The following is a 72,089-nucleotide window of genomic DNA, read 5'->3' as shown; positions in this document are numbered from 1 at the left end:
GAGCCGCAGGCCCAGCGCACCCTCTGCAGGGACGCCTGCAGGAGGTCTATCGCAGCCTACTGCCACCCTACCAGCAACCAGCAGAGCATCCCCCGCAGCATGCAGCCCCAAGCACGTGCTTTGCGTGCTGGTGCCTGGAGCCGGCCCTGTCTGCGGAGTACCCTCAGTTCCCGCTGACCATTTGTGGGCCTGCGCCTTTGAAGAGTGGCAGCCCTATAGAATGACCCCTACAAGTAAGTAACAAGGTTAAGCGGACAAATCTTCAAAACTGCACATTAATTGTCCATGTAATGTCCACGACCTCCAACTCAAAGATTATCTTTGACTGTGAAGCCCCCAAAGGTTCAGTGGATGGATTTTTATGTTCTCTAAACCTGAACTGAGGGCTTGCAAAAAATGACTGAATTCACTACCCAGGAAAGAAAAGTCCTTTATTTATTCAGACAACCTTTATAGCAGTGGCAGCAGCCATGTAAGCATTCCCATACTGCCATACATCTCACTGTGCCTCAACCCTGAGCCTATGGTGTCAAAGGGTCATTCAGTCTCTAAGCCCATCCAGTCCTTGGCTTCTCTGCTGACACTACCAACCCAATAAAGGGGACTTTCAGGAGACTGGGGTTCTATTCCTAGCTCTGCCACTGGCTTGCTGAGTAACCTTGGGCAAGTCACTTACCCCCGGTGTGGGCCTCTGTTTCCCCATCTGTAAAACAGAGATAATGATATTGGCCTTGTATGTAAAACACCTGGATATCTATTGATGAAAAGCACTAGGAATTACTATTATAATTCAAGCAGTGATTTATAATGAGGTCACCTGTGCACTAGGAACTGGAGTGACACACCAACTCATTGCATGTAGGACTACTGAGCAGTTATCAATAGATAACAAGTGGCTCTCAAGCTGGGATGAGTTTTAAGTGGTGACTTACAATAAAGGTCCAAGGTACCATATCCTATTATTCAACTCCTGAGCCACAAAGTCTCCTAAGTTTTCTTTCTAATTAATTCCATGCTTTGGTGAAACCCAGATTGTCCCTACACATGCTACACTTCTAGCAGCCATAGACATTAGGCCTTTAATACAAACGGTTCTTTCATGGTGCAAACATTATAGAATCAGCTTCATATTAAGACACTCAAAAAGCTATAAGCTTAAAAGCTGAAAAAGCAGTGAGAGCTGACTGGGCTCTGATATGATGGCTTCTAAAAATGTAAAGCACACATCTAGGCCTAGAGACTTCGCATGATTGGTTATATTGGAGAGCTCAGTCCTCTGAAGGGAACTCAAACTCATACTGCCCATCACTACGCAAAGTTCTCATCCTGTCCTCCAAAGTGCTTGCAACCCTTCCCAGCTTGGTATCATCTGCAAATTGTGTAAGTCATTTTCTCCATTCCATTATCCAAGTCATTAATGAAACTATGGGCTTGTACCAGACCCATGACTGATCCCTGTGGAAAGCCACTAGATTTGCCCTCCCAGTTTGACAGCAAAACATTGATAAGTCCTATTTGGGAATGGTCTTTCAACCATTTGTGCACCCACCTTATAATAGTTTCATCTAGACCCCATTATACTAGTTTGCTTATGAGAATTCATGTGGGCCTGTATCGAAAGCCTTACTAAAGTTGTAAAATTGTAAAACAACTTAAATAGACTCCAAGTGGAAACAACTCTTTTCTGATTAAAAAAAATCCAAATTGTATAAGACCCTCATGTCCTCTGATCATTCTGATGTTTTTATCTCCTGATTATTAGAATACCGTGAATAAGCCTTTTTGACTGAGTGCAGTGCAAAGAGTTTTCTTGGTTTTACAAGAAGAGCCAGGCTTGTGGCCAATTTAGAAGGGGGTTAGTTTGGTTGGTTTTTAAATGATATTTTTATTTAAAAATACAAGCAGGAAACAACATACAGCACTACTGCACAATGTGAACTAGTCACAGGCTCTCACAATCATATGTACTAGGATGTTCTGTAGTCTAAACATGGAGACATCTGAATTAGAGGACAAAAGGAAAGTGCAAATTCTGCTGCTGGGTGAAGCTAAGCAGCTGCACTGGGAAAGAGCAGCAAGAGAGACATGATTTCTCTTTATCTGGCATGTGCCAGAGCTCTGGCATGTGCCCATTAGCACTAACAGAGAGGCATGGTATACAAGATCTGTCTCACCACCTTTATGTCACATAGTGTCCACAATCACATGACAACTGATGTGGTTTGCTGTTTGGCAATCCCCAGTTGTTCCATAATCAGACACTTCTCCCGCCACCGGGCAGTAAATGGTGTTTAACTTTTCTAATGGCCAGCACACATGGCAGATGTTAACATGTGCTGCTTGCTGACACTGCCATGTTTTTATCATCAGTACTCATTGCTGTAAAGAAAAAAAAAGCATTGCAGTTGTTAATTAACACGAAAAATAAACACAGATTTCATCATCTTTCAAACAAGAGGATGAGATTAATCCTCAAACTGCAAATGATCCCAAAATGGGAATCTGTCCATAGAAGACTTACAGAAAACACTGTAGCAGCAACACATGTTTTCAGGCCAAGATCAAAGCAACACTATTCTCTAGTGTTGGAATCTAGTAAAGAAGAGAATTAGATCTATCACCACCAAGGGCAATTCTTCCCTGTGGAGCTCTCAAAGACCAAGGGGAACACAGCATCAGCTCAGCTCAGATCGTATTTCTACAAGATGCACAGTGTGAAATAGCAAAATTGAGCCAAATCCTGGCCAGAGTTCACCAGGCTGCATAGAGACAAAATCCACAGGGGCCAGCAGGCGTGGAGTAATTTCTCACAGTCTTCCAAGGAGCAGCAGATCTGCTCTGCTCCCACTACTGCCAGCTGAGGGCTGCAGTCTTCTCACAGTTGCTGTGACCCTCTCCACAAAGGAGGGTTGGCCATTGCTGTGCTCTCCTAGTCCCACCTCTGCTGTAGGGGTATTTGGCCTAATCATGGATCCACTGGCTCTGCACTGTTCCACTACTGTCCCAGTCCTCTCCCCTAAAACCCCTTGTATGATGGAGCCAAGTGGCGTTACCCGATGGCATCCATAAAGGCTAAGATCCCATGTGCACATTTCAATTATTTCCCCTCCCCATTATCTGCCCTGGTGCCGCTGCATTCACAGTCTTACATGTATTGGGGGTGGGGTATAAATGAGAGATATAGGGAGGAAAGTTTTGCCCAATAGAGAGGAAGGATTATTGTGAGTTATGACTTCAGGCTCTTGCTCCAGTTGTTACCATAGGAATTAAAATTGCAATTGAATTCATTATCACCCAGCCAGCATTTATCCCTGGGTTGGTATGACCCTCTAGAATGCTGCCTAAAGCCAACAAGAAGCACATTAACTGAGAACAAAAGGTATTGTTAAAAAACAAACAACAAATACCCAGGAGTTACCTATAAGGCCATAGGATACAGAGCAGCTAAATCCAGGAACACTCTAGGGATCATGATCTCTGAGATCCCTCCCCCCTACCCCTCAGACTCCAGTACACTTTTGTCTTATCAGTTTATCCAAATAAATCAGTGTGTGTCACAAACATGCACCAGTCAGAACTTTCTTTCCAAAGGATGCTTTATTGCTTTTGTTATTTTAACAGTACATCCCTAATTGTTTTAGCTGTATGACTGGGACTTGTGATTAGATTTTAAAGACTCGGAGGACAAGCTGGGTTCTTGCACATCAATTTTTCCAGCTGTGTTAACACACTGATGTGAAACAGATGGGCGGCTGATACAAAGCTCAAAGCACTGGAGCACTTGGGTAATCAATTAACACCTTCCAAAGTTATGAATGCCTTAATAACCTGAACCCTCACTGCTCATGAAGAACAGCAGGAGTTCATTAATGCTGTGATACTTTTACACCGAGCATTAGAAGGGAAAAATCTATTTCACAGGGCACAGACTAGTTCCATCCACACTCTCTGATTCCTTGCAACATTTTCTGTTGTAAGTACCGGTAATCAGGCAATTGTGCTGACCTTTGATTTGTCAGATACTCCATCCTTAATGATAGTTCCTTGCCATTTAATTTGCAGTTGAGGAGCTTTATATCTGGACAGTTATAAGCACTATAGAAAAATCTTATTTTTGTCTGTCTATATGCTACTTATATCAAGAGAAAAAACATGTAGAATACAAAACACAAAGGGTATGTTTACACAGCAAAATCTGTACCCAGGCTAGCTTAGTCCAGCTAGGACAGAGAACAATAGCAGTGAAGACAGCACAACACACACTTCAGCACAGGTAGTACAAAACTGGCATGGACACTGGGTATGTACTCAGATAATTAGCCCACTCTAAAACTCGCGTGAGACTGTCTTCACTGTGCCATTGTTACCTGCAATAGCTGGATTCAAGCAAGCTTGGGTAGGCTCCAGAGCTTTGGCTGTGTAAACATACCCTTTCTCTTTTCCAAATGCTTTTTCACGTGCTAGAAGGAGCCTGTAGTTAGATAAAACTAAGATTTTTCTGTAGTGTCTATAACTGTGTCAAAGCACTGAACAGACCATTTAGATTTGCAACGCATTGTCCATATAGTGGTCTCTGCTCTTTGCCTCTCCCAGATTTTTAGGAGCATTTCTAGGACTTGGAAGGGATGTTAATGTTTCCTTGTCTTTTGCTATGGTAACATGTTTTTGGCAAACTGGTAGAGTGAACTGATGATGGGCAGATTTTGGCTTACTTTTATTTCCTCCATTAGCTCTCTCCCAAACTGAGTGTCCTTGATCAAGAATCCATAAGTTTGTGCCACAATTAAAAATATTCAGGAGTATTTGTTACACTTGTTTGAACCAAGTCAATTGAATTCAAGTCTTTGAGGAGTCAGGCATGTGGACAAGGGGGATCCAGTGAATATAGTGTACTTAGATTTTCAGAAAGTCTTTGACAAGCTCCCTCACCAAAGGCTCTTAAGCAAAGTAACCAGTCATGGGATAAGAGGGAAAGTCCTCTCAACGGGACTGGTAACTGGTTAAAAGAAAGGAAACAAGGGGTAGGAATAAATGGTCAGTTTTCAGAATGGAGAGAGGTAAATAGTGGTGTCGCTCAGCAGTCTGTGCTGGGACCAGTCCTATTCAACATATTCATAAATGATCTGGAAAAAGGGGTAAACAGTGAAGTGGCAAAATTTGCAGATGATACAAAACTACTCAAGATAGTTAAGTCCCAAGCAGAATGTGAAGAGCTATGAAAAGATCTCTCAAAACTGGGTGACCGGGCAACAAAATGGCAGATGAAATTAGATGTTGATAAATGCAAAGTAATGCACATTGGAAAACATAATCCCAACTATACATATAAAATGATGTGGTCTAAATTAGCTGTTACCACTCAAGAAAGATCTTGGAACCATTGTGGATAGTTCTGTAAAAACATCCACTCAATGTGCAGCGGGAGTTAAAAAAGCAAACAGAATGTTGGGAATCATTAAGAAACTGATAAATAATAAGACAGAAAATACCCTATTGCCTCTATATAAATCCATGGTACGCCCACATCTTGAATACTGCATGCAGATGTGACCACCCCGTCTCAAAAAAGATATATTGGAATTGGAAAAGGTTCAGAAAAGGGCAACAGAAATAATTAGGGGTATGGAACGGCTTCCGTATGAGGTCAGATTAATAAGACTGGGACTTTTCAGCTTGGAAAAGAGATGACTTGTCAAGCTCAGCGCACAGAGGGCTTGATCCAAAGTGAACTGCTGGCAAGAGGAGTCTTTTCATTGATTTCAGTGGGATTTGGATCAGGCCCTAATGTGAACAAAACAAGGATAACAACACATGCCCTTTAAATTCCACCAGATGACTAGAATGATTTACTTGATACAGACCTCAATCAGATTTGATCTGGGGGTGGAGGGGATGAGATGTGACGGGTTGAGTCACAGAAACCCCTTTGGGACTGCCACCTGATGTGTTGAGGCTACCTCTGAGCCTGTTTTCCCTGGCAGCTTGGGACTTCAGTACCCTGCCTGGTTGTGCCAGACACACTAGCCTGCTACAAACACAGACCCAACTCTGAACCACATCCCCCAAAAGCTGCAGGCTTAACTGAAAATGGCTTAGAAAGTGCTCCTGTCTCTACCACCCAGATATCCAGCTCCCAATGGGGTACAAACCCCAAATAAATCCATTTTACTCTGTATAAAGCTTATACAGGGTAAACTCTAATTGTTCGCCCTCTATAACACTGATAGAGAGATATGCACAGCTGTTTGCTCCCCCAGGTATTAATTACATACTCTGGGTCAATTAATAAGCAAAAAGTGATTTTATTACATATAGAAAAGATTTCAGTGGTTCCAAGTAATAACAGACAGAACAAAGTTAATTAACAGGCAAAATAAAACAAAACAAGCAAGTCTAAGCCTAATACAGTAGGAGACTAAATGCAGGTAAATCTCACCCTCAGAGATGTTCCAATAGCTTCTTTGACAGACTAGACTCCTTCCTAGTCTGGGAACAGCAATCATTCACACCCCCGTAGTTACTGTCCTTTGGTGTGCAGTTTCTTTCAGGCATCTCTCTGGGGTGAGCCAACTGATGACAAAATGGAGGGTCTTTCAGGGCCTTATATAGTCTTTCTCTTGTGGGTGGAAACCCTCTGTTCTCCTGTGTAAAATCCCCTCAACCAGATGGAGTTTGCAGTCACCTGAGCAAGTCACATGTCTATGAATGATTCAGCTTTTTGCAGACCGATGCCATTGTTTACATGTTAGTTTTAATGTCCCGAGGAAAGCTCAGATGTGGATTTGCATCTCCCAAAGTCCATTGTCAGTTAAGTACTCCCAATTACTTGAATAACTCCTTCACACTATGTTGATCAAATCTGTCTTATGTGCTTCTTACATCAAACACTTTAAATACAAGCACAGAACCAACATTCATAACTTCAGATATAAAAATGATACATGCATACAAATAGGATGAATATATTCAGTAGATCATAACCTTTGCAAAGATATGTCATGTAACATATCTAGCATAAAACATATTCCAGTTATGTCATATTTATACTCATAAGCATATTTCTATAAAGCATTATGGGGTGCAACGTCACAAGAGAAATATGGCCTCTCAACTCATAATTAGGGCCCTATCAAATTTATGGTAAAAAATGATTAGGGGTAGGGAGCATCTGCCATATGAGGAGAGATTAATAAGACTCGGACTTTTCAGCTTGGAAAGGAGATGAATAAGGGGGATATGATTGAGGTCTATCAAATCATGACTGGTGTGGAGAAAGTAGATAAAGACATTTTATTTACTCCTTCTCATAACACACAAACTAGCTATCACCAAATGAAATTAATAGGGAGCAGGTTTAAAACAAACAAAAGGAAGCATTTCTTCACACGACACACAGTCAACCTGTGGAACTCTTTGCCAGAGGATGTTGTGAAGGCCAAGACTATAACAAGGTTCAAAAAAGAACTAGATAAGTTAATGGAGACTAGGTCCAACAATAGCTGTTAGCCAGGATGGGCAGGGATGGTGTCCCTAGCCTCTGTTTGCCAGAAGCTGGGAATGAGTGACAGGGAATGGATCACTTGATGATTATCTGTTCATTCCCTTTGTGGCACCTGGTATTGGCCACTGTCAGAAGGCAGGATACTGGGCTAGATGAACCTTTGGTCTGACCCCATATGGCCGTTCTTATGTTCTTAATAACTTCTAGTGTTGGTGGAATACTGTTATGCAGGATATGAGACTAGATTCTGGTAATTGTTCTTTCTGGCCTTAACATTTATGAATATCATAGAGTTTGAAAGCTGTCGTAGTTCAGATAAGCACTTGTCCAGGGAGCTAAATTATTAGAATGACTTGAATCAGCAAAATTGAGTTAGAAATCTCAATAGAAAAGGTTTTTGGCACTTTGTGCTCCCAGTCGGGCAGTAGGTAATACATAGATGTTATCCTCACTGTAGTATAGGGTTTTTTCACTTCCACCAGACCAGGAACAGCAGAAGAGCCCCTAAATAATTGGAAGAAAGAAAGTTAAGAGGTAAATTAGTTGTACTCTTAAGGCTCTGGAAGAGTTTGGTTCATTCAGCTCATCTGAGTGAATGGTTGGTTGGCTCTTATTCTATCCAGTCTGTTTTGTCCATCCTTAATAATTTAATGGACCAATTACTTAGAGACAACTTTGTTCTTCCCCATGTGACACGTGAGCTCATCTTAAGGGTACTGAGCCTTATGAATTCCAAGATGAGGGATGGGAGCTGAGTAAACTGAGCTCACATCTCTCCCTTCGTGTCCCTTCACTCATATGATCTACTTGGACCTACCATCTTCATATCTTCCACTCAGGGCATCGCAGCAGTGAGCCATCACTCCCAGCTGGTGATGAGATTTTCTCTCTGCACTCATCTTACCTCCATCTCCAGCTAACTCTTTAGCACAAAGTTACTTCTGAGCCTGAGGCCAGGAATTCCATGCCCCCAGCTGCTGATGCATTCTGAGCTGCATGATCTTTGCTGTTTCCTTGCTTGCAGAAGGCAGGACCTGACAGCTGAGATTATTTTCAGAGGCTGCCGTTTGAGTTTGGGAATGAGTACAGTGTCAGTGGATTAAATGAGAAAGTATTTTTAGCTTCTTTTAATGTAATTTATCATCTGGAAAAAAGACTGCCATAGGACCAGCCAGCCACGGCCAGCCTTCTCTGGCTGGTGCTGCTGCCGTGGGATGCTGGGCTGGGGCTGCTTGGGCAGGCCTGGTACGGGGGTCGGCTGGTGCTGCTCGGGCTCCATTGGCAGCAAGGGGAAGGGGGACTGGAGTTCCAGGCCAGCCCGGGGCTTTTCCAGTTGCAGGAGGGGCAGAGCCAGGCGCCCAGGACTCCTGCTGCAGGGGACAAGGCCTCTGGGCTAGCCTCTGCAAAGGTGGGGGGGGCCTACCTACTGCCCATGCAGGCAGCTTTCTGTAACTTAGGAACTCTACCTCCTAAACTGTAGGATACCCTGCCCCTCAACTGTAGATGTAAACCTCATCTTCTCAAGTGATATTGGATATTGCCCTGCTGCTTGCACAAGGAAAAGAATCCTCCTTTAATCTCTTCTTCACTTTTGCACACACATAGAGCAGGATTCGTTATTTGAGACCTATGTGTAAATGGATCACTTGCTACCATGTCTGTAAAGTTCAGGTACTTACCCATAGCATTGGGCTTTAGACTCAACGTTATGAGATCAATTCCTTTAGAGTACGTTCACACTGCAATAAAAACCCTACAACACAGGGCCCAGGTCAATTGCCTTGGACTGTCAGGGGTTGCACTGCAAGGTTCCAAATTGCTGTGGAGATGTTTGGGCTCCGACTCTGAGACCCATGCTCTCACTGGGTTTCAGAGGCTGGGCTTCACCCCAAGCCTAAATGTCTACATTGCAGTTTTCAGCTCTACAGCCTGAGCCCAAGTCAGAGGAGCAGGACCAGCCACAGCCATGCTGTGGGTCTTTTAGTGCAGTGTAGACATACCCCAAAATGTTCACTTTTAACTCAGCAAAGGATGCATTATTGGGCACCATATTGTGCATTTGAGCCATGAAGTATTGTTTTATGGGAACTGATATGTTGATATCTAAAAATAAAAATAAAAAAGATTTTACAGTAACTTACCATATTTTATCTGACTCCTTTACTTTAGATTCATTTTTATGCTTATTAATATCTTTTATTACAGTTTCAAAAAAGTGAATTAATGCTCATGACTGACATTCCTGGATCCTGTAGTTCGCTATTTAAGCACTGGAGATGTAACAGGAGCACAAGCTGAGCAAGTTTTCCCTATAGAGCCTCGACAATGCGTCTCCTCTCTGACCGGGAGTTACCATTTCAGTCTTTGGCCTCTCTGCTGACGCAGCCGCCAATGATGCTAATTAGTCTCAATTTTGGTGGCTTCCTGATGTGGACATCTGACACCAGATTCAGACCATCAAGTCTTTCCTCACAAGCCACTGAATGTGGACCAAAGGTAGTGTTTGCTCACTACCTGAAGGTGAAAGCCTCTACATCCCATTACACATCCCAAGTCACCCTTGTTTACATTTTTGTCAAAAGAAATTGAGAGGTTTTTACACTTGCGAGGTGGGTGTAAAAGAAAAAAAGAAGTGTGCATAAACTGGCATTTCTTGGTCCCCTTTGGTTAGTTTTGGAGAACAGCCAAGAAAAGAAGGCAATTACTAGCTTTCCAACTATGAACATGGGGCCCTTATATGAAGTTTTGGTTAATCTGCGTGTTGCCTCAAAGGGCATGATGCCACAAAGAGCCGAGGGATTCCTGGCTAGAGCTTAAAACATGGGAGTTCTAAGATTAACACCACGGATGCAACTGGTCACTTTGCGCTTGCCCAGTGAAATCAGTGGCCTGATTCCCAATGATTCCTCAGTGAAAGCTGAGACATCAGACCAAGTTATCTGCTGGTGTAAATTGGAGCAAGTCCAGAGGCTGCAGTGAAGCCATTGTAATTTACACCACCAAGAATTTGAATCCTCATGAGCTTCTCTCTGGGTGCTATGGATAGGCACCTTTTATTGCTTCAATTTCTGCCTACTGAATAACGCACAAACATGTACTTTCAGAACTGTGTGTGCAGTCTATTACTATGAGAAAACCCAGGATATAAGACCTGTTTCAAATAACCTTAGGGATGGATTCTTCTCTCATACCGGAGTAAATCAGGAATAACTCCATTGAGCTCAATGGAATTACACACATGTGAACTTGGTTAGTGAGAGGAGATTCAGGCCTGGAGTGTTTGGTTTAGAACAGGGGTGGGCAAACTACGGCCTGTGGGCCACATCCAGCCCATGAGCCATTTTAAGCTGGCCCACGAGCTCCCGCTGGGGAGTGGGGTTTGGGGCTTGCTCCGCTCCAGCTGGGACACAGGGCTGGAGGCCGCATCACACCCCTCAGCCCCATGCCGGGGGCCGCACCATGTGGATCCCAGAAGCAGCAGCATAGTCCTGCTCCTACGAGCTCCAATAGCCTCCTCCAGAGCTCCAGTGGGAGCTGCGGGGGCAGTGCCTACAGATGGGGCAGCGTGCAGAGCCACCTGGCCGTGCCCCTGCATAGGAGCCGGAGAAGTGACATGCCACTGCTTCTGGGAGCCGCTTGAGGGGAGCGGTGCTCAGAGCCTGCACCCCGAGTCTCTCCCCAAAACCCAATCCCCTGCCCCAGCCCTGATCCCCCTCCTGCTCTCCAACTCCCTTGGTCCCAGCCAAGAGTACTCTCCTACACCCCAAACTCCTCATCTGCAGCCCCACCCCAGAGCCTGCACCCCCAGCCAGAGACCTCACCCCCTCCCACACCCCATTCCCAATTTTGTGAGCATTCATGGCCAGCCATACAATTTCTATTCCCTGATGTGGCCATCAGGCCAAAAAGTTTGCCCACTCCTGGTTTAGAAGGACAATCTAACCCAAATGCAAAGTGAAATCCCCCCCTCCCCCGAATGTCTTTAACCCCTTTAACTCTTCTGACAAATTGATGCCTCTATCTCTAGAACTCTTTGCTTTCTCTCATTTTAAACATACACTTTTCTCCTCTTACTTCCATTCTTTGTTATCCATTCTTTTGCTGTATCCATACTCCCTTGTATTTTTCTCTTTGCCTCCCTTCCATTTTCTCTGCCTCTTTTTCTCATTTTATGTCTCATTGCAACAATCTGTAACCCACTAACCCTTCTTTGTCCTATGACTAGAGGTGCTAATTGCCCACTGCATTGTGAATTGTTTCTTGCAACATGTGTTAACACCATATGCTTAAAAATCTGTTCCACCTTGTATTTAGGTGTGACACTCTGATTATCTTCCCCAGACCTGAAGGAGATCTCTGGGTAAGTTTGAAAGCTTGTCTTTCTCACCAGCAAAGTTGGTCCAATAAAAATATTATGTCACCTACCTTGTCTCCTTTTCTCCCTGCATTCTCATGTCTTTTTCCTCCTTGCTGCCACCGGAACCCCATTGTCTCAGCAATCTCCTCCAATGCTAACAAAGAGTCCCATGTCACCTTTTAGATTAACAGATGTATTGGAGCATAAGCTTTCGTGAGTGAATACCCACTTTGTCAGACACACGTAATGGAAATTTCCAGAGGCAGGTGTAAATATACAGGCCAGAATCAGTCTGGAGATAACAAGCTTAGTTCAATCAGGGAGGATGAGGCCCTCTTCTAGCAATACTGTGTCCTACCCTCATTGTCTCTTGTTAGTTCAATGATTTTTTGTTTGTTCAGTCTTTCTAAGGCAGTATCCAGCACTGAAGACCTAGCTTCACTGAAGTCAACTGGAATTTTGCCATTGATTTCAATGAAACCATGGACTGCACCACATGTGTTTTGATGGATACCCACTAGCTGGCCTCTGGGTAAAGGATGATGTATGTGCAGACTAGCTCATCTTTATCAGTCCTTGAAATCTAACTGTAGCTATTGATTGAAATGCCAGACTATATAAGGAGGTGATTATAGAACCAAAGTTACTATTTTACTCAATTTTCTCTAAATACTATTTCTCTGAATTTTGGAGTTGATTTTGTTCATAGGTAAATAACTGCCATAGTGATATACAGATCATCTCAACAGTTTGGGCTTGTTTGCTTAAATTATCTTGAATAAACATGATTAATATAATCAGAAACAGCTACTAAAACTGATACATACAATCTGCTACTTTGGGCCATAAATCTTTCGTAGGTCACCCAAGATACTGTACTTTATAGTGCAATAAATTTATGTAATTACAAACAGAGGGCTAATAAAAGTCTTCATGCTCAATGAAAATATTTGAATGAACATACTGTAGTGATAAATAAATAGCCATAAATACAGCAGAAGCTTCCAGATATTATTAACTCTTTCACTGAAAAAGTGGATATTCATACAGAACAATACCAGCAGATTGTGATTTGGCTTTCTAAATAGTATGAACTGTGGATGAATAGGAGCCTTACCCAGGAGACTTGTAACAGTGAAACTGTTTGATGCGGGGGGGTCCAAGGTGTGACTGAAAGAAAAAATACAGCCTGTGGACTCCTTTACACATGCCCTGTGGTTGCCCTCTCTATCTGCATAGTGAGAACAAAGCTACAGCATGCTGAGTCTACAAACCTATCTTGTTGCTTAAAGGAAACATTCAGAGGTCCAGCTTTTAGTCACCACTAGATAAAGAGCATCATCTACTTCAGTTTTTGAGTAGTTAATTTCTGATATGGCTCACATGGGGATGTGATTGCGCCACAAATGGGGAACTGGTTCGAAGTGACTTCATACTCCATCAGAGCAAAGGGAAGTTTCTGTAAATAATTTCCTTATCTGACCTTTGGTTCTAAAAGCGACTAATGAAAACCAACTGGAAGAAAAGCTCCAAGTAGCTTATTGAACAGTTAAAACTTGTAGATCACTTACACACTAGTACAGGGGTGGCCAACTTGAGCCTGAGAAGGAACCAGAATTCACCAATGAACACTGCCAAAGAGTCACAGTAATATGGCAGCAGCCCCCCACTAACTACCCCCATCCAGCCCCGAGTGCACATTGACCAGCAGCTCATTGGCAGCCCCACCAATCAGCGCCTTCCCCTCCCTCCCCACACCTCCTGCCTGCCATAATCAGCCATTCTGCAGTGTGCAGGAGGCTCTGGTGGGAAAGGGGGGAGGAGCAAGGGCATGGCAGACTCGGGGGAAGAGGCAGGAGCCTTTGGTGAAGGAGTGGAAGGACCTGGGGCAGAGCAGGGGGTTGAGCAGTGAGCACCCCACAGCACTTTGGAAAGTTAGCATCTGTAGCTCCAGCCTTGGAGTCAGTGCCTATTCAAGGAGCCACATATTAACCTCTGAATTTCAAATCATCAACTAGACAGATCAGAATGCAGTTACTACCCCATACTTTTCATGCTAGGGCCTGCTCCCTGTTACAATAATAGAAAAAAAATTTCCTCTTGAATGTTATGGTTGTTAAACTCTAGGTATGAGGAAATAAACTGCTCCGAGGATTTCAAAAATCTACACATAGTCGAATTCTGCCTGATGTACACCAATTGTAACTCCTCTGACTTCGGTGGGGTCACATAGGATGTAAGAAAGGTCTGAAATTGGCTCTCTCTCTTTTAGCAGCATTGCTAATAGTTTAATCTTATTTCTATCTGTCATAGCAGTTAAGAAATAAGGCACCATTGATTAAATAACTTATGTATGCTCAGTGAATGTGTGTGAGCAAGAGTAATAATTGCCAATAACAATGTTTATCCTCTAATGGGTAAATGGAGAAGAGAATGTTGTTGAATGGAGATGGAACAATCTATTCTTTTGTAAAAATCAGTCCTCTAATGCTCTTATCCATCTCATTCTTATCTCATACAGAGGACGCTCCATCCATCAAGACTGCTCTTGTCTAATCCAACTGCTGATAGATAAGATGTTTTAAGGTTTCCTGACCATTGTTTGAACCTTTGTCTTTCCATCTCAGAGAGGAAACTCTAGAAAGTTACTAAAGCTTAGACTATAACTAATTAGAGAATCTAAGGAGTATTCGGTTCAGTGCAGAGGTTAACGAACAGGCAAACTTCAAACCACTACAGACCTGACCTTAATGGGAGATTCAGATTTGAATTAAAACTATAGTGAGGTAGTCACCAGAGACTCAAACCCCTTTTCTTCTCCCTTGAGAAAGCTCAGAAGCTCACTGTTCATCCTTTAAGCTTAGAATGGAAAACAAATGTGAAGGGAGTTGCCAAATTGTATATATTTATATTTGGGTATTGAGCCATTTTAGGTGAAAAGACAATGCTTTGGGCAATTAATGGGAGTAAGTGAGTTGTACAGAATTATGGCTGTGATGAGAATTGGAAGAGATTGAGAGTCCAAAGGAAAAATAAATGGAGACAAGAGTCATCTCCTTTGATTTATTTTAATATATATGTATGATATTTTCTAATGTCATTCCACAATCATGGAATGACAATTGCTTTCCCAGCTGATTTTTGTTCTTTTCTGCTATATTATTCCATTCATAAGGAGGTGACATGTCATTTAAACCAAACTCAAAACCCATTTGAAACTTGAAAGTGTTGAGTTTTGCCAAAAATAACATGAAATCAAACCTCAGGTTCCAGGTAGCTGCACGTTTTCATTTCATTCCCCTTTGGCTTTCAGTCAATTCTTATTGTTCAACAAGAATATACAGATAGTTAGCTAAAAATGCCTGTTAAGTTATTAAATTTCCTTTGAAAAATAATAGCATGTTAGCTCAGAAAAGTTTCATGCTTTTCAAAATAAAATTCAGTTTCATTAAACTCCAAATGCCACCACATTGTTGTTTCTCTAATCTGCTTTGAATCTAATGTAGTGGAATTTAATGGCTTTTTTCTGTTGCCCATTGTGTGAAGTAGCAGCTGCATTAAGAATATGATTTATTAAATCGTCTACAACTGTAGAGCCAACAGAAGAGTTCAACACAAACTAATATTTGAATGAATCCTGCATTAAATGGGACTAACTTTACATTTTCATAAATGTTAGAACTATTGAACTGATTATTCCCGTCCTCAAACTTGGGTTGTTTTGTTGACCTCATTGAGATGTAAAGATAATAAGAAACAGTCTAAGTGTGACTCTATCACTGTCCTTTAAATTATGCATGGTTTTCTATGAAACATATCTGATATTCAATCCCCTCAGGACTGCTTTTAACTATACCTGGTTGACAATGGCCCAAAGGGACTAGTGCACCAACTAGGCATTACAGAAGTGCAATATATTTCAACAGACCATCTTCCCTTCCTCACTTGGTATGCCCCATATCCCAGGGCCAGGAGAGTGGTAGTGCAGGAGACAGCAGTCAGACAGATTCCCCTTTTCAAAGAAAATCTGTAGCTGGGGAAATCCTCCATGCTTCCAGCCCTGATGATACAACATAGAACACTAGTTACAAAGGCCAATACTGAACACGGTAAGGATTATGAAATTAATAATAATAATAATAATAATACCAAGCCCTTATATAGCACTTATCATCAATCTGAAATCACTTTACAAAGAAGGCAATGCTTATTCCTGGAAGTACACAAAACATCTAGAATTTTAGAAAATGTCTGGAGAGACATTTTGGTTACAGGAAATCAGTCAGAAGGCAGTAAAAATGTGGTTTCTTAACTGAAAAGACACTTCTGACATAAAATGAATTAAAAACTTACATGTATTTAGCAAATGTGGGCAAGTTGCCTGCTTTTCTGCCTCTTAATAAAAATCTAACCCAGTTGTCTTCAAGATGGGGTAACTTTTAGATATGAAAGAACAAAATAATGCACCATAGGGAATTGTCAGGAAAAACCACATAGAATTAATTATTCATGGCTGTCCAAACCATCCATCTACATGGTAAGTGTTTTTTGGCTACAGTGTTGCCAAGGCTGTAGCCAAGATCTTAGTAGGAAAAGTAATTCTCTTTCGAAATGAGAACATTATCTGAAAGAGAACAGGAATTAGAGCCTGCTCTAGCTCCTACTGAAGTCAACAGAGGTCTTTCCATCGGGATCCATAGAGCTGGATTAGGGTCTTAGCCCTCAAAGTGAAAGAGCTGATGTGGAGGACTTGTGAAAGCACAAGTCATCTCAAGAGGAAACGGAAGGAACAACACTTGGCAGATGACTGTGCCTGGCAGAAATCCATGTGCTAAGGCAAATGCTATTATGGCCTATAGCTACTTCAAAAATTAGCAACATTTCAAATGAACACACCAAAAATGTCTGCTGGTTCAAAACTGGGTTTAACAGTGTAACATAGATGCCCCAAAGAGTAAAATCAAGTTATACACAAATGGCTTGATCCAAGGCCCACTGAAATAAAATGAAATCTCAGAGCAGAACCAGGGCAAGGGGGAGATGGAGATGACAAAACACAGACACAAATGCAGGAGACTATGATCACCAAAAGCATCTCAAACAGGTTATTAAGAGAAAGAAGAAAGCGGACAAGGGATGGGAGATGGGACAGATCAGCAAGAAAAGCTACCCAGGGCCGGTGCAACCATTTAGACGACCTAGGCGGTCGCCTATGGCACTGGCATTTGGGAGGGGGAGCCATTTTCTTTGGCAGTGTCCGCGGCGGCCAGATGTTCAGCTGCCCCCGGTATTTAGGTAGAGGGAGCTGGGGCCAGGGAGTGCGGGAAGGGCCACCTGCAGCAAGTAAAGGGGGAGGTGGCGGCATGCAGGGGAACTCCCTGCCCCAGCTCACCCCTGCCCCGCCTCCTCCCTGAGCACGCTGTGACCGCTTCACTTCTCCTGCCTCCCAGGCTTGCAGCACCTATCAGCTTAGGTGCCGCAAGCCTGGGAGATGGGAGAAGTGAAGCATCCACGGCGTGCTCGGGTGCTCGCGCACAGAGCAGGGATGAGCTGGAGTGGAGGGGGTGCCTCAGGGTGGAGGGTGGGGGGTGGGGAGCTGCTGCGGGTGGGGTGCCTCAGGGCTGGGACACAGGTGGGGGGAGAGCTCAAGGTGGAAGTTTCGCCTAGGGCATGAAACATCCTTGCACTGGCCCTGAAGCTACCTCTTGGAGGTCAGAAAGTGTAGCGAAAAAATCTGCCAAAAGCCAAGCAGAGTTAGAAGTATGACCTGTTGTGGTCTCTCCTTTAACCAGTTCCTTATCCACCTTTTAGTTCTCATATTAATCCCAATCTTCTCCAATTTAACTAATTTCCCATGTGGAACTGTATCAGATGCTTTACTGAAATCCAGGTAGATGAGATCTACTTTTGCTGGCAACGTGCAGGAGATCAGACTAGATGATCATGAAGATCCCATCTGACTTTAAAGTCTATGCACTTTAGGAATTTGGTAAGATTTCTCAATTTCAATACAGCATTCTTCCCAAAATACACATGGAAAAATAGGCAGGCTGAGAAAACTAGTCAGATAATAAAACCTGCTTGAAAGAGATGCAGACATGACAATAAAGACCCATATCTAGTCCTAGTTGGTTTTAGAAATACACTAGCAAAAGGACCAGCTTCCCCAGTACCAATGTTATTGGGCAGACAGACAAAGACTACTTCAAACAACCAACTCCTCACTTACTCAAAACTAAGCAATTACCATGCTTCCAAACAGTACTGGAAGAAAAGCAAAAGTAGCAAAAACACATTAAAAAACCCATCTTGCAGTGTGACATGCAGGAATCAAGTCCACTAGAAAATTGACAATGGCAGCTGGATGCCAGCAAAAGTAGAAGAGACAGAATCATATATTGTGGAAACAGTTAGAGCCACTCGAGAAATCACCAAGATTGACTTGAAATACCTAAGACAGACTAGATACCTGTTGATTTAGGAGAACAAGATTTAAAAACTTGAAGGTATTTCTCAGGAAGAGCTAGGGGAGTGGTAGAATCTATATTGGTATCAACAGAATCACTGAGGACATCAGCATTGGCAAGACCATGAAGGACAGGTTTATTGTCAACACAGCACTGCCATGTTCCCAAGTCTAGCACCTGGACGAAGCACAAGTGATTCTGCTAAGTCATTTCCATGGATATTAATCAGAAAGCTCCTACAAACACAGAATGAAATAAACAAAAGTTGACCAATTAATGAACCTTGAAAAGTTTTTCAAAAGCTACTTGCCAGCTCTTCGTAATATTCACCCATAACTCAAAGTTAATTTAAAAGGCTAAAGAGGACATATGAAAATAGGTATCATGTTACACGTCAGGGCATAATTTTGCTAATGAGATGCAACACTGCTGGTGTGGGAACGATTATGCTACTAGAACTGTTAAGCTTCTGAGCCTGCCCAGGGTAGCCAGAGAACTTTCAGAAGCAAAGCAGTTTCAAAATGAGCTGAGTGCCTCTGCAGTTAATAAAACATGGTGATCCTCCTAACCTGGTACTTGAGGACATATTAAACACTACAGAGCAGATCCTCAGTGGGTGTAAATCAGCATGCTTCCAATGACCGCCATAAAGGATCTGGGCCAAAATTCAAGTTTTTATTAATGTGGATATTTGCTAATGTCTTTTTGAGATATTCATCCAGTTTAAAACTTCAGGAAGGTAGGCTTTAATCTAGCTCACTTTTTACCAGGAAACCCTAAAACTCAGAGGTATATTTTAGATGAGACAGGGGAGGAGAGGCCAACATGTTGCTATCATTGCACATACATAACTCCTATTGATTTATTGTTAAATGCACTTAGGACTATAGAATCATACCTATAATACAGCAAGGGTAGTGTCTTTTGGTAGCTAAGTTATGTCTAATCAAAATTCAGTATCATTTTCCTAGAGGAAAAAACCATAAAAGTGGACTAAATTCAAGAACCCCAAATTCAGTGATTCTGAAATGAGGCATTAAAATCAGCTGAGTTTCTCTTACTTGTGTTAGTGGTGAATTTGGCCTCACACACTTTCTCCTGAGATCATTTCATGGCCCATTGGAAAAACTACTCTCCTTTGATATTGGTTTTCTTTTAAAATCATAAATGGGTATGAAGTGTGAGGGAGGGGATATGTCATCTGACAAAGCAACCCATGATCTGACATGCCAACAGAGTTGGTTGATTTTTTATAATTGATCATACATATTTGGACCATTTTTCCTTGCAGACATTCATATCGAATTGCTATTAAAAATAGCATGCAATCTATATTGGGGATCCATGAATAGAAAAGACAGTTGGACAGATTTTGTGTATTGCAGTATTCTTAATGTGTATTCACAACATGCAGTATATTGTGAGAGCCATTATACTGCATGCAGCTGGATTTGTATATTTTGTAGCTAGAGTATACAGTTACCGATTAGCACAAAACCACGGAAGTTAAAGGAAAGAGAAGTATTAGATCATCTAGTTCATCTCCTTGGCAATACAAAATGATTCTCTGTTGCAGAATTACCCATGTTTTAGTATCTTGTTTTAAATGTATATGTGATACTCACAAAGTAGCAAAAATCCTGGTGAAACATCTCAACTGAAAAGCATCAAAAGCCACTGGACTCAATATATTATTTCTGAAAGTGTAAGTTACAAGTGACCAGCTGGATGTTTTCTCCTTCTGAATTTATAACAAAAGGGAATTGCTTTCATTAAGACCTACTGTGCCATGCTGAATCTTAGAACAAACATCTATGTCCGAGATATCACACGTGGGTGAGAAATGAACACTGACAGGCACTCAGCTAAACTACCACCAAGCAGGGGCTTCTGCAATTAACACAAATCCACTAGTACTCTGACTCACTGGCTGACTCAAAGTCAAATCCTCATGGGCCCTTTTACTAAAGGTCACCTCCTGGCTCTAGCTGTAGAAGAAAAATTCAAATGTGTTTGGGTTTTGTCCTGTCACAGAGAGCCCTGCTAACATTTCAGGATGCTGAACATGTCATACATGGGCTCCTCCTCTAAAAACCAGACCTCTCTCTCATTTCTGGGAATCTGGGCACCCTCTTTCACTGATTTCAATGACATTTACGGGAATGATCTCTATTGTGAATGGGGAATTTTCACTCAATGGTTAACAGGAACCATAAGGGGAATTTCAAGGAAGGGCAGCATATCTCAATATGAAAGTCACCTAGGAAATCCTGTTTCCAAGAACCAGCTAGTAAACAGTCTACAGCACCCTATGCACATCTGTGACACTGATATAGGCAAACAGTGGTAGTGGCAGCTATTAATTTGCCCTGCAAAATAATCTAAACAAAATCTTATTTATTTACCTCACTGATTTAGTGCTTTGACCTTAGTTTTAACAGGGAAAATTAGGCTGCACTGCAACTGAGAAAGTAGGGGATGTTGGAATCCAAGGCTGACCTTGTTCTCCTGTTTAACGAGCAAGTGTCATGGCCTTAGTTAAACTTCAAAGTCACTTGAAGTGGTCATTATTGGCTAATTAGTGCCCTGAAATATATTCAACTGTGAGAATGTCCATGTCTGTTCATAGTCTAAAGCTTTTCTAGGGCTGCCAAAATGTTTATCACACACCTTGTCTGCCAGTTCACATTTAATAAACCAGATACCTTTATTCCATGGAGCCACCACACGAATCCTTCAAAAAGTGAATGCAACTCTCATCACGGCATTAGCCTAAAACAAGCAAATCCTTTGCCAGATTTTAAATTTCAACTGAAAAATTAAATTTGCTTTTTTTACATCTAACCTTAGAGAATCTCTTTTAGGCAAAGCCAGGCAGTCTAATGAGTTGTCCACATCTGAAGAATACAGTTGCTCTTTTTTTGAGGGGGGGGGAAGGGCGAAAGAGGGGGAAGGAGGCTTTTATGGCTATCCCTGAAGCCAGGCCTTTTACAATGCATCACAGTCTCTAAACAGACCTACATGCTGTGATCCCATTTGGCAATAATGAGGGTCTTGTATTCCACAGACATATAGATCCACTCACAGCACTGGGCTGCATCTGTAGTATCTCTTTACAACAGCGCACATTACAACTGTGTAACATTTGAGCTGGAATTAAAAATTAAAGTTGTCTTGCTATTGTTGACATATTTACCCTCTGCTTTGGTGTTTCCATAGCAATAAAAAGAAGCCACATGCATTACGTGTTAGAGGGTTTCGATTTTTAGCCTGCAGCTTTCTACCAAACTGAAATTCTAAACACAGCCACACCCCCTAGTGGCTTCTTACTGAACACAAGGGCTTTTCAAACTCTCCCTTATTTTCTTTTGGCATAAAGAACTTCATGCCATATGTTATTGTTCTTAACTCTTTAAAGCATAATATTTTTATATTAAATTAACCTGAATTATGTTGATGAAATAGTAGACATAAAGGATTCAAAGTGGTTCTTACAAAGCACTCAGACTGAGAGTTTTTTGTACTGGAATAGAAAAACTGTTTTGTAAATTTGTTCCAACCAGAATCATCTGATGTAGTTAGGATAGTTCATCTTCTTTCAGGGTGTGCCACCACACATCTCAAATTCAGGATTTCAGGATGGGTCAACCTCTTCAGAAAGAATAAAGATGGTAGATCTCAAAACAAAGCAAAAACACAAGAGAAAAGTACTGGAATAAATTCCAGCTGCTTTTCTTAACCTCTCCAATCTTGGCTGAAATTTGCATGGGGGTCTAGGAAGATCCAGATTTTCTGCCTAGTGTCTTTGAGTCTTGGAAGTTCTGAGGTTTCCCTCTTATTGGGTGATTGAGGGAATAGAGTGATCCATTCTTAGGCGTCTCCGTGCAGAGTAGACCTAGGTGAACGCAAGATTCTGAAGAGCAGCTATTCAGGGTCAGCAAAGCGTGTTAGACAGGAGATACTCCCCATTTGCTCTCACTCACCTGCAGCAAGGTAAGCGGCCTATTGTCAGGAGGCAAGTCTGTGAAAGCTAAAGTGTCATGATGCCTAATAGGGTCACTGAGGACTTGAAGATTAGGGGAAGTATTCAGAGCTTTTCAGTGTTTCTGAATACATACACCAAACTAATGGCTCGAGAGTCAGTTACCACCCTGAGCTGGAGCAAGACAGAAGTACCATCTTCATCTGGCTCCCCTTTTGTCCTTCCCTAACCACACAACTGATGACAACAGAGTCATCAGGTAACATAAGAAAGGCTTTAGTGTTCTGTTCTGTAGACAGTCCTAATTCACTGCTTTTCAAACCCTGATCTTTTCCCCTAGAAAAGCAGGTAATACTACCACCTACTAAATTAAAAATAATCACCCAGCATTTATCTAACATATTTTATCCAAAAGCACTTTAAAGGAGGTGCATAAGGATCATTATCCCCATTTGTCTAAATAAGGAAACAGATACAGAGATAAATGACTTTCCTAAGGTGACTTGATGGCAGGAGAAGAATCCAGTTTCCTTACTTTCAGTGGCAACCTCTAGCCCAACAGGTTTAACTTATGAAGCATCCAAAAAAACCCAAAACACCACCATCACACAACCCCCCAGCCCACACACACAATCAAGGTTATGGCGGGAGCAGATGAGATGCACACTGATAGTAAAAATTCTAGAGAGCACAGGATATATTCAATCCATTGTTTGCCATGGAGTGAATAAATGTTGTAGGATTGGATACATGTTTAAGTAATTTTTGAATTTTATTGGAGCCTATTACTATCATAAAGCATTCCCCTAATTGATCACTCAGTGCTATCTTATGCATCTCAAACTAATGGCTCACATTCAGCTGAAAAAGCATTTTTTTCCCATTTTGCAGTATGATGCGGCTTACCAAATAAAGGAAAAAGACATTTCTCATGATCTTTGCCAAATGGGGAAATCGTCTGGGGATTTCTGACACTTGTGAACAAATAGATGAGCTTTTATTAGCAAGAGGCTTTGTGTGATTCAAAAGCACAAAAAAAAAAGGATCATATATTTTGTCTGAATTTAAACAATAGGACTATATTCAAATTTCATGAAAAGGCTTTGACCTACTTTTGCAAAAGTCAGCACTCACTTCGCCAAACAACCAGAACCTTTGCAGTGGGACAGCATAAACATAAAGGACTAAAATTGGCTCAAACTAGAACAGGGCCGCCCAGAGGATTTAGGGGGTCTTCCCGCCGTCGAACTGCCGCCGAAGACCCGGCACTTCAGCGGTGGGACCCAGGGCCTGGGGCAAATTGCCCCACTTGCCCCCCACTCTGGGGCGGCACTGAACTAGAATTATGTTTGATCAGTAGATCTTCTATGTCCCTTTCCAAACACTATGAACTACCATATAGGGTCTCAGGCTTCCAGTAGCCCACACAATATACATGTGCTTAAACCACCACTAAGTCCATTCTAGTTACCTCTCTACAAGCCAATCCAATACCAATACCAGCAGGCCACAGCAGAGACCAACTTCATTAACTACTCTTATGTTCCCTGCTTGGAATGTTCCCCTGCATTGTGGGTGAAATACTGGCCCCATTGAAATCACTGGGAGTCTTGCTATAGGCTTCAATAGAGTCAGAATTTTAGCCTATATCTCATGGTTTCCTGGTCCCTAGCATGTGGGCTAGGAGAGGCCACAGAGCTTCACAAAGAGTTGATGGGGGCAGCTAACTAGGGTGGGGGCCCCACATGCAAACAGGAGGTGGTTTAGGGTGTTGTGAGTTATCAGAAGTGGGTGGGACTCAGTTACAAGAAAGGATCCCAGTTATACTTTGAATAGGGTCTGCAAAGTCTGGGGATGGCAATAAGAATCCCCCTACTTTTGTTCTTATGAACCACAAAGTTGGTTATTTATACTATACCCTAGGCATACGTTACAGACAAACAAAAACCCAGGCCCCTGACCCAAACAAAGTTAAACCAGGGAATTTTTGTGTCTCCTTTTCTCTTTTTAATATATATTTCTGAGGCTCAGCATGTTTCGCTTGCATTCTCAGAATAGAGTCTATCCCTCTTGCAGCTATTGTAACCCTTGTTAATTCCCATGGATGACAAAAGATTTTGTAGCCTAGTGCAGCGGTCTCCAAACTTTTTTGATTGTGCACTCCATCAGTAAAAATTCTTTGAGCAACACCCCCTGGCCGAAAAAAAAAAAAAAAGCCGCTCGGAATCCCGGCCAAACTGCCGAGGGAGGGAGACAAAAAAAAAAGTGGCGCTGCTCCAGTGGTGCTCCTCCTGCCGCGCACCCCGAAGGATCCACATGACCTCAGGAGAGGGGACCGAAGCCTGAGCCCCACTGCCCCGAGTGTGTGAGGGGACCAAAGCCCAAGCCTCACCGGGCTGGGCAAGGGGGCCAAAGCTGAAGCTCAAGGGCTTCAGCCCCAGGCAGGGGACCTGAAACCTGAACCCTGCCACCCAGGGCTGAAGCCCTTGAGATCAGGGTTTAGTCCTGGGCCCCAGCAAGTCTGAGCTAGCCCTGGTGACCCCATTCAAAGGGGGTCAGGACCCACTTTGGGGTCCTAACCCATGGTTTGAGAACCACTGTGCTAGAACATGGTCCAGAATAGGCCCCCATCTTTTTAAAACACAGAAGGCCAAATTTCTGCCCTCATTTATCCTGATGAAACCAGCAATAATTGCACTGGTGACAATGACAGCAGAATTTGGCCTAGCAGGATATTTAAAAGTAGCATATTACCACTGGGGACATTTTTTTCAGAAAAGACAAAGGCAAATTCTGTACAATTCACCACAGCATCAAGTTACACACATACAGTTTAGGCACCCTTTTGCAGACACACAAAAGAACTTGGCTAATGCAGACTTTCTATCCATGTAGTTCTGGCTTGCAGCACCAGCTTTTGATGAGGGCCTCATGCTTTTCTGACATTTCCTTTCTGCTGCCCTCTCTTCACCCATCTGAAGTTGAAAGGCTCCTCTCCTTCCCCTGCATACGTGATGGAAACAGATGAGACCCATGAGAGAGAGGGGCGACCTTTCAGTTCAGCATCTTGGCAGAAATGCAGCTGAAGTCTTCAGATCCTCCTCCAGACTCCGATGAGCCTCGTAGAATCCCCAGATGTTGAAAAGATTCTAGGGGAATCCTTTCCTGTTCTGGTTTCTGCAAGGTGAATGTGGTAGTAACCATATTAAAGAGATTATGGAACTCCTCATTTGTTGGCAATGTCTGATTAGATAAACAGATTAATAAATTACTTGCACTCCCCTCACAGCATAACAATGATAGCAAAGATTTTTCTTTGCAAAGGATTTATTAAAAGGCAAAACGTTTTTGAAAAATCCAGTAGACAATGTAAAAAAAAGTACCACTGGTTAAGTTAAAGTGAAATTATGATAAATCAAGGTCACTATTGTAATCCACATGGGTTTTTGTTTCTTTTGCAATATTGATAATGCAAACAAATTCCCATAAAATTCTGTATGTCTTTAAACTTTTGTAGTATCTGTAAGTTCAGTCTTTGAAAACACAAGGCCTGCCTTTTTAACAGAGTTCTGAAATTTATCAATAGATTTAATGAATATCATCCCCAAAGCTAACTCAATGCTTACACCTTACTCATTTTAGAACAAAGAACAGGGTGCACATGAACCCATAGGACAGTTTGCAACAGAGTTAAAGCATCTGGCTAAGGACTATGCCCTTACTGATATAGATGAAACAATTTCAGACAAACTCATGAATGTGTTGATCCAATGGAAATACCCAGACTGACTTCAGTGGGGTTCAGATCAGTCCCCAAAATTCCGCAAAAATTAATAAATCATGGAGCTGAGCTTAATTTAAAGTTGTGGTTATTCCTTAGCAATACATGATGCAGCAGGCACGGTTGTAGGTAAAAAGACCTGTACTGAGCATGCACAGAGGCCAATGCTACATGCTGAGGCTCTAGAGTTTTAAATGTAAATAGCTTGGGCCAAACACGCATCCATGAACCCCTGGTACCACCCTGAACTAAATCCCTCCAAAAACCTGACCCTCTTTCTCCAGTTCCACTCATTATACTACATTAGCAATCCTTGTCAAAGATGTAATTTTTTGTACCAACATGCTCAGCAGCTTTCATCATTCTTGTATTTATTCCTTCTGGTTCACAAGCTGGGACTGTGTCCAATACACATATAAGTGAACAGATTTTATTTTAGGCCCACATGTTTCTCTTCCTATATGATGGCTATGGCCTCAATCCTGCAAAGACTTTCACACACAAGTAGCTTAAGTTACTTGCATGGCTTAGACTTCAGACCATCAGGGTTTGGGGGTTTTTTTGGTTTTGTTTTTTTGGAGGACGTGGCTCTTCAGTTTCTGATATCTATGGCCCCAGTACAGTGAAGTACTTCAATACATGCTTCATTTTAAACATATGCTTGAATCTAGTTGCTTTCAATTGGACTTCAGCATGTGCTTAAGTGTTTTGCTGAATCAGACCCTATATCACTTTGTAGGGCCAGCCACTCTCACATGCTGTCAAATTCACTTAAAAATAATCAAGAAGTCAGAATCATAGTTTAAGGCCAAAAGGGACCACCAGATCATCTAGTCTGGCCTCCTCTATGTCACAGACCACCAACATGAGCCAGCGTCACCACTAAACCCAACAACCAGACATAGATTGAAGTATCACAGCCCTCAGGAAACTAAAACTATTGCGTGTCACAGACAGGGACTATGAGGGACTGAGGTGCACCCATGGTCAAGGCCCCTGAAGTGGCAAGGAATTGTTTAAGTGAGGGTTAGTCTACATTACAGACTTATGTCAGTCTAATTACATCGGAAAAATCCAACCCCCTGAGTGATGCAGTTATACCGACCTAACCCCCAGAGTAGACAGCACTATGTTGTCAGGATGGCTTCTCTTGTTGAAATAGCTACTGCCTCTCGGGGAGGTGAAGTAGTTGTGGACAGGAGAAGCTCTTCTGTTGGTGCGGTCAGCATCTTCACTAAATGCTACAGTGGCATAAGCTGCAGCGCTATAAGTGTAGACAAGCCCTGAGATATGCCCAGATGACTCTAACAAGCAACCATGCTGCAGAGGAAGGTAAAAAAAAAACCATGGTCACTGCCAATCTGACTGGGAGGAAAATTCCTTCCTGATCCCAAACATGGTGATCTATTAAACCCTGAGCATGTTAGCAAGACCTATCAGCCAGGCACGTAAGAGAAAAAAGTGATCTGGTTTTATTACCATCTGTCATTTATTTGCTATGGCCCCAATCCTGAAGACATGTGTTCAATGTTAAGCATGAGATTTGTCCCATTGTCTTCAACAGGACTGCTCATGTTTCAGTTATGCATATGCATTAGCATCTGAAGGAGCAGAGTCTGTGCAACCACTTAATTTCTCTATTTCTTATTTTCCTGAATTAAGTCATAATAGTTACTCATCACCGTAAACCACAAATCTGTGCATAAAATGTCCCATATATAAAATGGCTAAATATTTGCATTTGATTATTTTTATTATCTAAACTCAGATCTCCCCCTCTTTTGTTCTGTAGTCCTCTCTCAGTCTATGATGCAGTCAGCACTCTAGCTTTGGGTTTAACCAAATAAGCTCCATATGACAACACTCATAACAAGCTTATTATGCATTCATTGCATTCTGAATATTACACTTCAGCAGCAACACTGCTGGTTCTTGCACTTGGACCACTTTGAATTGTCTGTTGGCTAGGTGACAATTTCCTGGATTTTGTTTTTTTCCCCTTTTAGATCCCTAAACATACAACACAAGCTCTTTTAGACTGAAGTCTTGAATGAAGGCAGATCTGCTCAGCTCCAACAGGTCTTATTTATCACTCTTTACTGCATCTCTGCCTTTTGGTCGGTTGCTTAGCACCAGTGGGCATGCGTTCTCCAGAAACACACTATTAAGCACTAACAGCCAAACATTACGTTTTGGGAGGTGCTTAGTGCCAGCACAAGCAAATCTGGGATCCCCTATGCAGTCATTCAGTTGTGGCTTCTTTCCAATTCCTCCTCCAGTGTTCTTCTCAGCTCACTTCTGGGGAACTTCTGAAGCCACTTGTTTATGTTCCTGGCCTGAAGGTGACAGAGAGTTCCCAAAAGCAAACTATTTTAATATGGAGCATCTGGGTAGAAGATATTTAGAGTTAATGGGCTATCGTGCTCTCTCTTCCTATCATCAATGTGAACTCAGCCTCTCTACTGTACCAGCATCTTTGCTTCTCAGTGTTCACGGGTGTCACTGAATAAAACATTTCATGTAACGATTTTTACTTGTCTGCAGAAGCATTCCCTGAATGTTTACAAGAGTTTTCTTTGGAGTGAAATTATTTCTATTCTCCACTCAAAGGCAAGAGTTTTTCTGCTGTGGCAAGCCAATATGAATAGGCCATCTTTGCGTTCATTGCATATAATGCCTTGTCCTCCCTCACATTACCACACTACACCACATCACCTTCTTCAATTTCTCTCTCCCTCAAATTCATTCATATTAATTCTACATCCTGTTCTTACATCTTGGTTAGTTTCCCCATTATTTACAAGTCATTGCTTCTTGTAAAGAAATACACCTTCAATAGTCCAGGTTAGCCCACATACTGAATAAGCTGGTCTAACATTTTTAGATGCGATGTTATTTTTTCAATATCTTCTGAAAAACCTTTGGGTCCAATTGAGCTAAACAGAAGTTTTTCCTGAGGAAGCGCTGCAGAGTCTGTCCCTTTAGCTACATATGATAAATGGAAGCAAATAACCTGTTACTTCTATTTGGTTCAATAGTGAGAAGTCACAACTATTATAAGTTTAGAACTGTTGATTTGCACTCCTAATTTTGAGCATTACTTTAAAAATATTATGTCTCCTTTTCCATCAATCTGTTTTATCATCACACCAGTACTACTGACAAATTGCATTCCTTCTATGCTCTATAGTGCTCTTTAATCACGCAGACTTCAGTTAAGACTTTCTGTAGCAGAACACAGACATCATTTAGAAGTTGCAGTGAATCTCACATCACATGGTATCTTAGGATCCAGTCCTCCCACTGAAGTCCATATGTAGCTCATATTCCTCCAAATCTCTAGGCAACACTCATCTTAACAACTTCCAATCTTCCTTCACTTTTGTCACTTATACTCAGATAAGAAATACATTTAACCCCTGCCTCCTCCCCAACACTCACCTTAGACTGTAAGCTCGGCTGTATTGACCACTGTTGTATAATATCAGGCACAACCATTCTGATTATTAGAGGTCCCAATTTTTATATAATCAGTTATTAATATAATAAACTTAGTACCTTTCTTTGAAATTGATCATAAAGATCAGTGCTATATTACATCTGACCAATCAGATCACTTATGAATAGAATTCCCCAATATCTCTCTTGTACTGATTATCCAGAATAGTTCTGAGCAGTGATAGGTGCAATTCTTTGGGTCAGGATTCAAAGAATGAAAAACAAAGAAGTGACAGTGGGCATCTGGATAAACTCTCAAATGGTACATATTTATGGAGGGCCACTTCAGATTTGCAAGCTAAGTATAGCCAAATATGAAGAAGTTATAGATTGCAACTTTTGTGATTCAGTGAAAGAGTTTCTAAATAAAGAAGAAGAAGCCAACCTGGGCCTGTTAGTCACTCAGCGAGGAACCAATTGAGACGGTGAGATGAATAGGAAATCATAATAGTAAGGAATGGGCTCACTGAATGCGGCACTACAAAGGTATTGGGGGTAATTAAGGTTCAAGCTTTTCTAATGTATTAGAATTATGAATGGTGAAGGAGCAGTCTTCACCTGTACTATGAATATTAACATTAATATAGTCAGGGCTGTCAACAGTGCCTGCTATCTTCTTATAGTGCAGTCCAGCACAGAAACATGTACGTGGCTTATGGAAGAGAAGCTGTTGCTCAGAGTAATCTCTGGGCACTTATCTGCCTGCTTCTCCTTGTGCCTGTTTCCACTGTGAGCTCACAGGAATAGAATCAGGATATGAGCCCAGCATAACACAGAAATAAGCTTGTCTGCATGAGAACTAGATTAGGCAGGCAGGCAGAGTGTGTGTACAGCCTGAGTCAGTGGCTGCAGTAAGGAAGAACACCCAGGGGATAATTACCACCACGACCCTCGATTTGTAATGACTGTGCTGCCTACAGGCCAAAAAAAATTGTGCTCACTGCAACAGAAGCCTTTTAAATCCTTCAAGAACCACAGGAGGACAGCCCAGATACAGATTGAAACAGGAAGCGCCAGTGAAATAGAAATCTACTTTGTACATGCTGGAAAGGCTGGTGGGGCATCAAAAAGATGTTCACAAATGCACAGGGGCATATGTAAGAAGCAGAGGGGAAGGTGGTGGTGTGACTGTGGAGGTTTGTGGAACACTTTGGAGAACACCACCTGTGATGTCTGTGAACAGCAGACTAGTTTTAGTCAAATAATCCTGTGATGTTGCAGCCCATAATGCTTTATGGAAATATGCTTATGAATGTATATATGACATAACTGGAATATGTTTTATGCTACATATGCCATGTAACATATCTCTGCAAAGATTATGATCTACTGAATATATTAATCCTATTTGTATGCATGTATCATTTTTGTATTTGACATTATGAATATTGGCTGTGTATTTGTTTGATTTTAAGTATCCTTAGTAAAGCATTTGGTCAGCTTCTTAAGAAAGGAATTTGCAAGTGAAGTGTCCAATCAAGAAACACTTAACAGACAATGGGACCTTGGAAGTCTCAAATCCACATAAGTCTACCTGGGGACTTTCAAGGTAGCACGTGAGCAAAGGCTGCTACCTGTAAAGTTCTGAGTCATGCATGGACATATGACTTGCCCATCTGACTCCAAAATTCCATCTTGCAGTTGGATTCTGCATAGGAGAGAGGAAGAAGTCTTCACTCACAGGAGAAAGTCTATTTAAGCCCCTGGGAGACCCCACCATTTTGTCTTCAGCTGGTTCAAGACATAGCCTCCCCACCCCCAAAGGATACCTGAAAGAAACTGGAACAAAGAACAGTAACCACAGGGGTGTGAGTGATTGCTGGACCCAGACTAGAAGGAAGCTAGTTTGTAAAAAACTTATTGGAACATCTCTGAGGGTGAGATTTGATCTGTAATCACTTTCTTCTGGTATTAGGCTTAGACGTGCGTGTTTTATTTTATTTTGCGTGGTAATTCACTTTGTTCTGTCTGTTATTACTCGGAACCACTTAAGGCCCACTTTATGTATTTAATAAAATCACTTTTTACTTATTAATTAACCCAGAGTACGTATTAATTCCGGGGGTGGGGGGGTGGCAAATAGCTATGTATCTCTCTCCATCAGTGTTATAGAGGGCGAACAATTGGAGTTAATCCTGTATAAGATTTATATAGGGTAAAATGGATTTATTTGGGGTTTGGATCCCAGTGGAAGCTGAGCATCTGAGTGTTGGAGACAGGAACATTTCTTAAGCTGTTTTCAGTTAAGCCTGCAGCTTTTGGGGGACGTGGTTCAGACCTGGGTCTGTGTTTGTAGTAGGCTAGCACGTCTGGCTTAAGTCAGGCAGGGCACTGAAGTCCCAAGTTGCCAGGGAAAATAGGTTCAGAGGTAGTCTTGGCACATCTTGTAGCAGCTTCCAAGGAGGTTTCTGTGACCCAGCCCTTCACAAATCCCATTTTATTAGAGCTCTGAGCAGTGAATATATGATCCTTATGGTAGTATTCCTTATGGTAGTATCTGCAAGAAAGGACACCTCTTATTTCTACTGCAGAGCAGCCAAATGTTTCTTGCCCCAGACAGATTATGAAAATGTCCATGCACTACATATATTTAACTTAGCCAATGTAAAAAAATAAATAAAATTTTAAAAAATCACTGATTACACCTTAATGGGAGTAATCTGCATAGAGAGATGCAAAAGAAAACTGTCTAATCAGATTTCTCTCTATGATGGTCTGGCCTATTAGTTATATTGCGGTAGCACCTAGGACCCTCACTCATGGACCTGGAACCCACAGTGCTAGGTGCTGTACAAACAGAACAAAGCCACAGTCCCTGCCCCCAAACTGTGCAATTTATGTTTAGAGAAGAGACACCGAGTGGATACTGGCAGAATGGGGCATACAAGAAAATGACAATAGAGTTGATCAACATGCTAGGGAGTGGTTTGAGCACACCAGCTGCCTAGTCCCTGACAAGTGTTAGGAGTTTTATTGGCATGAGTGAGCCGGGAAGCTTTGAGTGAGTCATGCAGGTGATCCCAAAGTGGTGCTGACAAACTTTCATAACACACCACACTATTACATAGATTATATACAGCCCAGCTTATGGAGAAGCCATCTTAGAACTCATAGGAATTTAAGAATTTTATCAGTAACTACTTTTCATTTCCCTCTAAAGAAGAAGCCAGGTGATTTAGTTACACCTTCAATAGCACTGGCCTTCAATTTCTTACATAATACCACAATTTTAAGATTTGATCCCGCAGGTACTGCCAGAACGAGAAGCTGCTGCTGTGTGCTAGTAACTTGGGATCTCTTTTGTCCAGTGATATAAAGAAACTGGGTATAATTTGGAAAAAACATTCAACATTAGCCTAACTCAGCTACCATTGAAGTCACTTGTGCAACTCCTGTTGATTTCAGTGGGAGCAGAGTTAGGCCAGTGCTAGATGCTTTGGAAAATTCTCCCTACTGTTTTGAGCTTTGACAGTTATGTGTTAAATCTGTCACTGATCCAGCATAAAATGTTATCCATGCTGGGTGCTCAGTCAGTTGAATTTGGGGGAAAAGGAGGAAAAACAAGCTTACCTGGCAAGTGGTTTAAAAAAAAAATAACAAAGAAACAAACAGTCATGGCAGTTTGATGTTGCCCAAAGATTTAAAAAGGTCTCAGAAGAGATGAGCCAGTGGATTGAGTACAGGGGAGGTAGTCAAATGTGCTCAGATATTTGGAAAGTGAGTGGTCCCAGAGGAGAGGGACCAGTGTTTAGAGTACAAGTGAAGTTGACAAAGGTACATAACGGTATGCAACTTATAGTATACCATGCCAGCATCACCACATGTGTAGTGTCTCACTTTACTACTAGAGAGAGAAAGACACACACTCACCAGTGTGGTGCCTCCTGCTGGTTATCCTGGGAATTAGCTTGATTCCAGCTCAGAGCACCCTCTGCTGGCCAGTGGCTCACCTGCCTCAGGCCCCTGTGTCCCTCCCAGACAGTGCCCTTTCCTCAGGGTTCTTCCCCCAGCAGTAACCCACAGTCTGGGTCTCCCCTCCCAGGGGAACTCCCAACCATCTCACACACCTTGCCTCAGTGGTTACCGCCAGTCACCATCTAGCCCCTGTTTACTGGGGCAGACTGCAATCTGTTGTGGCCACTTATCATTGACAAGAAGGTTGGACCAGCTGCCTCTGCAACCCCAGTACCCATTTTGGCCCTGTTAGCAAGGCCCAAAGCCTGGGGATTTACCATGCTGGAGCTCCCCATCTCCTCCTGCCTTTCCCCAGCCCTGCTCCATTCCCTGTACCCTGAGCAAGGTCCTTCTCTCGAGAGAGAAAGAGACTGACCCAGCTGCTGGCTCACAGCCTTTTATAGGGCCAGCTGTGGCTGCTTCCCCAATCAGGCTAGGCTTTTTTCAGGAGTGGGGCAACTACCTCGCTACACACACACACACACACAAAAGCAACTGTTATAAAGAAGCCCTTCAGTGCCCTAAGATAACAGTGACTGATCTGTGGAAGCTGCATTGTGATTAGAATAAATTAGTCTCATTAAAGTTAGCATGGCAACACCCATTTTTTTCATGTTCTCTGGATATATAGATATATCTTCCTACTGTATTTTCCACTGCATGAATCTGATGAAGTGGGCTTTAGCCCATGAAAGCTTATGCTCAAATAAATTTAAGTTAGTCTCTAGGATGCCACCAGTACTCCTCGTCCTTTTTGCTGATACTTCAAAGTGTATCTTACATCTCATAGGCAGGACAAACTTGTATTAAAGAAACGTCACCCAGTGGGACCTTAAAACCTGCACACCAAATGGCAGTTAGCTTGGGAGTAGTATGACAAGAGGAAGGGCCAGCATTTTTTGCTGGATATTTTTGTGAAGTGGGATGAAACCTGGGGAGGCTGTGAAGTAACGTGCACATAGCTTGAAGGGTGAAGGTAGAGATGACTAATTTAAATATCTAAAAATCACAATCCTGGCTAAAATGCAGGGATAAAGGGTTCAAAAGGCCAAGGCTAAGGGGAAAACCTTTGCAGCTGTTCAGGGATATAGTTAAAGCTAACTGAATACATTATTTTTCAGTTTCTCACGGAAACAACAAAAAAATTATTCAGGTTGAACTAAACATTGATTCAAATCAATGTGTCAAAATGAAGGTTTTTTCCAGTTGAAATGATTTGCCAAACTTTACCTGAATTAGTCGATAGTTTCAGTGCCCTTCCAAAAGATAAATTTGCCAGAAAACACATTCACCAGAAATATTTCATCCAGCTCTAGATGTTCTTGATTCGGGACTGAGCAGACCTGGGCCCAAATCCGGGATTAGCAATCTGCCAAGAGGTGTGGGGCTAGCTGTTCCCCAGCCTCCAATCTCATCTCTCTCAAAGAACGCCTGGAGGCAATAGGCTTCTTGTCCTTCCTTACCTGTCTTGGAGAGGAATCATATGATTCTCTCACTCTTAAGACAGTGTCCCAGGTACACCAACTCCTTAACAGCCTAAAGGGCCAACTGGGTTTCAGACACCTGGGTTTCCTCTCTTCAGGAGCCTGTGTCCTGTGTCCGACAGCCTTCTGAAAACAATGTGTTTTTATATAGTAGTTGGAACAAAGCAGTCTCATCTAAACTAATGCTTCACAGCAAGCATAAAAGTTTCAGTTATAGGAGCAGAACCAAACCAACTTCCATTCTAGCTAGCTCTGACTGTCCTATGCGTCTGAGAGTCTCAAAACAGCCTCTCCCACTCTGACCCACCCAGTTCAAACTGATTTCAGTACTCCCTCTTGAGTGCCATTAAGACTACTCACTCTGGCATGGTTAGGGTGACCAGACAGCAAGTGTAAAAAATCTGGCTGGGATGGGGGGGTAATAGGTGCCTATATAAGAAAAAGCCCCCAAAATCGGGACTGTTCCTATAAAATCAGGACATCTGGTCACCCTAGGCATGGTCTCCTAAGGACCCATTCATTCTCGTTAGAGTGACTGTACCTTGCCTATGAGTAAGGATAAGATTATGCCATGGAGATCACAGAAGTCATGGATTCCATAACTTTCAGAGACCTCCGTGACATTTTCCACTTCAGCACTGGGGCAGCGGAGCCAGACCTGTCAGCTGGTGGGGACCCCGGAGCTGTCAGACACCGCAGCAGCAGGAGCTGGAGAGACCCCCACGCGCAGGGCTTGGGCTCCAGTCATTCCCCCCGATCAGCATCCACCCCCCACTATTTTCAATAGAAGTCACAGACAGGTCAAAGGTAAAACAAAAATTCACTCAAGCCCATGACCTGTCTGTGACAAAATCTTAAATCTCACCTCTGAGTGAAGGTGGTGCAACAGTCTGCTTCCCTAACACCCCGTTTTAGAAGTCCAGTGCCTAAACCACAGTTAAGCAATAGTCACACCTTCCAAGAAAGTGAAATCTTGAGAGGAAGCATGCTCCAATCCACAAGATACAGGCTTGAGAGCCAGAGGCTGGATTCTCAGCTGGTGTGCTTTGGCATTGCTCCATGATGAAGCATTGTCAGTTTACACCAGTAGGGAATCTGGCACTAGCCTGTATTCCCAGCTCTACCACTGCCTCACTCTGGCATATTAAGCAAGTTATTTAACCTCTGCACCTCAGTTTCCCAGATGCAAAATGAAGATTGTGGTATTGATCAAGCTTTGTAAAGCACTTGGACATCTGTAGATGAAAAAATACTATTTTATGAATGATGCTAATAAAGGCAGGCAGGGAAGACTGAAAGGAGAAAATGATGGTTCCAAATGGAGACTGTGCAGTAGGCAAGTCTGCAGCTGGAAGTGGGAGGGGATGTGTGAATGGAAGAAAGGTTTTATTTGAAACACATGTGTACTCTGTTAATCATGGCTGGACCCTGGGATCTGGTGGGAATCTACAGTTAAGAAGAGGTGGCAGACACAGGGAAATTGTTTTGATTTCAAACATATGTGTTAACCATGGGCCTTGTACCTATGAAACTCAGAGAAAAAATTTGAAGAGGGAGGAGAGGGGTACAGTGAGGTAAATTTGCAGCTGGGATGCGAAAGGAAGATGACCATTTTCATTTTAAATGTGTGTAATCATTGTTTATGCTCAAGGGTGGGTGGGGACTGAAGCTGGCAAAGGGCGCAACAGGGAAATCCAATTGGATATTGCAGCTCAAAATGAGAAGAGGTGGGGCTCTCCAGCTGGGATGGGGGTGGAAGCAGGCGGCAAAGATGAAAGGAGATTTTAAGACTTATCACTTGAAAACAAGAATAAACAGTCTCCTTTTTTTGATGCAGTGCTCAGACAGGACCCTCTTGATAAACGCTGTAGCTGGATTTCCACATATGCAGCAAGTAACTTTTAATTAAACACTCAAATCGCAGAGGAAAAGGTGGATTGTCCCGCCATACGGGGAAGTCCAATGCTCTGTTGGCACTTGGTTTCTCTGATAAATCCAGAGTCCTTATCATTCAACACATGGGTAAAGTTATTTGTTGATTTGCTGCTTTGATATTTACTTACCACAAAAACAAGACCACATGGTCTTATAACAATGCATTGTAAAGATTACTTATCAGATAGAACAAGGACTAACGTATATGGTCCTCCCTCTCTGTCATCCCAGGGTTCCATGGAGAGTCTGTAATCATAGTTGCTGGCTCCTTACACTGTGGGAAAATAGGCTGCCTCCCAGCTCCACTCCCTCCAATTCTTCATTGGAGGATGGGAAAGGGATGGTGCCAGACAACCGTGATCTCAGTTCTGCCTCCTCCCCTTCCAGTGAGGAGCTGGAGAGGACTGAGCTGGAATCTAGCCTAACTCTCCACAGCAAGTCTCTACTGGGGTTCATTTCATATGTGATATAAGGGAGCAGGGAAAGCAATGGGACTGGCGGGAGCAGAACTGCATCTGGAGAGAAGAGTGAGGGCAAAATAAGTTTAATGTGGCAAAGTGAGAAGGGCTGGAGAAGGAGATAAAGCAGAAACAGGGCTGCAGGTGCAGAACTAATCAAATGGACCTGAGCTGGGGATGAGGGCAGAACTGGGAGAGACAGGAAAGAAGAAAAGTGAACAGAACAAGGGCCTAGGGAAGCAAGAAATACAGATGAACTGGAGAGAAAGATGAAGGGGGAGCAGATTGGTGGGGAGGGGGAGAAAGACAAAGGAATATTCCTTGGAATTAGAAAGTGAGAGGAAAGGGACTGCAGGAGAAAGGACAAGAGAGTGAGTGTGAATAGGAAGGCAGTATGATCCAGTCTACGGAACGGGGAAGTTGAGGTGTACTCCCAGCTTTGCTGCTTGCCTGCACAACTAGCTGTAGACATTTAAATCTTCAAATCTAGGTGTACAATTTTACCACAGTATAGAGATTTTTAACCAAAACCTAAAATAGTTAAGTACCAAGACATATTTTTGGTACCTAAATGAGAGTAAACTAATTTTCAGAACCATGCACTGCATGCATCCGATTATGTGGGTTTTAGCCCATGAATGCTTTTGCCCAAATACATTTTAGTCTCTAAGATGCCACAAGTACTCCTCGTTCTTTTTGTTAATTTTCAGAGGTTCATAGCGAGGCCATTTATTTAACATAAATTTTGGTTCCTAACCTTAGACAATAGTGTTTGGAAGTTTGGGCCAACAAATGCTTCCCTGCCTCTGAAATCTATAGATGAAGAGTGCTAAGGATTCTTACCATTTATTATTTCTCATTAATGCAATGGAAGGAAGGAAGGAAAGAAGGAAGGAAGAGGGAAAACATAGGTTTAGGCTGGTTCTCAATTTGTTTTGGTTTATCCCACCCCTAAAACTTTCTCCTCTGCCCCCACAAAGGGCTGGCAATTAGCTGAGGAAAGCCATAAAGCCACAGCAAGTACTTTCAGTTACAGATTCTATCCCTTGCCCTGGTCTGTATATATTTGGCAACATGCAGAGGCTGGAAGTGTGCTTCAGGGAACCAGCGGAGAATTCTCCTGGCATAGGCACAGCCCAGGGCCATTTACAGTGGCCCCTTCTCATGCTCTGGTCCAGGGGGCATGAGAATCAGAGGTGCTCTGAACTGTGGTACAGTCCATAGACTACTCTTAATTAGAGCAGCCCCGGAGCTGCTCTAATTTACACCAGCAGCAGTCTACACTCTGGAGCAGCCCAGACTCCTAAGTGTGTCCCCTTCTCCCTAGACTTCAGCTATTGGGCTGCATCTCTAAGAGTGAACCTGGAGTCTTCTCTTTGCCAAGATTCATGCTCAGCTTCTGCTAGGTTAGGGACAATTTCAGCCTACATAATTTCTGCAGTATTTACTCATGTTCCATAAAGGCTACCCAAACTCTATTAGAGAGAATTTTGTCCCTTTTGAGGGGCAGGGGGTATCAGAGAAAAAAAGTTGAAGCAAAGAATTTGAATATGTCTCAGTTTTATCTTATTTTTAAACAGCACTTTCCAAAGTTTGCAGAAAGAGCCAAGCAGGATTAAATCAGAATGAGAAATGAACTTCATACACTTTGAGAAAAGCTGTTTACTATCAGCTTCTGCTGGTTTCAATCCACTGCATGGCTAAAACAAGGCCATTATATATACTCGGTTTGCCTTTCAAAAGCCAGACACAAGAAAAGCCCTTGTCAAAAATTATTAACATCTTAAACAGGGCTCATTACAGCAAAAGCCATTAAAATACATTTTAAATCCCACTATGTATTATAAAATTGGGGGGAATTTGCTTTTTCCAATGTTTTTAGGATCAGAAGGGAAAATGTATATTGTATGTTTCTCTTGGGACAAATTCGCCATCAGCAATTTGACCAGTAAAGAAGTGTCTTTCACTTTTCCCAGTTATAATGAAGGAAAGCTGAGCTGAAAGTGAAGGGTGAAATCTTGACCTTTTTGAAGTCGATGGAAATTCTGCCATTGAGTTCAATGGTGCCAGGATTTCACCCAAAGTGTAAACTTATTTATTCACGAGTTTGCTCCTGTTAGGAAACTTGGGACGGAAGTTAGGTCAGCACTGGAAGAGAAATGATAAGAATAAAACCACTGCTTAATTAATTATGCCTCACATAATTTAAGGTGACCAAATAACATAACATGATTTCCATGTAATTGGTGGGGAAATGGAGACACATGCAGGATAGAAGAGTTGAGTAAGATCATAATACAAGTGCCAGAGCCGGGAGTAAAATCCAGAAGTCTCAAGTCCTTGCTCTGAAAACAAACAAAGAAACCCTCTTTCTACTTCTAAAGGTGTCTCCAAAATAAATCCATGTCTAATTCGGTTCTTTATTTGAAGGAGAAAGTATAATAAAATTAGTTACTTGGGCAAGAATATGTGTAGGGTCACAGAGGGGACCATGGTATAACAAACCAGAGGTGTGAACTGTTAGAGGGATTTTTCACAAATGCTGCTATAATGTAAATTTGAGCATTTCAGACTTTACACAGCTCTATGAGAAAAAGAAAAGCCCCAACCACAGATGAAATCATCTGTATTGTATTATGAATAGTCAGCTCTGTTGAGAAAGGACATCTGACTTTGCAATATGGTAGATATTAGCAAACACTTAAGAGAAACCACAAAACCTTGTGTATTTGCCTGGAGTAAGCCTGCGACATCTGCTCGAGCCCTTCTGGGTCTAGGCTGTTAAGAACATAAGTCAACTTGGTCATTCTTCTGAACTTGAAGCCAGATGAGCAAATCCAAGCCATTTTATGGTACACTTACTCAAATCATTCCAGTATGTTACTAGCTCTTTGCATAGGCCACAGGCTTAAAAAAAAATAGACAGCATTTCTGACACTTCACTCTTTGCAGTTGCAAAGAGCTAAATTGTGTCAAATTGTATATAATCTTCAAATTTGGAAAAAGCACTTTCATTATCTGACTTGTTTTATTATTCTGATGTTAGGTCACATTCCCAGGCCTTGTAATTCAGTTATATGTACTTAGCAATAGTGGTATTTTTGCTCCTGACTTGAAATCCATTTTTGTACCCTTGCTCAAAGGGATGGCTCCCACATACGTAAATGGTCTATAGTATGGAGCTGAAAGAACAATTACAATAAGTTTTAAAGAATAATTAATTTATTATTTAATATTTTAATTAACTAACGTGTTCACATGGTATCTGTGTACCAATCCTTCCATTGGATGGATGTGTGTCATAGGCCCTAGACAGCGGACAGTGAATGAGGATTATTTTCCTCAGCTGGTACTGTAGGAGCTTGTGCTTTTGGAGTAACCAGAAATAACCAGAAGGCCACAGTGACAACTGTGAAGTCCTAGGCAGCCATGGCTATATTTATACAGCATCGTATATATACATGGCACTTGCAAAGTTATAAAATGACATGTCCCAACCCTAAAAAGTTTATAGATCAAATAAGACATGACACTGCAAGTGATGACAGCAAACAGTGGCATAGGACAGGAACCAAAAGAGAAGGGCTATTACAAATAAAGACCATATGATTTGTTTTTGTAAGGTTGCAGATGTCTTGTTAGTTCTCGTTCTCTCCCCATACCTTATCCTCCTCAAATGGTAAGGTCAGGTCATCATGTGGAGGTGATTTAATGGTAATAGGAACCCATTTCATTGTGCACCTAGGGCTAAAAAAGCTTTTCAAATACATTATGATAAAAATTTCCAACTCAGAGTCATGCTGGGAAGCAGATTTTTCTAGTCTCTTCATGCAACTCATTGCTGCCAGCAGAGCTAGGCAAATCAAGCATGTCTCACTTCCTGAGTATTCACGTACGGTCCATATTCAAACACCCATTTATAAGTTTAACCCAAACTAAGTTTCACCATTTTCTAGGGGCACCTGGGCTAGGCCATTGGAGGGTATAAGTGCCATGGAAAGAGATGGTGAAGATATTTTGAATAAAGATTTCTTTTGTAAAAAAAAAAGCCGTTTTCAGAAATTGGAAATCTTCACAGAAAATTGAGTTTTCCATTTCCATTCCTCCTTCTCCCACATACCACAATTTGTATAAGTTTGTTTGTTTGTTTGTTTTGTTTTCCTTCCTCCATCCATCCCTGCCAAAAGGGTGAGGAGGAAGTATGAGGTGGGGATAGGGAGGGGAAAAGATGTGAGGAGAAAGGAAAAAAATCTGAAAACAAAAATTTTCAATAAAAAATATTAAACACAGTTTGGCACATCTCCCCATTAGCCTCTCTAGCAGCTAACACAACAAGTGAGTTTAATACAATGTTAATAACTGTTTAATTTTTACATTAAGTTCTGTCAAATCTCTCCTCTGTGCTGACTACAGAGGGCCAAAGGCCATTATTTCAAAGCCTACTGAAATCAATGAGAGTTTTTCCATTGGCTTCATAGGCGTCTGATCAGGCTTTGTGCATTGGGAGGCTAAAGACCTTAAACCAAGTTGTTTTTGAGTTATGGCATCCAGAGCCATAAAATTAGACACTTCTGGGAAATGTTAGAAATATATTCAGTTTTCAGTACCTTTCTCAAGAAGAGAGATAGCTGGGACAATTTCCTTCAGTGCTTCCAAGAAAAGTTGCTTTTGGCTTAAGGCTAAGCATAAGAATTTGCATCCAAAAAAGTTTAGAGAAAGTTGTGTCAGGGAGAATCAAATATGGATTAGAATGGAAGAGGTCTGGTTATCAAGTAGTGCCATAAGATCGTTCCTATTGGCATAAATATAGACATATCAGTCAGGCAGCCATGTTGATCAATTATTCCCTCCTCTCTCAGCCGTTTTTGAAAAAACAAAACCAGAGGGGAATAGGATATTTGTATACATTGACCAACACCATCATTAGTTACTCCATCAGGTGCTTACCTAGAGTAGGTCTTGCTCACATATGAAAGTCTGGAAGGAATTTCCTCCAAAAGATAGCTACACAAGGATCATGGTGGATGTGGGGAGTCACCTTCCTTTGAAGCAGTGAACAAGGAACATCCATTATGATCATTTTCCTGAAAAGGGTGTGGCATGGGGATTCGTGGGCCCCTTGCTCTCGCTTTCACGGCTAGCAGGCCTTACTATGCCCGTTCCATATCTCTATCTGCCAGTAGCAGCTACTGGGGAAGGGACCACACAACTGGCTTTTTGTGTTTGGGGGAAGTGTGTCACACTCAAACTGTTCCCTGCACCCTGCTCCTGCTAGTACCTGAACAACCTAGTTCTCACACATGGAAAAAAGATTCCAAATATAACTGTTCAGTGACCAGTATGCTGAATTTAAAAAACCAACTGGTTTCTCTCCAGTTTTAAGAGTGCCTTCCCATCCATCACAGTTGGGTCAGCTTTCATCTATTCTTATCCCCTCTGCACTGCTAGACAACATTGTTGAAAACAACAGATGGGTCACTACAGGTAGCTTCCACCTATTCCATGTGTAGTTTCCCTATTCCTACCACTGCTCCAACTAAAGCCAACGTCCTAACGTTACCCAGGCTGCATCCAATACCTCTCCCAACAATGCCATTTTCTCTGAATTAGCACTAACAGCAAGCCTGGAAACAAAGATTAATTCCAGGTTAGGCTATTGATAGTATAGGTGATGTGAGCTTTGATAAAACTGATGTGGATGAGAGGTAACAGAACTAGTGGTATTTAGACCTCTGACAGCAAAGACCTAAGAAACATACTGGTATTTTAGGTATGTGATAACACACAACAGGATGTGATGTTCTGGTGAGATACTATACTCACCAGCTGCATCTTTTAGGATAAAGCTAAGGGACCATATATGAACACCACACATATAATCTATAAGGTATTATAAACATACAAAATAATAACATTTCTATGCATGTGTGTTTGCATGTGCACAGTCAAAAAAGTCCTGGAAAATGTCCAGAAAATGTCCACAACTACTTGCATGCCAGCAGCATGCATTTCTTTAAAAACCTGAGGACATAGTTTTCTCAACAGGCAAGAAATTTAAAGAACTAATGGAAACAAGTGTTTTATTTATGGTAGATGCACATGCCTTGATACAAAGACAACCCAGAAAACCCTCCAACCCTGCCAGTAGTGGCAGCACAATGAAATCAGGCAGCTTGTTATCTACAATATGATGCACTTTACAACAGGTGAAGTGATCCAGATATTTTATTAATGCCTTAATTTGGAACTTGGTTCTGGTACCTAGTGCCAAGAGCCAAGTTCTAGTGCTTGTTATTATTAGAACTCGACTTTTACGAGCCCGTCTGTCTTTCAAATGTGTGCTCCAACAGTTATAAGCATTTCTGTGCTATTCAGTTATATCCGAGACACTTGTATACCCAGGGAGACACATAGAGAGGGCATGTCATAGTAACCAAGCCAGGCCCCCATAACTGGAATCATTTTCATTTGTGTTCAACAACTAATTTTAAACTTGCCCTGATTACATGGCCTTATTGCATGATTTCTCTACAGGCCTCCTAATTACATACCACTGCAGCTTCCACATGTACTGTTATCAGAGAAATAATGACATAAAACACATTATCACAGATTCCAAGGAGGATTAATTGGTGGTATACATATAAAAATAAACAAACCATTATTTGGAGTGGTTTGGGCTGTCCTGTAGCACTTAAATTTAAGAAGGGTTTCGCTGACCAGTAACTTGTAAAGATCCGAACAATCCTCTTAGATTAGTTTAATTATTTTTAATAGTTCCTTTCAGGAAGGATTTAGATTGTGTATATGAGCCGTAGGACCTTAGCAAGACATCTACTTATTGGGTAGATTTTTTACAGCTTGCCTTTAGGCTTCAGAAGAGCAGGGATTGACCTATATTTTCACAGCAGTGGTAGCAAGGATGAGACTGGTGTGTCAAAGTTTGTGTATTTCCTGTTGAGGGATTATAGTTGAGAGATTACAGTTTTTATTCCAAACCCCATCAAGCTAATGGAAAATTGAAAGTTTTGTTTTTGTAATCCTCACTATGAGAAAAGTTGCTTAGTAAGATTCAAGAAAGGATTTAGACATGTACATTACTAAAACTAGCATTTGCAATTCACTAGCTAGGATAATGGTTACAGGGGCCTACCAAACCTTCTGTATCAGGGCATGCAACTACCACTGAATTCAAGAAGAGTCTTTCCATCAACTTTAATGGGAGTTGGTTCAGATCCCAGCTGGGACAGGGGGAAATTTCTCCCCATGGTATAATATTGCACAGTTGATCATGGGATTATTGGAATGGGAAGGTTACTTTCCTGTTAAACATCTAGTACTGGAATTACCATACTGGACCAGACCACTTTTCCATGTAGCTTAGTATCCTATGTTCTTAGTGTTTCTGTAGGAGTTGTCCATACCTAGGTGGAAAAAAATACATATTCAGAGAGGCTATTTTCCAGTGATCAGTCCTAAATATTCTTTTTTTAGATTTTCCTATAAAATGATACTTTTTCATATCTGATCTAGAGATAAGTAGTTTATATTACAACTCTGGCTAACCAACATGTACCAATGAAATATAGGCTTTGATTAATATCTAGGAGAATTCAGAGGCATTATTTTGTCGACCAAAGAACTCCTACTTCATTCCATGAGTAGTGACACACAACCAGAGGAAATAGACACTGAATTAAGCTAAATGTGTGTAGGCTGTACACCATTTAGTAATGTTGGGTGGGATTTACATAAGGCCCTCATGCAGTTCGCTGCCCAGCTCCCATTGCTAAGGAGTTTTTGCAAGATAAATGAAAGTGATCCTTAAAGAGACAGGTTTCAAGTGGGCAATTTGGATGTCTGTCTTATCTCTGCTTTGGGATAAGTATAATTATAACACATGTTAACAATCTAAGCACTGCAAATGTATTTCCTGCCAAACTAAAAACACACCACTGCTGCTACTTGATCTTGGGACGTAATATTTTAATCGAGTATGAAAAGTCAGGGTTTCATGCTATCGACCTCAAATTTGATGTTTATTATCAATTTCTGTGTACCCTTCCTATATCAAACCTAACTAGCTTTAGAGGAGGCAGATAAGGGAAGGTTGCCTGCTTTTAGATTCCATATCTGAGGTAGGTTAGGTACCCTTTTTCCCATAAATACCCTTTTTAGTCATGTTAGGATCATTATATGCTATAAACTATAATACCTCACACAAAAAGAAATATTTCCATGTGCAAAGATTTTATCTAGTTCATTAAAAACAGGTTTATTGAATGTTTCTCTGCTATACTGATAACCAAAATACAACAGCACTGTGGCAGTCAATGAAAGCAAGTGAAATTGGATAGTTTAGTTTTATTGTTCTCATTGAGAGAAATGTAAAGAGTAAATAAGTAGCAAATTAGATGCATAGAAAATTAGATTTTTCAATGTTCATGTTTGATAATTAAGGCTAAGATTCAATCAGGGATATTTTTGGTAAAAGCCATGGACAGGTCACGGGCCATGAATTTTTATTTATTGCCTTGACGTGTCCATAACCTTTACCAAAAATACCCTTGACTAAATCTCTACTTCTGGGGCCCCGTTGCTCTGGGGAGGCACTACTGGGGGAGGGGGGTCCTGATCCAGTGCTGGAGTTGACTGCCCCCCTGGCCACTACTCCTGGGGACCGCTATCTGGACAGCCTCTGGGCGCCCCTGGGCCGTTGCTTCAGCCACCCCGGGACCACTGCTGCTTGTGCAGACCCCAGGGCACTTCCAGGACCACTGCTTGCACACTCCATTATTCTGGCAGTTCCCGAAGCCAGCTGCCTGGGGCCACCAGAGCAGCAGCCGGAGCAGCTGGCCTCCATGCAGCCCCCAGAACTGCTGCTTGGGCGGTCTGCAGGATGAGCCACACCAGCCACTGCTCGGGCGGTCCCCGGAGCCAACTGCCTGGGGCCACCAAAGCAGCAGCCGGTGTGGCTGCCCCGGGGACCACTGGATGCACCAGCTGCTGCAGAAGTCATGGAGGTCATGGAAAGTCATGGAATTTGTGACTTCCATGACCTGCAAAGCATTGCAGCCTTATTGATAATATAAGGTGTATCAACAAAAGTAAATATTTTTCAAAGTTTTGTAAAGATTTAGTATAGTTGTATCTATCAAAAGGTATGAGTCAAAATGATCCCTCAGTCAAGGTGGATGAAGGGACTTACATCATTGATCCACCAGAATTGCTTTCTAAAGTTGCAATCTGATTACACAGCATAAACCACCATAGTATCAGAGCACCTCACAACATTAAGACATTATCCTCGTAACACCTTCTGAAATAGAGAAGAATTATTTTACAGAGGAAACCGAGAGGACATTTCATATGTAAAGAGTAGTCAGCATGGAATTACTATCCAAACTGCTTATCTTTCTGGCAATTTTTACTGGCAATTGTAAATGGGGGAGGACATGTCTAAATGGGCGTAACGTGGAAATGGTCATGTGCTAAGGAACCACTGCTGTGAATAGCCTTCAGAAACGTAGTTGTTACTGTTAAGTTATACAGCCCTCTCATCATTCATCTACCACTAGAGTTGTTCCTTAGAACATGCCAGGTAAAGTGAGCCTACCTGTTTTCTAGAGCAGTGGTTTTCAAACTTTTTTTCTGGTGACCTAGTTGAAGAAAATTGTTGATGCCCACCACCCAATGGAGTTGGGGATGAGAGGTTTGGTGTGTGGGAGGGGCTCAGGGCTGGGGCAAAGGATTGGGGTGCAGGGTTGAGGGCTGTGAGGTGGGGCTGGGTGTAGGAGGGGGCTCTGAGCTGGGGCAGGGGGTTGGGATGTGGGAGGGGGTCAGGGCTCTGGGCTGGGAGTGCAGGCTCTGGGGCGGGACTGGGGATGAAGTGTTTGAGGAGCAGGAAGGGATTTCAGGTTGGGGGGGCTCAGGGCTGGGGCAGGGGACTGGGGCACGGACTTACCTCAGGCAGCTCCCGGTCAGCGGTGCAGCTGGGGAACAGAGGCAGACTACTGCCTGTTTTGGCACCGCGGACTGTGCTGAGCCCCAGAAGCCGCCAGTAGCAGGTCCAGCTCCCAGGCAGAGGCGCGCAAGTGGCTTTGCATGACTCTCACCCACAGGCACCGCCTCCGCCCCCGGTTCCCATTGGCCAGTTCCCGGCCAATGGGAGTGCGGAGCCGGTGCTCAGGGTGGGGGCAGCGCGCAGAGCCCCGTTGCCCCCCTGCTTAGAAGCCAGACCTGCTGCTGACCACTTCCAGGGCAAAAAGTGATGTCAAAACAGGTAGGCACTAGCCTACCTTAGCTGGGCAGCACCAACCATGGGACTTTTAACATCCCGGTTGGCGGTGCTGACCAGAGCGATCCAGTGCCTGACAGGCCATGACCCAATGCTGGGTCGAGACCCGAAGTTTGAAAAATGCTGTTCTACAGCCATTGAAATGTAGAGCTTCCCATGTTTTTTTCCACAATGGTGGAAAGTATTATTCAATTACAACAGCAGTCTGATGTATCCCTTTTTTAAGGCTAGTCCTTGGATATGTGCTCATTTTCCACGCTCACTTCTGAAAATATTCCTTTCATCTTTAAGCTTTAAACAGTAAGTGAAGTACTTGACTGGGCTCTATTCTGTGACCTTAGTCGAGTCACTCAGCTCTGCTGAGCTTCAGTCAGGGCAAGTGCAAAGACGTTTCACACCCTAGGTGAAACTTCCACCTTGCGTTCCCCCACCCCGGTTCTCCCGCCCTGAGGCGTACCGCCCGTGGCAGCTCCCCCTCTCCACCCTGAGGTGCCCCCCTGTGGCAGCTCCCTCCCTCCAGCCTGAGGTGCTTCTCTTGCAACAGCTCCCCACCCTCCGCCCTGAGGCACGCCCCCCACCCCAGCTTACCCCTGCTCCACGCACAAGCACGAGCACCCGTCGCTGCTTCACTGCCGCAAGCCTGGGAGGCGGGAGAAGTGAAGCAGCTCACCCCTGCCCTGCCTCCTCCCCGAGCACGTCGTGGGATAGAGCGGCTGCTGCACTGGGAGGGAGAGGGAATCTGAGCTGCCACTGGGCTGCCGGCAGCGCGCTGAGCCAGGGGAACCCCGGGGCTGCCGGCAGCATGCTGAGCCAGGGAAACCCCTGGGCTGCAGGTGACGGCTCAGACTCCCTCTCCCTCCCAGAGCAGCGGCCGCTGAAATGCTTTAAAAAAAATTGGGGGCTCCTCTTTTTGGCACCCCCAAATCTTGGCACCCTAGGCCACCGCCTAGTTGACCTAAATGGTAGCACCGGCCCTGGCTTCAGTGCTCATCTTCTAAAAAGGAAAGCGGGGATAAGATTAATAAGCTAACGTATCCAGCCATGTCAAGCTGCTTAGAAAAAGCTGGTCATATGTTGTAAAATGAGAGCTGCCGGGTAGTTTTGAAAATCTGGCCTTGATTGTGAGTGCTGAGCACTGGAAAAAAAACTTGCCCTAAGTTCTTTTGGAGAACTGTCCTCTAATGGATATTTAATGGTAACTGTGTGGCTCCCCTCACCAACCAAAGATGTTATTGAAAATGCTGCAATATCTCCTCAAAAGGAGCGAGGAACTGAGGACCCAATCCTGCAAGTGTTCCATGTGCAGAATTCCACTGAAGTCAATACAGTGGGAACACACTGTCTTCTAGATTGTGCGAGGCAAGGACTTTATTAATATTTACATTTTGTACAGCACTGGACACTTGCCAGTACTTAACAAATCAATAGTGATAACTTATGCTGTACAGACCCGGGATCACGATCAGGCTGAGGGGAGTTGTGCCTGCCTACACCAAGTTTGGATTTGGTCCCTGCATGCCCTGATGCATTTTCAAAAATTTTCTACAGCAATTAATATATATCTATTGCTAATCAAATCAAGCTGTAGTTGTATTCAAATTACTTCCAGATTTAAACAAAGCCCAGCCAGACAGCAATCCAAACGTCTTAGTTAAGGCAGAGGTTATTTCTCTTCTGCATTTTAATGAGGAGACAAACCAAGGAAATCATTGCTTTGCAACCTGATTTCACTAGTACTTTGCAATATTATTACAAGTTTTAGAAAATCCAATAAAAGCATGTCACATGCACAGCAAGAACTAATTTAACAAGACCCCAGTTAACCTGATTAATATCAATCTGCAATTTGGGAAAACAAATATCTTTTAAAAAAATACTTTTGTGATGGGTTGCTCTTACCTCTTTGTGCACCTCTTTGGGTCTGGGCAGGGTGCTGACCATCTCCAGCTTCCAGCATCTCCTACAGACCTTATGTGGCTCAGCCCTCTGACTAGGGTTGCCACCAGTCTAATCACACAAAACCAAACACCCTTGCCCTGCCCCCTGCCCCGCTCCAAGGCCCTGCCCCTTTCCCACTCCTTCTCCAATGCCCCGCCCCCCACTCACTCCATCCCCCCTCCCTCTGTCACTCACTCTCCCCCATCCTCACTCACTCGTTCATTTTCACCGGGCTAGGGTAGGGGCTGGGGTGCAGGAGAGGGTGAGTGCTCTGGCTGGGGATGAGGACTCTGGGGTGGGACCGGGGATGAGGGGTTTGGGATGAAGGAGGGGGCTCCATGGTGAGGGGTGTGGCCAAAGGGTTTGGAGTGTGGGTGGGGGCTCCAGGTTGAGGCAGGGGGTTGGGGTGTGACGGGGTACAGGTTCTGGCCTTAACGTGTGGGATCCAGGCTGGGGCCAGAAATGAGGGGTTCATGGTGCAGGAGGAGGCTCCGGGCTGGGGAAGGGGGTTGTGGTGTGGGAAGGGGAGGGCCAGCTGGTGGTGCGGGCTCTGGGGTGGGGCCAAGGATGAGGGCATTGGGGTGCAGGAAGGGGATCCAGGCTGGGGCTGAGGGATTCAGTGTATGGGATGGGTCTCTGGGCTGGGGTAGGGGGTTGGGGTGCAGGAGGGGATTCAGGCTCCAGGTGGCACTTAACTCAGGTGGCTCCTGAGAAGCAGCCGGCATGTCCCTCTGGCTCCTAGGTGGAGGCGTGGCCAGGAAGCTCTGCTCACTGCCCCCCCACATGCAGGCACCATGGCCAATGGGAGCCGCAGAGCCAATGCTCGGGGAGGTGGCAGCCCCTGTGGACACGCCTACGCCTAGGGGCCACAGGGACATGCTAGCCACTTCCTGAGAGCCAAGTAAGGAGCCTGCCAGCCCCATGCCAATTGGACATTTAACGGCCTGGTCAACAGTGCTGACCAGAGCTGCCAAGGTCCCTTTCAACTGGGTGTTCCAGTCACCTGGCAACCCTACCTCCGGCCAGATCAGACAGTCCAAAATCCCTTCCAGGGCATAGCAAACTCAAAATAGAAGTTTCTCGCCCTTCAGGACCAATTATAAAGAAAACAGCTTCTTACCCTTCTGGGCTAAATTCCCTCTCTGGGACTGGGTCAGCAGGGTTTCCTCTGAACTCCTGCCACTGATTATAGCCTAGGCCTGGGCCTACTTGCTTTGGCTGCAACCTAGGGAGCATCCCTGCCTCACTCCTTTGCTTCCAGCAAGGAACTGACTTGTTAATAGCAGGCAGCTACTTTTATTTCAGCCTGCCTGGATTTGATTGTCTTTTGCTTGTCCCCAGCCCTTCTAGCTACTGGAGGATCAGATCTCACTGGTTTCCAAAATAGCTGCTCCTGGGATGCCACCATAGGCAAGCCCAGAGGTCTGATACTTGTTCATCTTCTCCTCTTTGAGAACTGTTTCCTGGGGTGGGGTGCAGCAGAGCAGCGGGGCCTCCAGCGGGGCTCGTGAAAGCCTGATACACCCTGTCACAACTTTACAAAACACGATGGAAACTTGGCAGTGTTAGAAAATGTAAATATAGTTGTGGTCCCAGCTCTTTAACATCCAACATAATGGTCCCATGAGATGAAGCTGTGAAAACTCACCAAGCCCGTTCTCAGGCAGAAAGTAGAACTGACTTATTTGCTTCCTTTGGTTGGAAAATGGGGAAAAGGACCTGATCCTACAAGCCTATTTGTGCAGCTCATCCCAGAAGAGTGGGGCTGCTCACATGACTAAGGACTACTCACATGAGTAAGGACTTGCAGAAGTGAACCCTTCTATGTCCCTTTCCCCCTCTATTTCATGAGTAGCACTATGGGCTAAATTATGAGCAGGCTCCTGCACTGACACAATACCCAAGCATAGCAGAAATGCTGGGTTTCTGTGGCAGTAGAGGGCTAGCAGTGGATAATCTGTGCAGGGGAACTCCATATTACCTTGCATGTTTGCTGAGGGAGACCTCCTTTGCTCTCTGATTGTTCTCCAGAGGTGACTTGCCCTATTGCATCACTCCGCAACTGTGCACATATCCAAAGGCAACACTCTACATTAGAGGGAACTACTCTACTCCCCCCTGCACATATCCAGATAATGTCCACCAACATGTTGGCTCAACAGACATCGATGCATGTGTTCCAAGGTTTCCTTCCTTTAGCCTCAGTCTACTTCAGCAGAGTTTCTTTGGAGCAGAGCCCTTTTGCTTAGGCTTTGTTCCAGTTCCCAGGCTTTGGCTCTCTGATTTTTGGGTGACAGTAACAAGATGAGGTGGATTACAAATTATTATTTTATGGGACTAGATGGAAACTAATGCCATGCAATTTACAATGATGTAGATACTCTCTTAGTCAGCCTGCAGGGGCTAGTATAGCTATCAAAGTCTTGCCTGAACTACTTTTGTAAAGTTTTCCCAATAAAAAATATGAATACCTCCCAGTTTACCTTTTTTTTTCCAACTGAGTTATTATAACTTCCACACCTTGGGGTACTTAATGTGACTTGCTCTTTTTACATTCACTTGTAAAACTCCAATTTACTTCTTGACTACTCTTTCTGTAGGTATTAGAAACAGTCACAGAGAAGCCTCAAAAGGTTTGGGAGGACCACTTCAGATAAGCAAATGCAGGGCATGGAGATGAGAAGCAAGAATCCAGGGAGAAGGCTGTTGATGTCACTGAAAGGGAGGGCTTTATGTCACTCAGAACTAGTTTATGAGTAATGGTGATAAACTGGAACTCAGGAGATCTGAGTTTAATTTCCTGATCCACCACGTGTGTGACCTTGAGCAAGTCACTTAACCTCTCAGTGCCTCAGTTCACCATCCATGACATGAGCATAATTGTACTGCCCTACATCAGAGGGGGAGCTTGTGAGGTGCTCAGATGTAACAGTTATGGGGACAATGTAAGTACCATAGATAGTAACAGGCAGTAGGGCGGGTATATTCAAACATAAAAGAAAATGCATGTTCAGGTTGGATTTGAAGAAAGTGTTGAGATACGATCCAGTCCAACCTGGTTTATCCATCCCTGCCTAGGAAAAAGCTGATGATCATTTAGTACTAATACTTAGAAGCTATATAGCATTTTTCATCTGTAGATCTCAAAGCACTTTATAAAAGGTAGTTAAGTATCTTTACTCCCATTTTACAGCTGGAGAAACAGATGTGAGACATTAGATGACTGTTGCCAGGGCACATCATTAGCAGAGACAGGAATATAACTCATCTCCTAGATGAAAAGATGTAGCACTTCTTTTCTATCAGAGCAGGCATCCCACTCATGGATCATCAGAAGACCAACCCTTTAGCCTTAGCAGAAAGCTTAAAAAAAATCCCATGAGTTAACTTGACATGCCAACATTTAGAACAAGCTAGCAAATGACAACACAGATAAAAATCATGATTTCACCCTTTTCCATTAATACTCATTCTATTTTAAAACGTGGCCAACGAGAAGTCTTTATTGGCTGTAGAGTTACTGTTTTCCTAGGCATCTTCTCTGAGATTTCTCTGCACTAGAGAAACATATGCTCAACTAGGTTTTAGACTTAACATAATTGCTTGTCTCCAGGACAGGGACTGTCTAATTATCTGTTTGCCCGGTGCAACTGGCCCCCTTCTTGGTTGAAGCTTTTGAGCATTACCATAATAATGATTGTTGAGCTAAGCATTTTTCCTGTGTATACAATTTAACTAATAAGACACAGTCTCCTTCCAGTTTGCCAAGCCACCATCATCCCTGCAATCAAGTACCTCCCAAAGACCACTTCTTCCATGGTACCAACAAGAAGTGAACCACACTAAACATAAATATAAAATCGTCCAAACCTCTTCCTCTGGTGGTCCATTTTATCCTTTTTCTTATAAGCTTATAGGGGCAGCATCTGTCTTCATTTTGGCCAAGATTTTCAGAAATGTGTGCTTAACATTAGAAACTTTAACTCTATATTGGAGTACTTAAATTATTTTAAAAAGTGCAGAGTACCCAGCAACTCCTATTGAAACCAGTGTAGGCAGAATAGGGTAACAAAACATTCCATAACTGTGAGGTCCATATGCACAGCTCTGTGACAAGTAATTAAACTTACAATAAAACAATGATTACTATCCGGACATACCCACACAGGAACACATTAACTCAGCCTGCAAGTCAAAGCAACAGAGAAGCTCCTTTCACTCCTCAGGAGTGTACCCTCACCTTCCCCCAAAAGTCCTGTTGAATAGGGGGAAAGGCATTTTCTGATTTGCCTAGAGCAGGAAAACCTCTAGATCTGACCATGGTCAGCTTAGTCTTATCTCCTAGACTCATGAAATGTTTTGACATACCAGTGTTACCATTTGACTACTATGTTTTGTAATAGCCATATTGCTAGAGTATCTGATCGAGCCGTGTGATTGACAGACATACAAAATGTGCTCAGAGCATTCACACTGCTTGGATTCTCCTGTTCATTACAGGAAAGGCTACCTTGGATCTGAGTATTCTATAGAGCATGTGGAAAGTCTGGATCCAGATCTTAACATTAGGACTTAGACTAGCCTCTATTTACTGATGATATTTGATGTGAACAATGTACATTACATATGCCATCCCCACCACCACTGGTATTTCTCTTCATATGAGCAAAGATATTAAAGGAAATTAATTTTCTTTGGGTCTGGAAAAGGTAAAATAATCTGAGCACAGTTCTCCCTCAAGCATCTACGACTATGAGAGGCTTGACTTCTGTTAAAGTCAATAAGAGCTGGATCAAGTCGAAGGAGAATCTAACAAGTTCGGGCAAGGGCGAGATGAACATGATAACAAACTAATCAAAATTTCACTATCAAAAACAATTTTTTTTTATGTAGAACCACAAAAAAAGGCTGAGCTGGTGTGATCAGCATCAGTGGAAGCAAGAAGCATAAGAGCTTTTTGCACAAAAGCTTGATTTTATGTAATTTCCTGCCCAGTTTTGCATATGAGAGCAGGATTGAGAAGCATCTAAATTTGAAGTGTTTATGTGAATGGAACTTCTGAACCTACTTAGGTTCTTTTGATTAACTAGAACACAGAGAGAGAATAATAGATTATAAATCATTCACTCAGCTGCAGCCTCAACCATGTTTTGTTCACTGAGGCACTAGCATTATTGGCTGGCGAAAAAACAAGGCACAGTTTTCTTACACAGCGCTGTCCTTGGCAATTCTGGGCAGACAAAAGGTTGGAATGTTCAACACTATCCATGTCCATGTCCTTCATAGTCTTGGACAAATAATTAAAAGAGAGATCTGTCAAATAACATAGAAATATATTGTAAAATTAATCATAAAATATCTGCAAATAGATTCAAATTATCAGCCCAGTTTGATAGCTGGACAAAATAATTCAAAAATATTTTTTTCCAAGAAACATTTGGAAATTTGTCAAAGAAATTTGGTGAATATTGTTTTCCCTTTTCTTGTCCTACCTATTGGTTAGCACCAACAGTACAATACCCAAAAGACAATCCCTACCCTGAAGAATTACAATTTAAGGCCTTGATCCTGCAAAAGCTTAAGCACGTGCATAACTTTACTCCAGTGACTAGCCTTATTGACATAAGTAGGATGATTCATATGAGCAAAATTAGGCATGTGACTCCACTTTGGAAATGAAGTAATTTATTCCAGAATAACAAGGAGTTATTCTTCATACCTGTATAATAATTTATTCCTGTATAACTATGCCAGTAAATTTTCCTGTGTAGACAAGCTTTAAACGTTTGCAGGATCAAAGTCTAGGATCTGGTCCTGCAATTTGATCTGCCTGGCTGGGTCCCTGCACTCATGCAGAACCTAGTTCACTTCTGTTAGATTGCAGGATTGGGGTTTTAGGCAAATATAGCCTGCTGGGGCATATATGTTACAAGTGCCTGAAACTCAGTGGATAAATTTCTGTTATAGCCATAGCTGAAAAGTCATTGGACCTTAGTTCAAGTTGTAGCAACTCAGGTTTTTATCTCTGCAGGCCCTCAATTCAGTTCCCGTGTCAGCCAGAATAGCAGGCACTTCACAAGCACTTATCCATATGAATGACTTTACTCACACAAATAGGTCAGGGGCAGTACTCATGGCTTTATTTATCTGGTGGATTATAAATTTGCTTCTCATGGACATGACGTTGGTTTTGAAGAGTGACCCAAACAAGAAGAAAGGGTGTACTCTGGGTCTCATCCCACTATGAATGCATTTAGCTCTCTTTAAGTCATCTTATGCTCCCTGTTTTAATTGTGATCTTTAACATGTTGCTCTTAAAGCCTAAGCTGCATTTTGTTGCCATTTCTCAAAGACTATTTCCTCCTTGCCTTGCATCTAAGAATCGTTGAGGGATTTTATATGTTTTTTATTAATCACTATTTCTCAGATAGTTTGTTGGCATCAATACTTGCCTCTCTCCCTTCAGAAGCCCTTGCTAAATGAGTATATTTAACACACACACACACATACACACACACACACACACACAAAAGCGTCAACCTTAGAAAAATTTAAATCAATTTCTTGCTCGTTTATAATCAAAAACATGATTTTTCACATTCCAAGTAATCTGTTGTCCATTTTTAACTGGATAACACTATGCTGAAATCATGTCTATATAGGTTATGTGAGAACTATGGTGGCTTTGATATATTTTATTAAAGACAAACAAAAAGGATGGAATGAATGAATAAGAGGAGATCTCTTGGACAAAGACTGCCAATATCCACAACTGTTAAATCTGGAACCAGTATGCATAAAGTAACTGAATACCATAATAAATACACTCACTGTTCCATTGCATAGGCTGAAATATCGGTAGAGTAGCTGTAGAAGTTTCATTTATAAAATGGGTTTAAAATGTACCTACACAAGACCCAGGTGATGGGGAAAGGTTTGTTTTGGGGGGATTTGTTTTTTACTTTCATCATTTATAAAAAGTTGAAGTTGTGTGTGCTCCAGCAGTGTAGTAGAGTCAGACAGTTCCTGACTATGCTTGAGCTACAGGATATGTAGATTTCAAGTGACATGTGGACTTTCTCATTACATGTGGAATGGTCATGAAGGCCTGATTCTCTGCTCACTTGTATCAGTGAGAATCAGATAAAACTCCATTTAGTCAAGGCACATCAGGACTGCCAACCCCATCCATCCTAAAAATAATGAGTCAGGCCTCAAAATCATGAGATTGCCTTTAAAATCATGAGACTTAACATGTAAATTTGGTGGGGTTTATTTGTCTTTGGGTTTTTGACAGAGCTGAGAGAATAACTGATTTTTCAGTTTGGTGGCAGAGCCAAAACATCCACAAATAATTTGGTTCAAAATCTACCAAAATCATAATTTTTGGGGGGGGTCTTACCCAAATTTAAAAAAAATAATAATCATTTTGGGTCAAAATGTTTTGTTTGATTTAAAATATTTTTTTCTTTCATTTTGTTTTTGGGTATATTTTTACCTTTTATGTACCTATATATTCTGAAGCACTACATCATTTCAAAATGAAATGTAAAACTTTCATTTCAAGTGTCAAACTGAACCATTTTAACTTTTTCTAACTTTTTCATGTTTTATTTGTCTGAAACTACTTGCCGAATTTGCCCCAAATTCATGAATAGTTTCAGTCATCCCAAAACTTCATTTTGGGGGAAGGAAGGGGAATAATTTACTATTTGACCAATAAAGTTCGTCCAGCTCTAGTTTCTGACTTTTCAAAATATACTTGGTTCTTGATTTCAAGCTTTTTTCTACAACCACAAGGGCAAGAAGCTTGCGGTTTTTTTGGTTTTTTTTTCACAAATGAAAGTGGAGATTCTCATGTAAACACATGATTCCAGGAGATGGCTCTTTAAACAAGACTTGCAATAAAAATCATGAGAACTGGCAACAGTGTGTTACACAGCTGTCAAACCGGTATAACTCCGTTAATTCCAGCTGAGATATTCCTGGTTTACACCAGCATGAGAAGAGAACTAGGCCCATTGACTTCAGTAAATATACTTCTAATTTATGCCTTTATAAGAAAGAGACAAATAAAGTCTCTCGGACCTTGTCTCTACTCTTGTAACTAGAGCTGCTTCATCCAGGCCAGGCTTGAAGTGCCGTGGCTGGGTGAAATGAGATAACTTCCACAGCTTTATCTGCTCTGTGGATAAATGGAGGATGTAGAAGGGGTCAAGCTGACAGACTTTCATGAACTCTAAATTCACTAAAAATAACAGTGAGCGTGGTGGAACCATCCAAATGGTCCAGTCAATGACACTGGCAGCTCTCCCTAGCAGTCTGTCAGGCACCACACATTTTCATAAGACCTGATTCCCAGGCAACATCTGTCAGCACTTCCAGCTGGAGAGATTTTAGAAGTGTGTGTTCCCAAGATAGCCAATATTCAGATATGCTGATTTCAACATTAATTCCACTGAAAAATAAGGCTGCCAAATGGATGAACTGAGACCAGGTCTACATTACAGACTTATATCAGTATAACTACATCATTCAGGGATGTGAAAAATCCACACCCCTCAGTGACGCAATTATATCAACCTAACTCCCAGTACAGACCATGCTAGTGCCTCGCCCAGAAGTGGATTAACTACACTGATAGTTAAGGGAAGCACTACAAGCAGTGCAGATGCACTGGTGCAGCTGCAGCATTTCAAGCCTAGACCTGCCCTGAATGTACCATCACCTGCTGCCTTGGAAGTCCGGCTGAAGTGCAGTTTTATGACTTCTTAATGTATTGTGGACTCCACCGCAGTTGAAAAGTGACAACACTGAAGATACACAGGTGTATATCCAGCCAAGACAGCATCTCTTCCTGACATCCAAGTTTTGGATAGAACACCAAGCGGTTTTATTTTCAAGACTAGGTAGGCAACAGAGGCTGTCCATGCAAATATAAGTTCTCAGTACAGCAAGATTTTCTAAACCAATTATTCAGGTTCTATCAATTGGTAACTATGGCCTCAAAAAGGACTATTAAGATGCTGGCAAAAGACAGGGTAGATGGTTCAAGGAGACACTGCAATCCACTTCCCAGGAAATGCCTCGCACAGTTCCTAGCTGCATGCCCACTGCTATAGCTCTCCAGTGGATGCATTGTGCATGCCTCTTGGTGGCCAGTGAATTCCACTGCTGAGGATATTCAAAGGAGTCTAGCAGCAGGCTGCATTACTCTAGCAGTAAATGGCTATGTCCTTAATTGTCCACAGACCATTTGTTGTCACAAGTAAAATGCAGAGACCAATAGAAACGGAGTGTACTCTGCTTCTAACAATAACACTGCCTGTATCAAGGTCAGCACTGATTTATGGATTTATTCAAAAGACAAGGGAGGCGCACTTAAATCTACAGTATTTTAGAGAGCCAAGGTGATCTTGCATAGTCAAAGAAACACACTTTGAGGCGATGATTAACACATACTGATAAATCAGCAGTAGCCACCTTCCATAAATAGAAAGATAGGTACTAAATATAGATATGAAAATTATCACTAAATATACAATAAGCCTGAATATCTTGGGGAAAAAATATGATCTTCTGATTAACCCCCAAGTTTATCTAAAGAGGAGTTTAAATTTAGTGGTCCACAAGTAGCATGCACTGGTTTCACAGCTTGTTCTCAGAGTCCACAATGGACGTACTCTCTAGAAGTATCATTATCTATGGCTTGTCATCTAGCCAAGACAGTAGCAATAGGTACTCTTATAGTACCTGCAATCCATAATTTGTGCACCTTAATAATGTAAAACTAATAATATATTAACTTTAATAATGTAAACGATGTGACATTCCCTTTAAATTAATTTTAATCCAACACCTTCACTAACCCAACTTTGCTTTTTGTATCACTCTCATGCCAAACATCTAGGCCAACTCTTCTGGCTCCTGCCAGGACCCCAGGACACCCTGAATACTGTTGTGTTGTGCAGAGAAGATACAAGTAGCTTATGCAGAGATTGAGTTGAGCTCCATGGTGCTCTCTGTGCTGCCAGAGAGCAGCGGGTGAGGTGGACATGAGGATTACAGGGAACTACCAACCAAGCACCTACTCCTCACTGTGTGGCAAAAGGTGCAGTAGCTGAGGTACATCTTTGCTACCACTGTATGGGCTCCAACAAGGCTTCTGTCTCGCTGATCCTTTGTTACTCACCAAAGCAGCACAGCCCTTCTACTTGGGCTTTGTACGGGGAAGAAGATTTTGCCCTTAGTAAACACACGTGTAGCCTATTTTTCTAATAATAAGTGTTACTAACCTCCTGCAAAGACACACACCAGGCAGTTGTCTTTGCGATTTCAGTCTAAACATAACTGTTGAAAGATTAAAAGTAAAATTTTCTCTGGTAGTCTATATTTTGAATGGAGCTTATTTTTCTTCAACAGTTTTGTCCAACTTTTCCACACACTATATATAAAACCACCGACAGGAAGCTATCCAAAGGTTGCCCACTGAAAATGATAGCACGGCAATTACCTGTAAACCACCACTGGTAATGCAAACAATGCCACAGCCTGGCAAATGGTTTCATGCACCATTAATTATTAATGCTGAGGATTTAAAGCAGAAATAGGTAATTGAATGTACTCTAGGTGAATTTTAGACCATAGGGTAGGAAAGATACAGACACACACATTGTGATTTAACTAGTAATGGGTAAACCTCAACAGTTCAGAGTTCTGTTGATGATGATGATGATACAACAAAGCCACTTTTTCTCTGTGGAAAACAGAGTTCAGGGGGATCCAAGAATCACAGCCAAAGAGTGCAGGCAACTATCAAAGGACTTGCAAGAGGGAAGGAGTTTCTGGAGTTTCCATCCTCCATTGTATCCAGGATGGAGGGGCCATGATTTGGTTCCAGGTGTACTGATACATCTTTGGGATCCAACACAACAATGTGTAATGTTGTGTTGCACCATGATGGGACATCAAGATGTTGTGGTGCAGTGACTTTTCCTTGACAAGGTGACTGACAACCCCACCACTCACCATCCCTTACTCTTCTGAACCATAGGTGCCTGTCTAAGGTCAACCAACAACAACAAAACAAAAAACAAAACCCTACAACCCAGCATCTTAGTCATATGAAAGTGAAGAATCCAATAGTACTCTCTGGTCAATAGAGGGAGTAGAGAATGAAACCTCCAGCTCTGTCACTGACACAGTTGTGTAGGAGTAGCCAATTGACACTGATATAGAAGGATAAATAACTCAGTAACTGGAAACAATTTGCCTCCCTCACCCTTGAAAAAAAGTTCTTTCAAGCTGAAACACCTGGGAGCCAGAGAGGCATTTGTACATGTGGAGCTGCTCATAGATCTGCAGAAGCTGCAGAATGGTGTAGCGGAAAGGAAACACGGCTGGGAGCTGGGATTCTCTCCTGGCTTTTATTCTCAGCTCTCCCATTGACAAGCTGTGTGATATTGGGTAAATTCATTCACCTTGCTATGTAGTATCCTCCTCTGTGAAATGGGGATAATGCCTTAGTGAGCCTGCCTGAGATTAGTTAGGGTTGATTAATATTTGTTAAGCACTCAGCGCTCCTCATATGAGAGGTGCTATCATTACACACAGACAGGTGATTTGAGAAGGGAAAATGCCAGAAAATCCTTCTCACTGTTGCGAGACAATACTTTCCCCCACCCCTTTGCTGCACATGCTGTTGGCACTGACAAATTTCCCTAGCTACTTGGCTCATATGTGGACAACTGAATAGCCTAAAAAAAACCACCACAACAAAAACTCAGGACATGGTACAGATTTAAGTCAAAATGACCTAGGACTAAAACAAACTGATGTAACTATGCAGTAGCACATTGGCGGGTGAGAGAAGGTCTCTTGACTATTTGCATTGTCATGTCATGTCACGTTACACTGGCCAGCTCACATGTCTTTAGTAATAACACTTCGCACTTACTGTACATGGCGCCTTTCATCCCAAGATCTCAAGTTACTTTGCAAACATTAATTAAGTCTCGCACTGTCCCATGAAGAAGGATGACTTGCCTCAACTCATACCCCTAGTCAGTGGCAGAGACAAAACTAGTACAGTACTGTTTTACTAGTCCCCCGTAGCCAGATGTAGACACTAGATGGCACACTCTTTTTGCATAAATGATGCAATCCAAAGCTGTTGAGCGTTCAGACTTTAGGAGACAATGAGTTCCTTTAAGAAAAATTCCTGAACTGAGTAAACGCAAACTCGATCACAAATTCAAAAATGTCACAAGCAGGAGAGAAAAACAAACTAATAAAAGGGAAATGAAGGTTAATTCTTTCCAAATGAAATACATATCCCATTAAAAATATCTCATTATAACACAGAGAACTCAATGAACACTTCTCAATATTTTTATTACTACAGATATGTTACACTGAAGTGGGCCAGAATCCAAGAACACCTCCCAACTAGAGATTCAGTCCTGCTCCCATTGACTTCTTAGGGCTTCATTCTCCTCTCCGTTTACTATAATTTAATTGAGCTGACTTCAATGGTGTCATTCCTGATTTATATCAGTATATAGGGGGTCGTGTACATGCAGAGTTGCAACAGTTTAACTTGACGTATTGGTCCAAAAGGCTGTATATGGATACTTATTTCAGTTTTTTCATAAACCGACTAGGAAAAAGTTTAAGATTAAAACAAAAAGCATGTCTACACAGGGGCTTTAACTAAACCAGCACACCTTTGTGTGTGGACAAGGCTGTAGATATCATGGAGAGGAGCATTCTGTAAATACCAGAGGGAGATGAAAATCAGTGAGCAGCATCAGATTCTAAGTAAACAGGGCAATGAAATGTTCCTGTTATTCTATACTGGTGTGAGTCATCAGATTTTCCTTGTTCCTGGAAACAAAATGGAGCCACACACACCAAACACAATCTTATTTCCACCCACTTCTGTAGAGGGGACAAAGTGACCTGATATTTGAGTGAATCAAGATTTCTTTTTACTTATTAGAGTTAGCAACCAAGCAAGTCTACAGTCAGTCCCAGATGCTCTACCAATATGAGCTACGTAATGCATTCCATATCTTTAATCTATTATTATATCTTTTCACAGTTTGAATGTGGGCCACTCCCTGTCAGTCTAGAATAATATAACATGTTCTCCCCACCAGCATTAACATTGGAAAATATATCTTTATTTTAAGGTGGCTGGAGTGCCCCCAAAACTGAAACTGGATCTTGTCAGACATTCTATTCAGAAATAGCACTTTCTTGTTGCATTTTGGTTTTTAAGAACACATACTGTGTATTTTCCTATAAATCCATTAACCTTGCACCTGGTCCTGTGAGATACTAAGCACCTTCAGCTCCCCATGATCAAACTCGGCTTTCACTAGAGGCAGTGCAGCAGCACCCTGTCCCAGGAGGAACTCCAGAAGGGACAGTGCCTTATGCAGGAACAATCCTTCTCCAAACAGAGCAGCCAGTACCATCCCCCTGGGCTATCCTTTAGATGCAGCTAGTGCAAGCTAGTGCAGATAAAGGATAGTACCCATGGCCCACCTTCTATCCACCCATCCCACTTTTGGGCTATATGCCCTGTCAGTCACATAGATGGAGCAAGTATCAGAGAGGTTACTCTGGATCTGTAAAAAGTAACAATGAGTCCTGTGGCACCTAAAAGACTAACAGATGTATTGGAGCACAAGCTTTCGTGGTGCGTCTGACGAAGTGGGTATTCATCCAAGAAAGTTTATGCTCCAATACATCTGTTAGTCTTTAAGGTGCCACAGGACTCATTGTTGCTTTTTATAGATGGAGCAATCCATCTGCCACAGATTGTAACTGTGATTACAATAGAGGAGATTCCTCACATTGCAATCCACCATACATCCTCATTAACCCTGCCCCAGTCTGGCTGCTAGATGTCAGCAAATAGTTTCCTCAGTATAGCTGGGAAGAAGTCCTTGTTTTTGTTGCCCAAGACTCTAGCTGAGGCATGCAGCAGGCATTAAGTTTACCAAAGACTGGAAGAGATAACAATGAAGTGCCTATGGTACAATAAAAAGTGTTTGCAGCATAGGCTCTAAGGTGGACGACATAGGTTCATCCAAAACAAATTATGGCAAAAGAAGTTTATTTTCCTCTTTCTCTTCATTATTTTCTTTAGCATCCAAAAAGGATATGAGGCACCTCAGAGAAGAAACAAAAAACATTGCCCATTGAAGACCTGATGCAATAAGTGGGGAGAGGATAGAATTGAGGAAAGACAAGAGTTAAAACAGCCGTGTGCACATTTAGGTGGTTCGATTAGAAGAATGGGGGGAAACAGATAGGGGTGGTTGATAGTAGTCGGAATTGATTCACTTCTTGTGAGCATTATGGATGAAATGTGTCTGGAGTTATGGATCTGGATGAAGAGAGGTGAGTGACTTGGCAAACCAGAACTGGGAGAGTGTTCCATAGATAGGGAATAGTACGGGGGAAAGGCACAGATGTACAAGCTGGAGAAACAGGCCATCAGAGCAGGCATCATTGGTGAGCATTCCTGATGCATTGTTTGAGGGGATAATTAGTTTAGTGGTTAAAGGAAATATAATGAATCTTGTACGGAAATACCTGGGACTCATTAACTGAGCAAGTCTGTGCTTAGCTTATCCATGAAAACCCATGAGAACTTCTGGAACCTGAGGCAGACCTGCGATACTATGGGCAAAGGTTGGGACCCATTATTTCAGTGGATGAGAGAGATTATCTCCTGCTTAGCATTAGGTTACCCTATAGCCCTTTTGGGTCTGACTACACGCTACAGTGCAATCAAAAACCCACTGCTGGCCAGCGCCAAGTGATCTGGGCTAAGGGGCTCGGGCTATGGTGCTGTTTAATTGCATTGTCGATGTTGGGGCTCAGGCTGGAGCCTGCGCTCTAGGATCCCATGAGGACGGATGGTCCCAGAGCCTGGGCTCCAGAATCTGAAGCAAATACAACAGTTGGAGAGCCAGACACTTGTGCTCCCTGCCACAGGATGATGTAGTGAAAGGCATAGACAGAATGTTGAACAGTGTCTTAATGGAAGATGTACATGTCCTCATGCAGAATAATAGACATTAGCACAGGAACAGCTGTGATAACTACAGGTAAAGTTCCATAAGTGTTTCCATTCTACTCTACGAAGGCCAGATTTTTGGAGGTTTTAGTACCTAAAGATGCAGATAGATATCCACTAAGTGTCTAAGGGTATGTCTATATACCCATCTGATTGGCAGGCAGTGATAGATCCAGTGGGGGTCGATTCATCACGTCTAGTCTAGACACTATAAATTGATCCCCGAGCACTCTCCCGTCAACTTCAGTACTCCATCAGGGCGAGAGGCGCAGGCAGAGTCAATGGGGAAGCGTCAGCAGTGGACTCACCGCAGTGTAGACACCGCAGTAAGTAGATCTAAGTACATCAACTTCAGCTATGTTATTCACATAGTTGAAGTTGTGTAACTTAGATCAACCCCCTCTCCCCCACCACCAGTGTAGACCAGGCCTTAAAACCACTAAATATCTAGCCTCTAGTATCAGCTGTTTGTGGCTTTCTGAAACTTTTGCTCATCAAACTTTTGCTTGGTCTCTGTTCAAAGATAAATGTTTTTGTTAAGTTGGAATAAAACATACCATTATTTCATGCCAAATATTGCTCTGTACTGCAAATGCCAACCCTCCAAAGGCCATCACCAGGGCCAGGGAGTAGTGCAGAGGGACTCAATGTGAATGCCTCAGCCTTATTCAGATCCTCCAAGATCTGCAGGCTTTTCATTACCATGGATATTTTGGCTTCTTTTGGCTTTGAGGGCCATGCCTCCTCCTCACACCAAGTGGGAACTGGGAAGCAAATCCTTCCCCATTAACAGAGGTCTTTTCACAGACTTAAATGAGAGGTGGATGTGTCGTTAGTGGAGGAATAAGCAAAACTGTATGCAAAAACAGAACAACAAGTATACAGAAACTGTGGGCTAGCACCTCAGCTGGCGTAAAACAGTATTATTCCAATGATGTCAATGGTAACATAACATAAGAACATAAGAATGGCCGTACCGGGTCAGCCCAAAGGTCCATCTTGCCCAGTATCTGTCTACCGACAGTGGCCAATGCCAGGTGCCCCAGAGGTAGTAAAGCTAACAGGCAATGATCAAGTGATCAAGTGGTGTTATGACAAATTACACGTGCTGAGGTTCTGGTCCACATGTGAATGAAATGAGGAAAGCATAAATTTGACTATAATAGATGAAAACTCCTAGCTTCCCAGGGCTGGACATGGAATACTCCAAATATAATTAAAACAGTTAGTGTGACACTGCTAATCAAATTGCTTGTTTGTAATTTCAAAATGCATTGCTATGGGATGTCACAAATTTAAGACAACAGGTTTACATGCAAAGGAAGAATAAATGTATTAAGATAAGGTCCCACTCTAACCAGAAAAGAAAATAGACAGCAATTTTATGGTTTGCAAAACAGTTTGAGTATTCCTAATGCTTCCAGGGTTGCCCTTGTTATGCAGAAATTGAAGATGTCTTTGGTCTTTATAATTTCAGCTCTAGCATTGTGGATTTATTATTTTCTTCAGCATCCAAAAAGATACGAGGCACTTCAGAGAAGAAACAGAAATTGGAAATTACAATCTCGTTGCAGACCTGATCTGATGTGATAAAATAGTCCTTTGCTCTCAACTAAAGCAAATTTCTTGACCCAATTAGTATTTTGAATACTTTTTGCAGTTACTTTCATTTGAAAAAGACTGATTGGTTTTCAGTCTGAAACTTGAAAAGCCCCTGGTCTAAATTTATCATTTAGACATTCTGCATTCTGAAGGGTTTTCACTTTTGTTTGTTTGGCTTTATTTGCATCTAGAGACCACAAAAAGAGAGTAGAAGCCAGTTAATATTGTGCCAAGCCTTAGACTATCTGAACAACACATTAGATTTCTTCCAGATTGGTGCAGGTTTTTTGGGTTTTTTTGTAAATTGTCTTCAGTTACTTTGACAGTTTTAACATTTATATAATCCGTACATGTAATCTAGAGTCCATGAACCAATGGTCTCCTCTGATCTTTTGTACAGATTCCTAAAGACAGAAAGATTTAGGCCTCAGACTAAAACTATAGAGATCAAAGTTCAGAGGGATTAATCTGTTGTTCTGTACAGATGTGGCATCCCTGCAGAAGATCTCTATTACGTGCCATGCTATTATCAATTAGTGATCCCTCTCTGTCTTTTAGAATAAAATTAAGAAATAATTACATATAAGGAGGCCTGGTCTACGTCTAAAATGTAGGCTGACCTAGTTACATTGCTCAGGGCTGTGAAACAATGTTCACTCACAGGGGCAGCTCCAGGCCCCAGCACGCCAAGCGCATGCTTGGGGCAGCAAGCCGCAGGGTGCGCTCTGCCGGTGCTGTGAGGGCGGCAGGCAGGCTGCCTTCGGTGACTTGCCTGTGGAGAGTCCGCTGGTCTCGCAGGACCAGCAGACCCTCCGCAGGCAAACCGCCAGAAGCAGCCTGCCTGCCGTGCTTGGGGAGGCAAAATCCCTAGAGCCGCCCCTGTTCACAGGGTGCAGTGTAATTAGGTGTAGACACAGCAGAATTCTCCCATCGAGCTAATTAACGGCTCTCAGAGAGGTAGATTACCTACATCAACAGAAAAACATCTTCCTACCATACAGGAAGCTTCTACACTACAGTGGCTTAGCTGCAGTGCGGTTCCTATGCTGCTACAGCATATACACATATCCTTTGATATAGTCCTAATGCAGCAAAAGAATGGGTGGAGTATCTACTCCAAAGAGCTAGCATTATTCCTGTAAAGAGCTTACACTATGGCTACACAGTGGTTGGGTAGGTGCTTCCCAGCATGGGTAGACAGAAGCACTAGCTCTGCTCGAGCTAACATGCTAAAAATAGCAATGTTGCTGCAGCAGCATGGGTGGCAGCTCAGGCTAGCCGCCCAAGTAAAAATGCCACCCGACCCTGTGGGTACATACAGCTATTTTTAGTGCACTAGCTTCAGCAGCCCTAGCATGTGTCTGTCTCCCCATGCTGCGAAGCACACTCCCAGCTACTGTGTGTACAATACCGGTCAAGCTCAGAGCACAAAGAGCCTGATCCAAAGCGAACTGCTGGCAAGAGGAGTCTCTTAATTGATTTCAGTGGGATTTGGATCAGGTCCTAATGTGAACAAAACAAGGATAATAACACATGCCCTTTAAATTACGCCAGATAACTAGAATGATTTACTTGATATGGACCTCAATCAGATTTGATCAAGGGGCAGGGACGGGAGGGGGGAAATAAGTCATTTCAACTCATAATTAGGGCCCTACCAAATTCACAGTCAAAAATGATTATGGGTATGGAGTGCCTGCCATAGGAGGAGAGATTAATAAGACTGGGACTTTTCAGATTGGAAAAGAGGCGACTAAGGAGGGGTATGATAGAGGTCTATAAACTCATGAATGGTACAGAGAAAGTAAATAAAGAAGTGTTATTCACTCCTTCTCATAACACAAGAACTAGGGGTCACCAAATGAAATCAATAGGCAGCAGGTTTAAAAACAAACAAAAGTTAAGTATTTTTTCATACAATGCACAGTCAACCTGTGGAAATCCTTGCCAGAGGATATTGTGAAGGCAAAGACTATAACAGGGTTCAAAAAAAGAAAAGACGGTTACTTACCTTTGTAACTGTTGTTCTTCGAGATGTGTTGCTCATATCCATTCCAGTTAGGTGTGCGCGCCGCGCGTGCACATTCGTCGGAAAACTTTTACCCTAGCAACTCGGTGGGCCGGCAGGTCGCCCCCTAGAGTGGCGCCATCATGGCGCTTGATATATATCCCTGCCGGCCCACCCGCTCCTCAGTTCCTTCTTGCCGGCTACTCCGACAGTGGGGAAGGAGGGCGGGTGTGGAATGGATATGAGCAACACATCTCGAAGAACAACAGTTACAAAGGTAAGTAACCGTCTTTTCTTCTTCGAGTGATTGCTCATATCCATTCCAGTTAGGTGAATCCCAAGCCTTACGTAGGCGGTGGGGTCGGAGTGAAATGTGGCAGAATGAAAACTGCTGAGCCAGAGGCTACAGCATCTCTTGACTGTTGAACCAGGGCATACTGCGAAGCAAAGGTATGGACCGAGGACCAATGGAGCTGCGTGACAGATCTCGTGGGTAGGAACACGAGCCAGCAAGGCGGCAGATGAAGCCTGAGCCCTGGTAAACTGCACGATGATGTGGCTTGGGGAAATACGAGCCAAATCATAACAAGTGCGGAAGTCTGCCATCACCCGAGATGTGATCCTCTGAGAGGAAAACAAGCAAGCCCTCTCTTTGGCCCGCTACCGTGACAGAGCTGGGGCACCTTACGAAATGGTTCTGGCAGCGCAATATAAATGCGAGCACTCCACAGATGTCCAGGGAGTGCAATGGTTGTGCCCATTGCGTTGAGCTGTGGGTAACATGAAAGGCCGAAACCACCTTAGGGAGGAAAGCCGGGTGCGGTCATAACTGCACCTTGTCTTTGTGAAACCTAGTGTACGGCAGAACCCTCATAAGAGCTCTGAGCTCGGAGACCCGTCTGGCCGATGTAACAGCTACGAGGAAAGTTTGTCGTCCAAGACGGGTATATCAGAGGGCCAGTCGTGAACTGGGGGAGACATAAGTCTGATTAAAACTAGGCTGAGGTCCCAGGTTGGGGCTGGCGGTGCACCCGAGGGTGCAAGCTCTCCAAGCCCTTGAGGGATCTCGAACCCATAGAGCGTGAGAACACGGAACGTCCACCTTAGCCTGGCTGGAAGGTAGAGATGGCTGCTGAGTGTATCCTCAGCGATGATACCGCCAGGACCTGCCGCTGAAGGCCAGAGGTAGGCCAAATAGAGGGAGTCGAGACCTCAGCAGGAGCAAGATCGAGTGTATTGCAGCTGTAGAAGAAACGCTTCCACCTGGCCCGGTACGTTGACCAGGTGGAAGGCTTCCTGTCAACCCGGCTCAGTTACGCAGCAGCCACACCGTGAGGCGAAGAGGCTGCAGGTCCGAGTGACAAAGCCTGCCGTTGCCCTGAGTGATGAGGTCTGTGTGGAGTGGCAGGGCAATTGGGTCTGTTATTGACAGGCCGAGCAACGTGGTATATCAGTGCTGCCTGGACCACTCTGGAGTGATCATGATGATGCGCGCTCTGACCCTGCGGAGTTTGAGCAGGACCTAATGAACCAGTGGGAACAGTGGGAAGGCATAATGGAGTTGGCCTTTCCACGGCATCAGGAATGCGTCCAAGACCGATCCTGAGGAGAGACCTTGGAAGGAGCAGAACATCTGGTATTTTCTGCTCTCTCGGTGAGCGAACAGGTCTATGTGAGGAAACATCTCCGCTTCTGGACAGCAGAACGCCTCACATGGGGCAGAGTGATCACTCGTAAGACAGGAAAGACCTGCTGAGTCAAAGCGCCAAGACGTTCCGAACGCCTGGGAGAAAGGACGTCACCAGCTCCATCGAGTAGGCCATGCAAAAGTCCCGGAAATGGATGGCCTCCTGACAAAAAGCGGGGGGAGGACCATGTCCCTCCCTGGATACTTATGAAGCACATAGCCGCTGTGTTGGCTGTAAACACCGAGATACAACGGCCTCGCAGCTGCCGCTGGAACCCCTGGTACGCCAGGCAGACTACTCTCATTTTTGGGGCATTGATGTGGAATGCCAGCTCCCGAGAAGACCAAAGGCCTTAAGCTCGGAGGTGACCGTGAGCACTTGAGCAGAGAGATGACGCGTCCGTCGTCAGGGGCAGTGAGGGCTGGGGCGGAGGAAACCGCCTCCCTGCCCACACCAGGGAGGGAGTTAGCCACCACTCTAGGGAGCCTAAGGTGCTCGAGGGAACGGTGACTACCATGACCATTGGCTCCCTGTCCGGGTGGTACGCCGAGGTGAGTCGGACTTGGAGAGGACGGAGGCGGAGCTTGGCATGTTTGGTTACCAACTTGTGGGCAACCATGGACCCAGGAGACTGAGACAAGTACGAGCCGAGGTCGTTGGGAAAGCCTGCAGACCTCAGATGATTGTTGCCATCGCCTAAAACCGCAGTTGTGATAAGCAGGCTCCGGCTAGGTAGGAGACCAAGATAGCTCCTAGGAAGTCCAACCTCTGCGTGGGAACCAGAGTGGATTGCTCTATAGTAATCATCAGGCCTTGACCTGTGAATAAGACCGTGACGATGCCCACGCGCTGAGTGGTTTGTGTCTCAGAGTCTCCTCGGATAAGCGAATCGTCCAGATACGGAAAAACGCATATCCGACATCAGCGAAGGTCGGCGGCGACTATGGCCGTAAACCAGAAGTACTGACAGTCAGCTAGAAAGCGGAGGTATCTCCTGTGCGGAGGGAAGATGGCGTTGCGAAAGTACGCGTCCTTCATATCCAGGGCGGCATAGTAGCCCCCAGGAGGCAAGGATGGAATAATGGTTCCCAGGGATACCGTGCAGAACTTCAACCTTATCCTAAACCGGTTGAGTCCGTGCAGGACTAGGAAGGTCTGAGACCTGCGTTCGAGTGGGGGACTAGGGCATAACGGGAGTAAAACCCCCTGCCCCTTTCGTCCATCGGCGTCTGCACCTCTTGTACGAGGAATTGCTCGTGAGAGGGGTCCCTGAACGGGGACAGGGCTGGAACAAATTAGAGGTGGTATCTATGCTCCACCGTGCGCAGGATTCAGCGATCTGAAATTAACTAGGGCCACGCCAGGAGAAAGCGGGATTGGGATCCCGGTCTGTGACTGGTACACCGCCCTCAGGCGCACCTTGGAAGGTTCGTCTTTGGTCCCAGTGGTAATTGCAAGGGACCTTGACCTGGGCTCTTTAGGGGTCCTGACGTTCGTCTGCGACCGCCTTGGCCTCGCCATTTGCCAAAGTCCTGTCTCTGGCTAGGCACAGAGTATGGCGGGTGGGGGCAGAAAGGCCTGCGTTTGGTCGCTGGCATATGCATGCTGAGAGAGCGCATTAGGACCCTATTGTCCATTAGGCTTGGCATCCTGGGGCTGTCTTTGCCGCGAAAGGCCTTTACCACAAAGGGTAAATCCTGAATGGCATACTGCAGCTCCGGCCGGAGGTTTAACCTGGAGCCATGAGATGCACCTCATGGCGACACCAAAGGCCAGAGTCCTGGCTGCAGAGTCTGCTGCATCCAACGAGGCCTGGAGGGATGCTCTGGGTACCTTTTTTCCCCCGTCCTCCAAGACGGCAGCGAACTCTTGGCCGGTTTCGGGGCTGGCGCCCGCTGGCCATCATATCAGAATCATGGTCCTGAGCATAAGATCTGCGCATGTGGGATGACACGCATGCGTGTCCGGATGGCCATGGAGGTACTAAAAGAAGGCACAGGCAGAGTCTCTGACTCTATCGGACCTTGCCCAACTCAGCACCGGGA

This window comes from Gopherus flavomarginatus, chromosome 2 (genome assembly GCF_025201925.1).
Source record: "Gopherus flavomarginatus isolate rGopFla2 chromosome 2, rGopFla2.mat.asm, whole genome shotgun sequence".
NCBI classification, from domain to species: Eukaryota; Metazoa; Chordata; order Testudines; family Testudinidae; genus Gopherus; species Gopherus flavomarginatus.
This window is presented reverse-complemented; position numbering follows the sequence as displayed.